This window comes from Hevea brasiliensis, chromosome 17 (genome assembly GCF_030052815.1).
Source record: "Hevea brasiliensis isolate MT/VB/25A 57/8 chromosome 17, ASM3005281v1, whole genome shotgun sequence".
Taxonomy (NCBI): domain Eukaryota; kingdom Viridiplantae; phylum Streptophyta; class Magnoliopsida; order Malpighiales; family Euphorbiaceae; genus Hevea; species Hevea brasiliensis.
In genome coordinates, this window is record NC_079509.1 from 40,834,336 (window position 1) to 40,906,424 (window position 72,089).

The 72,089-nt window shown below is 33.7% G+C and overlaps 2 protein-coding genes across 15 annotated transcripts; both read right to left on the reverse strand.

The window, feature by feature from the left end:
• Positions 1-10,420: 10,420 nt before the first annotated feature.
• LOC110661835 (uncharacterized) lies at positions 10,421-13,634 on the reverse strand. Of its 7 annotated transcripts, none has more exons than XM_058140031.1 (4): positions 12,965-13,634; positions 12,683-12,790; positions 10,921-12,286; positions 10,421-10,783 (listed from the first exon to the last, which is right to left on the reverse strand). In XM_058140031.1, exons 3-4 carry the CDS (start codon positions 12,268-12,270, stop codon positions 10,760-10,762), a joined length of 1,374 nt encoding a protein of 457 aa, XP_057996014.1. In that variant the 5' UTR covers positions 12,271-12,286; positions 12,683-12,790; positions 12,965-13,634; the 3' UTR covers positions 10,421-10,759. The 7 variants fall into 7 exon arrangements, with proteins under 7 accessions (XP_057996014.1, XP_057996013.1, XP_021676309.2 ...); XM_058140030.1 differs by having other exon boundaries at positions 10,921-12,301; XM_021820617.2 differs by having other exon boundaries at positions 12,683-12,843.
• Positions 13,635-14,336: 702 nt separating this feature from the next.
• On the reverse strand, positions 14,337-59,081 carry LOC110661845 (ubiquitin carboxyl-terminal hydrolase 5). 8 transcript variants are annotated; one of them, XR_009145737.1, is made up of 16 exons: positions 58,699-59,066; positions 54,033-54,281; positions 53,109-53,253; positions 52,468-52,527; positions 52,224-52,319; positions 44,697-45,116; positions 44,490-44,585; positions 41,944-42,084; positions 41,691-41,861; positions 37,428-37,685; positions 37,189-37,337; positions 36,436-37,008; positions 35,701-35,974; positions 35,098-35,318; positions 20,817-21,046; positions 17,330-17,622 (listed from the first exon to the last, which is right to left on the reverse strand). XR_009145737.1 is itself a non-coding variant. In XM_058140153.1 (16 exons), exons 1-15 carry the CDS (start codon positions 58,836-58,838, stop codon positions 35,145-35,147), a joined length of 2,838 nt encoding a protein of 945 aa, XP_057996136.1. In that variant the 5' UTR covers positions 58,839-59,064; the 3' UTR covers positions 17,330-17,622; positions 35,100-35,144. The 8 variants fall into 8 exon arrangements, 7 of the variants coding, with proteins under 7 accessions (XP_021676344.2, XP_057996136.1, XP_021676330.2 ...); XM_058140153.1 differs by lacking the exon at positions 20,817-21,046 and having other exon boundaries at positions 35,100-35,318; positions 44,697-44,977; positions 45,086-45,116; positions 58,699-59,064; XM_021820652.2 differs by lacking the exons at positions 17,330-17,622; positions 20,817-21,046 and adding an exon at positions 14,337-14,562 and having other exon boundaries at positions 35,100-35,318.
• Positions 59,082-72,089: the final 13,008 nt, after the last annotated feature.

A 72,089-nucleotide genomic window follows, 5' to 3' on the forward strand; every position in this document is an offset into this window, starting at 1 on the left:
GGTATTTTGTAATTAACTTTTGTTTTCTCATAATAAATTGAGACTCATATAATGTATTTTGTTATCAATGTAAATAGTAGAAATTATGTTTATGAATGAAAAAGTGAGTTTTTATTTATGATTTTTACATGAATATCATATGAGATGAATGATTGAGAAATGGAAATGTTGTTGAAAAATATTGAGATTTTGTTGATGAAATGGAGTTTTGGGATTGATTGGAAATTTTGGAAGTGTTTTTCACAGGTTCTGAAAAACTGTTTCTCCATTTTTAGCCGGTACTTTGCCGGATTTTCTATAAAATTTGCAGAACCTCAAATAAATTGATGTTTTCCATAAATGACCCAAATAAATTATACTTCAACAATTGTACTTCATAACTATGACAAAAAAAATTAATAAGGAAGGATAAAAATAATTAAAATAAAATATGGTATTCCGATACACTGTGTGACATATCTTACTCGGCTATATGGTAGACGGGTAAGGGGTGTCACATTTAGTGGTATCAGAGCATGGTTTAGGCATTTCTGGGTCTAAATAGAGTCCATACCATGTATTGCATTTGTAACAGTCGAGGTGACACTAATGCAGATCTGTTTGTCTTTCTTATTTTGACTAGGATATGGACCCCACATCACAGAGGGCAGCTGAGGAGGAAGTGGAGAGTCATGCTCCACTTGCAGCAGCTGAGACTGGGGGTAGAGGAGAACCTGCTCCACCAGCTCCAACAGAGCCTGCTCAGCCTCCACAGGCCATGTTTCAGCAAATGGCCAAGTTCTTCAGACAAATGGCTGGGGTAATGCCACCACCACCACCACCACCTCCACAGCTGAAATCACATCTGGAAAGTTTAAGAAAATTTAGAGTAGTGGATTTCTTTGGCAAGAGAGAAGATGATTCTGTTGCAACCGAAAACTGGTTGAATAGAACAGGGAGAGTTTTAAAACAACTCCACAGCACTCCAGATTAAAATTTAGAAGCTATTGTATCTCTGTTGCAAGATGATGCTTACCAATAGTGGGATACAGTGTCTAGTGAAGTGCAGCTAGAAGTAATAACTTGGGATTTCTTCCTCTCAGAATTCAAGAAAAAATATGTGGGTAGTGTATACTTAGAAGAGAGAAGAAGAGAGTTCTAATCTGAGGTAGAGACAGCTAACAATGGCAGAGTATGAAAAGGAATTTGTCAGACTAAGCTGCTACGGAAGGGAGATAGTCTCTAATAAGGCTGAAAGGTGTAAGAGATTTGAAGAGGGATTAAATGATAATATATAATCATGATCACTGCCTTGGGAATCACAGACTTCACCAAGTTAGTGGAAGCTGCAATAAAAGTTGAAAAAGTAAGAATAAGTGAACAAACCAGAAGGTAGAGACAGCAGAAGAGGGGCTCGAGTCAGTCTAGCTCATCTCCTGCACCTGGGAAAAAGTTCAAAGGTCCACCTGCACAGAGTTCAGGTCAACCTCAAGGTCAGAGTCAGTCCCAGGGGCCCAAGCCATAGTTCACCCCTAGGAGAGGTCAGTCCACACCATCAGTGGGTAGCTCTCTAGGGACGGGGTTCAGGGGACCAACCCCAACATCTTCTGTATGTCCACATTGCCTGAAGTGGCATAAGGGGGAGTGTTGGAGAGTAACAGGTGCCTGCCTAAGGTGTGGGTCAATAGAGCATCAGTTAAGGAACTGTCTACGCAGAACTGCTCCAACTACTCCAACACAAGCAGACAGACCTGCTCCTGCACCACAAAGGAGTAGGAAATCTAGCAAATTTGTGGCAGTGGGACCATCACAGAGACCTGCATCTGAGCCAGCAAAGAGGCCTGAGGGCAGAGCACCTGCTAGAGCCTATGCCATAAGAGCTCAGGAGGAGCAAGATGCCCCGGACGTCATCAGGGGTATGTTCTCCCTCTACAATACATCTGTGCATGCATTGGTGGATCCAGGATCCACTCATTCATACATCTGCATCAACCTACCCGTAGAAAGGGGGATATTGGTAGGGGAGAGTGACCAAGACGTCCTGGTCACTAATCCATTGGGCCACAGTGTAGTGGTGAACAAAGTGTACAAAGGTTGCCTATTAAGGATTCAGGGGTATGAATTCTTGGTAGACCTGATTGAGTTGCCTTTCCATGAGTTTGACGTGATTTTGGGAATGGACTGGTTGTCACGTTATCAAGCAATGGTTGATTGTAAATTGAAGAGGATTTCATTGAAAACTCCTGAGGGTAATGAGATCACAGTTGTGGGGGAAAGGACAAATTTCTTGTCCAATGTCATTTCAGCCACAATTGTAAAAAAACTTATGAGAAAAGGCTGTGATTTCAGGTAAATAAACAGGACGGATTATGTATAAAAAGGTATTGGTAAGGTAATTACATAGGAGATCGGTAAAATTTAGTCTGGCATCCTTTGTCTGGTCACAAGGTACCAACCAGTTAAAAGAAGCCTTATTCCTACCCTTGGCATCTTTGAATGCTGAAACTCTTAGTCTCAGGTTCTTATGATGCGTAGCTGTAATTAAACCTTGAGAGATCGGAAAAGTCCTTACCCGGTCCCCATTTAAATGTTTAATAGAGGTCGGAGAAGAGTTCTTACCCGATCTTCGCCCAGAGTTTCCATAAATATTTACTAGAGGTCGGAGGAGAGTTCTTATCCGATCCTCAAACTTAAAAATTTTAACAAATATTTAATAGAGGTCGGAGGAGAGTTCTTATCCGATCCTCAAACTTAAAAATTTTAACAAATATTTATAAGGAGGTCGGAGGAGAGTTCTTATCCGATCCTCAAGCCAAAAATTTTAACAAATATTTACAATAGATCGGAGGAGAGTTCTTATCCGATCCTCAAGCTAAAAACTTGAACCAATATTTAAAAGAGATCGGAGGAGAGTTCTTATCCGATTCTCACTTAAAAACTTTAACAAATATTTAAAAGAGATCGGAGGAGAGTTTTTATCCGATTCTCAACCCAAAAATTTTTAATAAATATTTATAGGAGATCGGAGGAGAGTTTTTATCCGACTTCCAAATCAAATTTTAACAAATACGTAAGATGATCCCCCTGAAATAAAATTAATACGTAACAGCAACTCACTAAGGTTGTCTCATTTACTTATGTATCTGGGTAATCCGGATTAGTGAAAAATCAAACATTCCTTTCGGTCAAAAGGATTAACATTTCCATTCAAGCCCTCCTAACTATGAAGAACGTGAAGTTAAATCTACTTACCCTCGTTGAGGGACGAGGTGGGGTGCCTAACACCTTCCCCACCCGTTCATGGACCCCGAACCTAGAATCTCTGTTTTTGAAGTGGTTTCATTTTAACTTGCTTTCACAAATGGTTTTCTTTAATTTCCCTCAAAATTAAAGTGGCGACTCCTCACTTTTCCACTTCGGTGAGTGTTCGTCTAAGCGACCGCAAAACACCTTGCGATAGAATATATGATATTTATTGAGAATACTTAATTTAGTACGACATGTGGTATTAATAAGTACTAAAAACTTGTTTGTTCCCCTTGTTATTTATTTATTTGCTCAATGAATATAGTGTACTCACCTTTTATATTATTTAACATTTCAAATTCTTTTTGGCGATGCCACTTCTAGCATTTGATATTTATTTGATAATTTAATTTGAATTAGTAATATTTGATTAATATATATTTATTTGATATTTTTATGGCTCAGGAGTTGAATCAATATCCCATTCATTTGGTCCCTTTGCCCAACTTCTAATTAATTTGATTGTTTCCTGCTAATCAAAATTTCAATCTTTATTTTTTTACTTATTTTTAAGTGCATGGAACTAATGCTTCTAATTTTATTTCACAGCTAAATAAACAGAACTTATTGATAATTTTATATAATATATTTTAAATAAATAGAATTAAAATATTTTATAGAACAACAATGATTTGATCATGCAAGTTGGGCCTTTATGGTAATGTTCAGTGAGAGTTGCTTTTCCAAAAGGATATTGCAACTTTTACTTTTGAGAAGGGTTAGGCTTTCCCTAGAATGATCTATTTTAATGGTGATAACTTATTTAAATTAGTAATATTCAATTATTATATATTTATTTAATATTTTTATGGCAACTGGTTGAACCAGTTACCCATCCACTCAGTCCCTCTACACAACTTGCTAATAAAAATTTTCCTTTTTTACTTATTTTTAAATTATGTAGAATTAATGCTTCTAATTTTATTTCTACACAACTTCTTGTTAATCTTATTGTTTTTTGATAATAAAGAATTTAGTCTTTTTTTAAACTATGTGCAATTAATGCTTAGTTGAGTTGAGTTGAGTTGAGTTGTGCAATTAATGCTTCTAATCTTATTTTGTAACTAAATAAGCTCATTTTATTGATAATTTTTACATAATATATTTTAAATAAATAGAATTAAAATATTTATAGAACTATAATGATTTGATCATGCAAGCTGACCCTTATAGTAATGTTCAGTCATAGCTGCTTTTCCAAAAGGATATGGCAACTTTTACTTTTGAGAAGAGTTGGGCTTTCCCTAGAAAGATCTATTTCCATAGTGATAAGTTATTTTAAATTAGTAACCATTGATTAATTAATATTTATTTAATATTTTTATGGCCCGCTGTTGAACCAGTCACTCATTCACTCAGTCCCTCCGCACAACTTGCTAATCTGATTGTTTCTTGCTAATAAAAATTTTGGGCCTTTTTTCACTTGCTTTTAAAGTATGTGAAATTAATGTTTCTAATTTTTTTTCCTTACAACTTCTTGTTAGTTTGATTGTTTCTTACTAACAAAAAATTCGACCTTGTTTTTTAATTTTGGAAATTAATTCTTTTAGTTTTATTTTACGGCTAAAAAAACTCAAGTTTATTGATAATTTATATAATATATTTTAAATAAATAAAATTAAAATAGTTTATAGAACTACAATGATTTGCTAATGCAAGTTGGCCCTTATGGTAATTTTTAGCCAAAGCTGCTTTTCCAAAAGGATAGAGCAAACTTTTACCTTCAAGCAAGATTCGGCTTTCCCTTTAAGGATCTCTTTCATAGTCATGATTTATTTTAAATTAATAATATTTTAAATTAGTAACATTTGATTAATATATATTTACTTAATATTTTTATGTTCTCTATCCACTCAGCCTCTCTGCATAACTTTTTACTAATTTGATTGTTTCTTGTTAATAAAAAATTTGGCTTTTTTTAAACTTTTTTTAAAGTATGTGGAATTAATACTTCTAATTTATTTTGTAAATAAATAAACTCAACTTATTGATAATTTTTGTATAATATGTTATAAGTAAATAGAATTAAAATATTTTATATAATTGTTTGCTGGTTTTTTCAATTACTTCAATGCACGAATCGCTAACAAGTAATAAAGTGATGAGTGAAGTATCGTTCCCATAAGGAATTTAATTAGCAAGTACTAGGCTACACGGCAATTTTGATTGTTTGGGCTACCGAATATGGATGAAGAATGAGTTAAACCTATTTTAGATGCTGAAAGTAATTTTTAAATTAAACTATTTATAAAAGCAATTCCAGAATTAAGATTTCACACTGCAACCTTACTATGAATTTTAATCTTGTCTATTCATCGGATTGAGAATAATTGCTTTGATGGAAATTAATCCTAGGATATCGTAGGTCCTCTTTCAAGGCACTTAAGGTATATTTTAATTAACCTAAACTCTACTTTCGTGGTGATTAAATTAATTAAAACCCTTTAAGATTTATGATTAATTTTGGAACTCTACAAAGGTATCAGCCTATCTCTAGGTCAGATTTCTTAGGTTCAAGATCTCGATTTTCTAATATTAATCTTCACCTTTCAGTCCTTCAATTAATATATGCAATCAATACTAAGTGGGTATCAACACATAGCATGCATTAAAACCATAAGAAATTGAATCAAATAACTAAACTCAAATTCAATAAATAAAACTCAATATTTATCCATAATAACAATTGCAAATGCTACTTTCCTAACTCCAGAATAAAAGAATTACTCACTCATGGTGAGTTTAACAAACATAGAGAAAATAAAATAAAAGAACATAAAGAGTCCGTTTAGAGAAATAAAACAAAAGAATCGAAGTGACTGCAGTCTCGATCCTTGTGGAACTTTGGCTGAGGGTTTTCCTTCTGTGCTGGTGTTCTATTCTTCAAGACGGCTGCGGAGAATGCAAGTATGAAAAATGAAAACCCTTCTGAAAAACTCCCAAAAGGCTTTGCAAAATGGTTGAATTGAAAAGAAGAGCCCCCCTTTGTTGTCATTTTCTGCTTCTATTTATAATGGTTGGTCTAGGGTTAGGTCTTTAGAATCCCAAAAGCATTAGGAGTTTGTTTGGAGTGTGTAAACAAGAGCTGAAATTTGAATTAAGAAACTGGCTGCTGCATGGTACACGGCCCGTGTGTCACTATATTGCCCAAGGCTGTGTAACTTACTGGAGCTGAATGGTTGCATCTTGTATTGACACGGGAGTTTACACGGGTCCGCGCTAGGTACACGGGTCTAGTTACACAGCCCGTGTTCTTCTGTTTTTAGAGAATTCTTCAAGCTTGTGCCCGGCAAAGACTTACACGGGTCTCCATAGCTTACACGGGTTTGATTACACGACCCATGTACTTTTGCTTCTTCTTTGGCTATCTGGCTCTCTTCTAGCAGTAGGTTACACAGGTCTGTGGCTTTGCTTACACAACCCGTGTAATGTGTATCAGCAATTTTTCTCAATCCTTTGGCTTTTCCAAGTTTCCTTCCGCACTCTTATGCCATGGGACTTTACCCAAACACCTGAAATGATGCAGAAAATATGGAATTTAGAGCTTGACAATGGAATTTACAGAAGTTAATGAAATTAACGGTTATGCATGAGATTACCATTCTAAATGCTATGAAATATTATACAAATGTACTTAAAAATATCTATATAATACAAGTGTATCAATAACTATAACTATTTGCTTATGAAAGCTGGTCCTTCTGATAATGTTAAGTCAGAGCTATTTTTTCCAAAGAATAAGACAACTTTTAGTTTTGAGAAGGGTTGGGCTTTCCCAATAAGAATTTATTTCAATGGTGATAATTTATTTGAAAATATTAATATTTTAAATTAATACTATTTGATTAACATATATCTACTTAATATTTTAAAGTAGTAATATTACTTAGTTAGTCCTACTCCCCTTTGGGCTTTCTCTTTGCACAACTTTCTACTAATCTAATTGTTTCTTGCTAATAAAAACTTCAGCTTTTCTGTTTTACTTTTTCTAAAGTATGTAGAATTAATGCGTCTAATTTTATTTTGCAAATAAACAAACGAAACTTATTGATAATCTTTATATAATAGTTTTAAATAAATAAAATTAAAATATTTTATAGAATTACAATAATTTGCTTATTCAAGCTGGCCCTTATAGAAACTAGGTTCGAGAAATCTAAGTCATTGTCATCATCAAAACTCGATGCATAATCATCCAATTTGAATTTGGACAAGACGCAGTGATTATGCCCGTTGATAGCGATAGCGGTGGTGGAGGAGTGTGAGAAGGGCAATCAACAGTGGGGATTGGAGTAAAGACATTTGTCAGTGGGGCCCCACCGCTACAGTGGGGGATAGAGCATGGGATCGAAGGCAAACTAGTAAAACCCTAACTTGGTTCCTTGTTATTTAAAAAGAAGAAAGAAGAAAGAAGAAAGAGATATATTTAAATAGTAATAATTTATTTTAAATTAGTAATATTTGATTAAAATATGTTTGTTTAATATTTTTATGGCTTACTGGTTGAAATAATGACCTATCCACTTGATCTCTCTACACAACTTATCGCTAATCTGATTATTTCTTGCTAATAATAATTCGGCCTTTTTTTATAATTTTTTTAAAATATAAATTAATTCTTCTAATTTATTTTGCAACTAAATAAACTCAATTTATTGATAATTTTTATATAATATATTTTGAATAAATAGAATTAAAATATTTTATAAAACAATAATGCTTATGCAAACTAGCCTTTTTTGTTAACATTCAGTCAGCTTCTACCTTTGAGAAGGGTTGGGCTTTCACGAGTTTGGTAATATTTGATTAATATAATTTATTAATATTTGTATGGCCCACTTGTTAAATCAGTCATCCATCCACTCAGTTCCTCTGCACAATTTCTCGTTAATATGAATGTTGCCTTCTAACAGAAGTTTTCAGCTTTTTTTATTTTACTTATTTTTAAAGTATGTCGTATTAATCCTTCTAATTTTATTTCTATGCAACTTTTTGCTGATTTGATTATTTCCTGCTGATCTGATTGTTTTTCAATAATAAAAAAAAGTTCAATCTTTTATTATAAATTTTTAAAGTATGTAGAATTAATACTTCTGATTTTATTTTACAGTTAAATAAACTCAATTTATTGATAATTTTCATAAAATATATTTGAATAAATAAAATTAAAAAAACTTAATAGAACTACAATGATTTACTCATGCAAGCTGGCCCTTATGGTAATGTTCAATCAGAGCTCCTTTTTCGAAAGGATAAGGCAACTTTTATTAGCATTGTTATAATTAAAAAAGAGTATGATGTTTTTATTATCATTATTAAATATATAAATTTTATGATGAAACCAATAATTTATAATTAAAAATAAATAATTAAAATAATAAAAATGAAACTCAGATTATAATGATATTTTTATCATTAAATAAATAAACATGCATGACAATTAATTTATACATTATAATAAAGTGGTTAATTATTTAGTGGCAAAATTAACAATTTATAATTAAAAATATAATCTTTAGTGATGTAATTAACAATTAAATGACAAAAATTAGATGTGAATGATGATAAATGTCATTATAAATATAAATTTTATGATAACTCATTTTTTTTTATCATAAAAGGGTTATTTATTTAGTAACGAAGTGAATAATTCATAGAAAAATATAATAACTTTGGTGACAAAATTAGTAATTAAATGATAAAAATTGAATGAAAATTATGATGAGTTATATGTCATTAAAAATATAAGTTTTTATCACAACTCATTTGTTTGTCATAAAAATAGTTATTTATTTGGTGATAAAATGAATAATTCGCAGTAAAAATTGATAGTTTTAGTGATAATGAACCATTAAATGACAAAAATTAAACGTAAATTATGGCAAACAATATGTCACTAAAGATATATGTTTTAATAACAATTCATTTTTCCATATGAATGGTTATTTTATAATGATAATAATAATATTTGTCATGGTATATATTTTATTACGCAATTACAATGACAATCACTAAGATAAAAATATTTTATCACTGAAAATCTTTGACAACAAAATAGAATTTAGTGACGATTTTAATTATCATAATTTATTTAATTTCTTGTAATGTTCTCGGCTCATCTTAATAGAACTAATAAGTTTTAATTCAATGATATTAAAATCATTTTCAAGATTTATAAACATTTAAATTCGAATGCCCAATTAGAACTTGGTGGAAAAAAAAGGAAAAAAAAAAAAAAAAAAAAAAACTCATCCTAATAGCTGCAAATTGAAGTTTATTGAGCAGGAAAAGCTAGTAGTTTGGAACTTAACACCTATCAATTGGCCTTTAAAAATCTATATAAATATAAATATAATAAAGAAGAGCATCAAAATAGGTTCATGTCATACTGCCATGTGACTTTTTACATTAGCGTCACTTTAGTATGATAGGGGAGGCAAATCAAGAGTTTAATAACAAAAATCTCTCCTTCCTTTGCTTTTTTAAGCTTTTTGTCTTCCCATTCATTTACTTTGGCTCGCTTTCCATCTAATGCACTGCTTTAATATCAATGTAATCCACCTTATACTTTTAGGAGTCACTTGATGGTTACAACATTTTATCACTTTATTATAAACTAAAATTAAATAACATATTAATCAAACTAATTACTTACAAAATACAAACCCACAAGTCTATAATTGTAAAACTATATACTTAATTCTTCATAATAAAAAATTTATAAACAAAAATTATAATTTAATTGATACTATTAGAACAAATTAAGAGTTATAGCTATAAATTAAACCAAAAGAATCCATTCAAACACGAGATAAAGGACATCAAAACCTTTTCTTTGCTATTTTTCCCTCGGAAGGATGCCGCTTGACGTAGAATAAGAAGAACAAACGATAAGGAGAAATAAATCCTTAAGATTCAAGGGAAGTGAAACAAATTCTCTAGATGAACTACTTCTTAAAACTTTTTTCTGTTCTCACCAATCATCATTATAATGAACACTAAATATGTAGAGATCTTAAACCCTATTGGCGAAAGTACTCATATTGAATTATTTTCATTCTTTTTTTTTTTAATTCAGTTATCATTTTTAAGAAAATTTAGTTTTCAATTTGGTTAGGCTATTTTTGCTAAAAACTAAAGAAAAATCAAATCATTCAATTATTGAGCAAGCTATGAGCTTCTTTCAAGCCTAGCCTAAAGGCCCAGGCAATCCATATTTGATGAGTAAAAACATATATGCAAGCTTTCCTGAAGCAATCCAAATAAAACTCACTTGTTCATTCTACCAACTAATGTAGAAAATGAAATTTCTGTAACAATATACCATTTCATAGGGAAAATAAAATCTAATCCATGTACGTACTATCAATTTACACAATTCCAAAGTTAAATGATACTCTTACACAGTTCTGTTCATGGACATATCCAAAGTTTGCAGACGATTAACCGCAGCTGTCTGAGATTATATAATTGTTTACATCCAAAAGTACAACATGGCCTGCAAATAGAAATATGCCATTTTAATCCATCATATATTGCGGGGTTCATGTTCATAGATTCGTACAAGTTCAAGGATAAGATAACTTGTTGAATTTTTGTTCACAATTGCATCAGAGAGATAGAGAGAGAGCATACCTCTTGGAGAGGATCTAGAGATGGTTCATTTGGAAAAAGGGATTTCTTAGCTTTACAGCTTTTCATCTCAAACTCTATGGATTTGAGTTGGTCACGAATCTCCTTCAATATATTCAACTCCTCTTCTCCTGCAGCGATAATTTCTTGCCTTGCATTATTCCTGGCTCTCTCAAGTCTATCAATTCTCCAACTCAGCTGTTGATAATCAGCTGAAGAATTACATAGATTAACTGCTTGGAAAACAGGCGAAACACAGCGCGAAAGACTTGATGCATTTCTTGGTTTTGTTAATTTCCTCTCATGGTTTGTAGAAAGTAATATTGCCTTTACCCTGTCTGTTTCATGTTTATTAGGTGACTCAAGAGTGTCCTCAGTGACTGAATCTGGCTTTCCATGCCTGTTTCCAACATCCAAAGTCAATGAACAATATTCTTTCTTCCAGGGCTCACAGGGTTTTTGACTCTGAGTAGTCTGTGGGACTTCGAAAACATCCTGAACACTTGAAGAGCAAGCAGGATCATCAGTAGCCTCCTTTGCCTGTGAATTTTCTTGATCTGAGACATTAATATTTACTTCTGTCACAGGATCAATAGAAGTGCCAATGCTCACTTGTGAAAATAAAGATGGAGACCAGGTACCGCCTTTCCAGATCGTTGATTTGTTTCTCACAGAATCTTTGCTCTCTGAAATCTCTTTCACTCGCTCATCCAACTTTTTGATCTGCTCCCAATATGAATTAAGGTCCACAGTTGCAGTACTCCCTAGATTCTTCCCTGAATCATCAATTTCTTGATTCATATTTTCTTCCACAGGGCTTGCAATTGAATCTGGAACAGGAGTCACAGATCTTTTTCTTTCAATAGCACTTTTCTTATGATTGGGATCTTTGATCATAGCTTGAGGCTGAGAGTTGAGTCTCCTCACATTGCTACTGACACACTTGTCCCCTAACAAATTATCATTTCTCTGAATTAATAAATTCTCTGGAAATTTAATTTCATAGACGCCCAAGTCATTACAACCCATGCTTAGGAGTCTGTACCTATAAGCCTGTACTTGAAACTCAAGAGATGCAATCTCCATTTCTCTCTGATATATTAAATCTTCAAAAATTGCCAGAGCCTCCTCAGCATGACACATCTTTTCTTCTGCCATCCTCTTATATTGACTTGCTTCCATCTTCAGTGAAGCCTTTTCTCCTTGTAAACGCAAAATCATGGATAATGCTTCACTAGCTGCAGTGGCTGCAGCCTCTCTTTCAACATCCAACTCTGTATTAAGCTTTTGTAGAAGCTTTTGTTGAGCATAAAGCGCTTCTTCTAGCGCTGTAATATCAGTTTCAGGCACCATCGACCTACACTTCTTCCTATGCACAACACAGCTACAGTTCCCTGTCAGTTTTAATAACCCATTAAAGGTTCTTATGTCTATCTAATTGTCATATTAATTATCTCAAAAAAAAAAAAGGAACTATTAAAACATGCTCAACAAGAAAACAATGAGTAGAGCAATCTTCAAGCCTGTAAGGCCTCAAGTTCATGTTTTGATTATAACGAAATGAACAAAAAAAACCATGGTAAACAAGATTGAAAATGATCAAGGATGAGTCTCTTATCCTAGCCAAGTGCACAAACACTTACAATCTCTTATCATTGACACCCTCCCTCCCTTCCCCAGAGAAATTTAGGATTGGATCCCCATAGTGTATTCTAAGATATTGCTCATAACAACAATATGAAAAACTGAAAGAAGGGCTTGTTACCTGGCAGAGTGCAGCACAGAAATTAACCCTCAAAGCACAACCCAATAGGGAGAAAAGCTAATATGAGAAGAATAGGCTGAAGCCTCTTCAATACACCCAGATGTAACACTGGAAAATCAAACAAATAACCAAATTTGAAGTATATAGAGCAACTGAAAGCCCTGAAAAAAAGAAGAATATATATGAGAGGGAAACTAAAAATAATCTTTTCAGATATAAATAAAAATTGAAAACCCATTACAAGCATCTAGGAAGAGACACAGATTTATAGTTTTAACTCACCATTAATGGGCAGAAGCAGCAAGAAAGAAAGGCAAGCAAATGATTTCCATATTCTGTTTCTATGTAAAAAGGAAAAACAAAAAAGGAGAAATCTTTTAACGGTTGTGTTTCTACTTTTTCTGCACAGGCAGAATTCAAGATTTGAAATTGAAATGGAACCAATGCTCAACTTTTCCTGCAAGTGAATCTGAAATCTGTAACAAGAAATGATGATGATGATGATGATGACAATTAGAACTTGGCAAATATGCAAGTATAATTGTTTGTGTCTGATCTAAATCTAGTAAGATGGCAATTTGACCTGGATAATTAATTACAATTATGTAGATTGATATAATTAATTAATTTCTTAGTTAATTATAGGTATCATGTGGGTCCTTAATTCTTTTGCTTTTCTTTTTGTTACATCAAGGGGCAGCAAAAGGGCGTTATTCAAGGATCGGTTCAATTTTAAAAAGTTGTTAAAACCATTTCTAACGGCTATTACGATGCCCCATGGCCACTTGAATTTCCATGTATTTGCCACATTAGCATAATATCGGACACGTTTCAGCGAAGAAGCGTTTTATTTAAAGAAAAAAGAAATTAAAAATTGCTATTACAACCAACAAGATATGTCCACGTAACAAATAGAATATCACCCGTCATGGCCTCATTGGCCTATGAAAAAGGCGGCAACTTTTAAAGAGTTGAAATATAAAATAATTTTTTATTTAATATAAAAAATTAAAAATATTTAAATTTAGTAAAATTCTGAAAAAACGAGGCCCACACAAAAATATAAGCAATACACGAGAGATTATTAAGTGTGGAAGGACCATTTTTATGCATAAAAATATTTTATAATTTTTTATATATTATTTTTTATAATTATTTAAAAATTATTTTTTATATTATAAAGTGGCTCACTTTTTTATGTGAGAGTACGATCTTTTGTGTGTATGAAAAGTATACTATAATATCAACATCAAGCTGATAGTAATGTCTGCTCTTTTTTCTATTAAAAAACAAAAGGCCTGTTCTTGCCCTTGCTCCATAAAAGCTTGCACCAAGTCATGGATCAGGCAGAGATCGACTGACTTGACACAGTCAGATGAATTGTTGGAGGGACTGAAAATGGCAGGAGAAAGGAATATCAAAATTAGCAAGCCCCTGATTCAAGATCCTGTTGGCTGCATTCAAATAGAATCAAGGATCTGGGTAGGATTTGAGCAACTGGAAAGTAATGGGCACTAATAAAATCAGTAACAAATGAAGGCAAAATCATTTTCTCAGTCCATTTGAAAAAAATAATTTATCGTTTAAAACTGGAAAATTATCCATGCATAATCCTCCAGCAGTAACATTATCAACTTGGAAGGGACAAAAAACAAGGTGAAATGAGAGATACTTTAAATAAAATTTAAATCTAGATACCTTATAAAAGTAATTGTACTTTTGATTTACAAAGTAGACAGGGAAGATCACACTTCAATGCAAATAGGATTCAACAAATGTCATCCACACTTTGGCCTGAATTTGCAGCACTGATGATTGTTCTCCTCACATTAGTCCACCGGAACTTCAACTTCCAGCTTCAAACCAGAATTACCAGGAATCTGGATGCAAAGTATAGGTCAAGTCAGCACAGCACATGAACATAAAGAAAAGTTACATGGGCAAAGCAACCAATCAATTTCTAAGACAAGCTAGAACTTCGCAAAGGGAGAGAGTTGCAGAAGTTGAAAAGGATCAACAAAAAGAAAAATAAGAAATTTGTGTATGTGTAAGTTATGCTGAGTATTAAATGAGTTATTGGACAGATAATGAGGACAACTTTGTCCATATTCATGGTATTCACACACAACACTTTGTTTAATAGAATTAAAAATTCATGTACTAAATAAATGGAATTGGATGGCGTTTCAAGACTAGAATCTGTAACAACTCAGAGGAAACTTCTGTAATATGATTCTACATTTCCAAGGAACCGTCCTGGTTTTCAAGAGTGAATTCTATTTGGGTGGTCTATTCTTCTTATGGCTTAACCTTAGGGACTTGTGATACTTAACAATTCATATCATTCAACAGCCTAACGATTTACAGTACTAAAAATTGAAGCTTGGAAATGCAGAGATTATACATGATATGTAAAGAGGGGGTTTTGAATACCAATTCCTAATTCACCTGCCTGCAGGCAAGACATGTTCTCAAGCAATTACTACAGTCTAAAAAAAAAAAATCAAGTAGCAGTGACAAGCATGATTTTAAATCGTGATCGTATTAGCATTCGCGATTATAATCACGAATAACAGAAACAGGCCTATAACGGCTATAATGTAATGGTAACAACTTGCGGTTATGTAAATTTAAAAAAAGAAAAAGTGTAAAGTTCATGAAATGAGTAGATATTAATAAAAATAAATAAAATTAAAATACACAATTATATAATAAATGTAAATACATCAAACTAAACATTATTTTGTAATTAATAATTTTTTACCAAAACAAATTCTGAAAAATAGTTCAAATTAGAAAAAAAAAAAAGGCTATAGATTGGACAAACTAATGTTTCATACTATTAATTTAATAACAAATCTAATGTCAAATAAAATTTTCTTTAACAAATATGTGAAAAAAAATAAACACAATAATGCTTTACTTTTACAAGAAGTAGTTGTGGAAAATAGAAATATTTATAATGATCTTAACTTAAAAAAGAATAAGGGAGCAATTTGTAAAAAGAAAGATAAGTTTAGGTGAAATTTTGAGAGAATATATAGTAGAAAGGATGGAACACGGAATGAAAAAAAAAATGAAGAAAACACTGCCTACATGCATTTTTTGTTATTTGAATTATTGAGATAACTTCCGTTACCATTACTTAATGATAAATAACGATCATTATCGTTAATAATGGTAGTAATAGCCGTTACCAATACAATTTAGAATCTATTTTAAATAATAAAGTAATAGGTAATAGCCTCTTAAAAAATCTATAAAGAAGAGCCGTTATATAATGTAACACCATTATTTAAAACAACGGTGACAAGGGAATTGATGTAATGGGCTCAGAGGCTGCTTCAGAGAAGAGTCTTTTCATTCCCACCCTCTAAAACCAATAGTAATTTTCAATAATCCTCTCTCAGACTCCACCAAGGACATGAAAACGGAAGGCTACCTATCAATTTCTATCGGTCTGCAAGGAAGATGCATGCCCCACTTCACCTACCAGGACCGATTCACTTTCCTTTTAGTGTATGTAAAGGCCAGGCAACCGCAAAGCAGAGGTCATTGCTACAAAAGATATCAGTTGGTTCTTATCAACATTTCGAGATAATTGACACACCAACATTCAAGAGGCTTAATGAAGACTTCATTCTCCCAGTGCAACTTATTTCCATAGAAGTGCTCAAGGCTTCCATCATGAAAAGTCTGAAGAGTTGTTAAGTCGCTTAAACATTCAATCCAACCCAAAAGTCTAGTCATTTGGTGGTGAAGCCCTATAGATAATATTAAGCAGTCAAATATTTTGTAATCAATGCAAAACTTGACCTTTCAACAAGGAACATGAGAGCTACCGCATTGAAAGCTCTGAAACTATTGAGAAACATGATGTTGAAAACATATGACCCATCAAAATATAAAGTGCAAATCAGATTGAACAAAATAAGCCCAATCAAGAAAACAGTTCTGGCCAATGTGACAGTCGACCCAGTAGTCCAAACTCTAAATCTTCTTGATCTAGCAAGATTTAGCCCAAGCCTTCAATAGTAAGAAAAGCTTCCATTCAGCAGCATTTTAAAGAAGCGGCTTAGTTTTTCTTCGTTAAGCTGTATTAAAATAAATAAAAAAAAAGGGCTTTTATTTAAAATAATGCGAAAAGCTTATTTGTCAATAAGGTATAACAAAAGTTTCATTCCATGTGGATTCAATGAATCAAGAAATTACAGTACCAAAAGCAAAACCTTTTTTTTTTTTTTAATGGAGTACCAGAAAGAAAAGCTTTTTCCTTTTCATCGTTTTTATTGGCAAAATGATATATCACGAAAGTATGGAAGTCACTTTCTTTTTGCGCTATCTTTTCAACTGTAAATTACTAGTAACTACCAATAAGCTCTGGATTTTTTTTTTCTCCCCCCTATTTTGGGTCGTTCAAACGTGCAAGTCCAGAGTCCTGAAGATGACTTGAGCTTCCTTCAGACAAAACTTAGTCTAATAGGCACTGGATCTTTTTTCTTTTTTAATTATTACAGGAAAACGAGATTTCTTCTCCAGCTATCAAGTCTGTAAATGGGATTCAGCCTAACAAACTTAGGAGTCTGTTAACACAAGAAACAAGACATGATTGGCTAGACTCATGACGATTTTCTAACGCACATACCATACCTAATATCCCCCCAACTTGGGGTATAAATTTTTATTGTTCTGCAGGAGGAAAAGAAAACGAAAAATAATAAAACAAAGGAAACAAAAAATAGATCGTCCTACTACCAGTCTCTTTCTCTCTTCCATGATAAAATTGTCTACAAAAAATATTAACAATTGTTGATACCCTGCATACAGTAGGCCCTAAACGTCAACTTCAGAATTAGTATGTGCCTTTTCTTGATGTTTACAATAGCTTAGCTTCACAATTTCAGGCACTGCAATGGCCTCGGTGGCAGCTGCCTGTGAATCTGCAGGTATAGAGCATTATTAAATCATTTTTCTATGACACATGTATTGAGCTCAAGAACAGTTTGAATTCAAATCAAACAACTAGCCAATGTTATCTGCATTGAAGGTCCCAAATAGAATTTTCCGTCCCATACTGGACTGGAAGGCCCCACACAAATGTGAAGATGACCACAATCAACAACTAATGAATTATACATTTTTACGTTTGGATGGGGCTGTTGTCAAGTTCTTCTTAGAGAGTATTTATCTTAACTTATAAACTGATCAAATGTAGCTACTGCTCATCTACTTGACTCCTCCCCATTAAAAATATATAATATATAATCAAATGAACATATATATATATATATATATATATATATAGAATTTCACCGAAAACAATAATAATAAGAATAGATGCTTGGAGCGCTCTTGTCATTGTCTCTAAAGCAACCAACAAAAAAAAAAAGGCCACTAAATACGCCAACAACCAAAAACCAGCCATGGAGAATCTTTTCAAAAAGGGCATCATAATATGCAGCAGAGGATGCTTTGAATGCTCAAATAGATATTATAGGAGGGATATATGTATTTTGGCAAGACAGTAGAAGAGATGTGATAGAAGTCAAAGCTAGTGCTGCTGCCAGTTCAGCAGCAGCAGCACTCACGGAATTGCTGGAAATTTGGAAGATTTTCGAGATTACCATGGTGGACCCAAACAGTCATGCTGTTGATTATGGAGACGCAGATGATGAGGATAAGGATCACATTGTTCTAGATGCAGATGGCGAGGATGAGGATCACATGGTTCTCAATCGCATCGTCTGAAGGTTTTTACATTTGTACCAAGATACAGCCGTTATGCATATGGCCCAAGAACCATCCATTCATTTCCGATAAAATAAAATTTGGGCCGTCACTAGAATGAAGCAATATATCCAATTTTATGTATCAAAATCTCAATTAAGGCCAACCAATATTATCAGTACAATGTTTCAGAATATACATTAGTAAAATTATAATTGATTTAAAAGTTCTATGAAAATTAATGCCCAGATGAGCCGCCAAAGTATGCATGAAGCTTCAAGAGCTGATTGCAGTATTCTAGGGAAGCCTTGGCCAATTCCTATGCCGAAGGAAGCCTTTGAACATCAATTTGCCATACATTCAAGGTTTACGACAAAATGAATCCAATTTCGCAAAGCTTTAAGCCCTGGACGCCAACAGGCACCGTGAAGCTACCAGCAGGACACTAAAGAGTAGGGCCAAGCATTTTTCAGTCTGAACCAAAAAACCAAACCGAGCCAATTTGGTTCAATCATTTCGGCTTTTCAGTTAATTCGGTGCAGTTCGGTTATGGGTTTTCACTATTTTTGGTTTCGGTTCGGTTTCTTTTTTTCAGTTAAAACTAAAAAAAATTCCCATGTACAGTTGAGGGCACAGGAGAAATGCCATACCACCCATAGAAAAATCCTTAATTCTTAATGTCATTTATGTCTTAAAAGAAGTGTAAAGAACTCCTTTCCCAGCTGCCTGTTTCTCTTTTGCATGGGTTTTCTCGCCTCAGTCCTCTCTTCTTCTTCATGGACATCGCAACTCACCTCTCTTCCCCTCTCGTCTCTGCCTTGCTTGTTGTCCTTGTCATTGTCGCTGACCAGGTATTGTCACTTGAAAGGTCAGTTGAAGGTTGCACCGCCCTCTGCTGCAATGTAAGCTCCCTCTTTTCTCTAGTCTATTTTTTATAGTCGAGCATTTCTATCCCTATTTGAGTCTCATGGTTGCTGAAACAAATGGGTGAATATAGTTTGTGGTCGAGATTGTTGGCCTTCATCAAATCACTTCACCTTCAATAACTCCCTGCGTCGCTAACCTTCGGTAAGCTGTCCAGCTGCTGGATTCCTTGCTTTTTTTTTTTTTTTTTGGGCTTTTTGATTCTTTGTTTTTGAGTTTGTTCAAATAAATTATTTCCTTGTTGTATTATTGCTTCTGTAATATGAATGCATTATACTAGTTCTTGTTCTTTTGTTGTAAGTTGTTTTTTGAGTTTGTGTGAAATGATTATTAATATTATTATATTATTTTGTTTCTTTGGTTTTTGAGGAATATTAGTTGATTGCCCAATCTTGGTTGTCTAGTGTCTAACTTATAATGCTGCAATATTAATATGAGGTTGTTATAAAACTATGAGTGTGTTTGCAATATTGCAGTATTACTCTCTGAGTTTATTGATATTGCACTATTTATTTATATGTTAGTATAAATTTATAATCTGTGAGTTTGCCTAGTCTCAATACTCATACTGCAATATTCATATTGTCATGATTCTGCTGTACAATAGACATTTATACTATTTGTTTGTGAGTTGATCATTTGTTTGTTGCGTTATTTTTATTTATATTAATGAGATTGAGAAATGAGAATTGCATATATTATTAATATTAATGGGAATTTTAATGCATTCTTTACTCTTTTAACAGTTGGACATGGATTCTTCTAGTGGGCAAGAAGATTCAAAAGCTAAAACTACTGCTGAATATAATCAAAGTGCAGCTGAAGATGCAGTAAAATCAAATACAAAAGTGAAGTAAAAGTTAGACCACAGCTTCCAGTTTGGGATCATTTCACCAAGTTAAAAAATGAGGAGAGCAAAATAAAAGGCAAGTGTAATTATTGTAGCAAGGAATTTTGTTGTGATCCAAAGAGAAATGGAACAACTGCACTTAGGAATTACATTAATGCATGCAAAAAGCACCCACATGCCACGGAGACTAGGCAAACAAAATTAGCTTTGCAACCTAATTCAACTGATGAAGGTTTATGGGATGTAGGCACACTTACTACTTGGAAATATGATGAAGATGCAATTAGGGAGTGATGCGAAAATAAGGACACCATACTACAAGGAAATTCCACAAGGAGTAACTCAAGTGGAGATCAACAAGTTGGGCATGCTCAAAGAGTTTAAGTTGATCATTTTAATTCAATTAAGCATTAATGGAGTCCATGTGTTTCCAAGAGCCAAGAAATTCTTCCAAATCATTACAATACCATTTTGGGCAGAATATCTCACAACTGAATGTGAGAATCACACCACAAGCCATGCTTTTATAGAAGAAAGCTTAAGGAGGCAGTAAGTCCCACAACTAGCCATGAGAAGCTCACATTCAGCTATGGGAAGAGGGCTAGAAGACGCACAAGCACTTGTGGGAGTTACCTTGGACGCATGACCTCTTGTGAGATGCATTAGGAAGAATTTTTGAGGGCCATGAGATGCATGGCCAGCAATGGGATTGCCATGAGACTCATGGCCCGCCATGAGACACACCAAGGGACTAAATGAGGCGCATGGCCCGCCATGAGGTACTTCAAAGGACTTGTGAGGTTTGTGAGGCGCATGGGAGGGTGTGGGAATCATCTTGGGTGCGGGAATCATCTTGGGCGCACAATTGGCAATCAGATGATGCTAGTGTTAGTAGTATGCCCTAGAGCATATCATTTAGTATGTATCTTGTACATATTTTAAAAATAAAAGGCATTTTCACTTTTCCGTTTACATAATATATTTATATGTAATAGAAAAGGTCCATTGATATTTTGTTAGAAATTTTATTCTTAAGTTGTTAAGAATATGAGTGATATTATTTCTAGCACAAAGTATCATAAATTGGTTCACAATCGAGGATACTTCACAATAAGGACATGACTTATCCAGAAAGATTGTAATCATGTTTGTTCCCAAGTTATTTATATAAGATGTAAATAAGATGGAGTGGTGAGTCTCATGCCATATAACAAACATGATAGGCACTTATACATGATAAGTAGGTCGAACCAGTGACATTTATGACAAGCACATGGAGTTTACTCTTGTCAATGCATTGTCATAAATCATATCAGTGCATATAATCTTTAGACCTGAGATAGCACAGTTATCTTGTATATAGGTGGTTTGAGTTTGATACTGCTTTTATACTTGTACTGTGTATAGGTATATGGGCATGTGTTGACTCCTACTAGTTATATATGGAGGTAGGTGTTGATCAAGATGGAATCTGTTATCCTAAGTAAATAGGAATAAAATCCTATGTTCATTTAATTGTTCTTGATGTTTCAAGTTCCTGGTCATAACAGATAGATTTAATCAGAAAAGAGTTTCTGATGAGAAAATCTTTTTAATCAAAAACTGGAATTAAAGGAGAACATAATATTTATAGCAAATGGGATTTGACATAAACCATGACTCCAGCTTGAATTGGGATTTTGTAACAGAGAGATTCTAGTGCATGGTAACATATGATTATGGATTCATTTAAGGTAAACCTTATTACTAATTGGGTGGCCATGGCATGCTATGCTAGGATTTAACCATGGTCTATGAGGTGCATAAAATGATTTAGAGAAATCATTTATGGTAAGAAAGAGTTCTGATGATATTAAGAGTTGATATCATGTCTCATTGCCAATTAGTGATAAGCTTAGTAAGTCAAACACATACACAAGAAATCACCAAATTAAATATGATTTAATTAATTAATTAATTAATTAATTAATTAAAGAGTTTAATTGATTAATTAAATAGGTTTGGTTTGCAATTAAATTGTAAAATCTCTAGCATGGCTTGAAACCAAATCTAGGTTATTGAATGTATAGTATAAGTTAAATTTATATTTAAAGTGTTTAAATATGAATTTAATTAATGAGAAATTAATTAATAGAGATTAATTAATTAATTTATATTTGATATAAATTGATTAGAAAAAGAGAAATAATTATTTTGGGTTGAGAACTCAAAATTAAGAATAGGGGTATTTTGGTCATTTCACAGGGTGACATGTGGCACCATGAGATGGTGACACATGACACTACACATAAACTTGTCATATGTCTTTCAATCATGTAAGATGATCAAAGTCAAGATTAAATATAGGTTTAACACTTGACACAATATGATTGGGTTAATTAAACCTAGAGCCAATCAAAAGGTAACATGTGGCAAAGGTTTTAAGTGCTGACCTAGCTATATAAGTGTAAGAATGAAAGAACAAAAATACAAGCTGCTGTATTCTCTTGGTACGGCCACCCTTGGAGTGTTCTTCTTCTCATCTTTTTTATCTCTCAACAATTCAAAGAGATTTGCCAACAATCTCTTGAATTAAAAATACTAGAAATCGTTTCTAGTGTCCTGTTTACATCTGTAATCTCTCAAAAGGCAAAACATTATTTTCTAATTGATTGGAAAAGCTTTAGAAGCTGTTCAAGGGGCTGCCATTGGTGATCTTGGTGTGGACAAGCTAGAGGGACAACATCTGGTGTCCTAGGCGCATCCCAAAAGTGCCAAACACACTGCAGTGCATTAAAAGGTTAGTGTACTTGTTCTTGATCTAATCTAGGTTCTAATGAATTAATCTGCTAATTCTAAAATCTTAAATAGCAAATGTAGATCCAAAAATATATTAAAAGAGTTTTAATATGTATTTATCATTGAAATCAAATAGATAAAAATGAATCTTGCATGATGCATGTGACCCTAGATGAAAAATTTTTGAATTCAATTATTTAAACTTGTGTTTTTCATACTTCTGCTCCTTCAATTGCTAGGTGCACCATTGGCCATGGAATGCTCACCAAAAGCCATGGAATGATCTAATAGGCGCACAAGAAGCCATGAGACATGTTCGGGAGCTTATTTGGGCAATAATTCACATGTGAAGGTATGGGAATTCTTCATAGGCACACAAGACAGTGTAAGATGTACTAGAAGACTAATTTCTTTGGTCATTTAGTAATTTCTTTACATTTTATTAGCGCTTTAGGTAGCTATCATTATAAATATGTATTTTTCTTCATTTTGAAGAACAACTTGAATTTTAATATCTTAATGGTTTTATCCATCGTTGAGAGAATTCTCTCATTGGTTCTTGAATGAACTAAATTGACACTTTTGGCAAGACTAATCCACTTGTTAAGTTTTAATCTGATATTCATAATTTTCTGCCACTTAGGTATTGAGTTATGAATCCTTGATTTCCTATTGATTTGCTCTTGGTTTTCAATCACTTGTTGATATTGAGTCAAGTTTGGTCATTACAAGACATCTTGATTTTGCTTGGTTTTCCACCACAAATTGGTGTTGGCTTAAGTTAGTCTTTGGTGTTTGACCCTATTTTGGAGCAATCTTAGGAATACACTAAATTGATCGTGGGTTTCAAGACAAAGTCGTCTAGAGTTTGCATGAGGGAGGCTCTTGTCCACACGATTATAATTGATGAATGATCTTTTATATTTGTTGATGGTGAGGGATTAGAAGATTCATGAGAGTTGCATGTCCTAGGTTTAGGATTCCCTCTCGTTGTACTATTTCATGGGATTGTTATCAAATGTTTGTTGAGGAGAGGTCAAGATTGAAGACTTTTTTTAACAAAAATTGTCAAAGGTTGAGTCTCACTATGGATACATGGGCAACATTGTAGCGATGTATCACTACTCACTTCATTGATAATGATTGGCAATTGCATAAGAGAGTTATTAATTTTTGTCCTATTTCTAGTCATAAAGGTAAATCCATTGATAAGGCCATTGAAACTTGTTTGTTAGAGTGGGGGCTAGATAAGATATTCACTATTACAGTTGACAATGCAAGTTCAAATGATATAGCTATCTCTTATTTGAAAAAGAAGCTTGCAAATTGGGGCGTTAGTGTTGCTAATTCTAGTTATCTTCATATGAGGTTTACGACACACATAATTAATTTGGTCATCATGGATGGCTTAAAAGATGTTAGTGTTTTGGTGATGAAGGTAAAGGATGCAGTGAGATACATTAGGAGTCTCCAGCTAAATTGCAAAAGTTTAAGGAGTGTAGAATATAAAAAAAAAAATGGAAGGCAATGCTTCTTTTGTGTTTGGATGTGCCTACAGGGTGGAATTCAACTTCATGTTGAATTCAGCTCAAAAATACAGATGGGCATTTGAGAGGTTCGAGTCACAAGAACCTACATTCAAACTTTTGAAAAGCTTGAAAAGAATATGGAATAAATTTATTATTCATCTCAATATTGTTTCATATTTTCATTTGGATATATATTGAGGGTTTTTTTTTTTGTCTAAACACTTCAATATTCAGTGCTACCACCTATTGGAATTACCCATCGTTTAGCAAGATCATGTTCTAATCCTACCTCCTAGTCTCACATGTAAGTTTAATTGTTGAAAATGTAGTATTGCTTTATGTTTGGTTTTATTTTTCTTGAATGATGACTTAGTCATTTTTGTCCTTTTTTGTGCTCATTTTTGTCCTTTTTTGTGCATGTTTCAAATAGGCTCAAAATGTTAGACTTCTCCTCTAACGATGATGTGTTTTGCATGTTCTGTAACTAGCTTTATATTTTATTGTGTGGTGTTGTGTGGTGGTCTATTTTTATGTAGTATGGATTTCAATCCATTATGGACTTTATGTAATGTGTTGTGTTTTATTTTAATGCGCGGACTTTATGTGGTAATGTTGTGATAGTAGTGTGTGGACAATGGGCAATGGACTTTTTATGCAATAATGTGCTATGTCCTGTGTGTAGACACTATACAGTGGATTTAATGACTTAATATGTTGTGTTTGGATTTATAATTTAATCTTTTATGTGTTATGGATTTATAATTTTATGGATTTTTGTATGGATTCATAATTTTATGGACTACTGTATGAATTTTTATGTATTATTGATATTTATTTCTTAGACTTAAACTAGTTTTTAGGTAATTTTTAACTAATTTTAGTTTAAGGCAACCGAACTAAACCGAACTGTCATTTTTCGATTTAGTTTGGTTTAGTTCAGTTTCCCGTATATGATCGGCTCGGTTCGGCCCACATTTTTCATCGATTTAGTTATTCGGTTTTTCTCGTTCAGTATCGACCGAATGCTCAAATGATCCCCGTAGTCCCTTGACCAGTTCCATGAGAGAGGAAGTCTTGGCCGATTTGAATATATTTTGCACCTCCTGGTCAAGTTGAATCATGAATTTGAAGCTAAGAACGATCGAATACCCATGCAAGAATATGCAAAGTCTCGAAGGCGCCTTAGGGCCATATGAGAAGCCTTGGTGATGAGAATCAAGCTACATCCACGACAAAGGATTTTATCCAAGGTCCAATTACTAGAGCTAGAGCTAAATCACTTCAGAATTTAATTTGTGAAATCATAAGGAGCAAGGATTATAAGCTGGAATGGCATGAAGAAAAATGTAAATGATTAAATTTGGTGAAAATTATGCTTAGAAGTGACCAGGTGTCATGTGGAGCATTAGATTACATGGAATAACCTGTGGACATGCATGCACTAGATCCAACCCATGTACATGTATCTGCTGGCACCTTTTTCAAAGAATATTCCATCTGTTATAACCACCTCTCTTTTGGACTTAAATGCCCTTATTTGCTGCTGTATTAAATTTACTTTTTGTAAGGAGTTTTTAGTCTTTTGATAGATTAATTTTTGTTTGGACTTAAAGCTCCTTACAGCTGTTACTAAAGTAGAGATATTTTTGTCTTTAGCTTTGAAGCCAAGAGGCTATAAATACAAGTGTAATGAGAGAGTGGACACACTTGAATATTAATGAGAGATTGTTTCTGCTCCTCTAGTGAGTAAATTGGTTGTTGCCTTTGTTCTTGTGAAGCTCATTAACTTGCTGAGATTCTATCTTGCAAGGTTTAATGTGCATAATATTCTTGGTTTATTCATTCTCCATATGAATTAGGTCAAGAATCCCATTTCTGATATTTTCTTTGAATTACACAACAATCTGATTGTGCTGGTTCAAAGATTCAAATTCATACATTTTGATTTGGTGCTTTCCATATTGTTCATTTAATTCTTGAATGTGGGTTTTCAAGTTACCAATTACTTGAAGGTTCACATCAGTTTTGGTATCAGAGCAAAGGGACGTCCAAACAAGGTAGATTCTCTATTTGCTTTTTATTCTTTGTGTTTCTTACCTTCTTCATATTTGCTGTTTGGCTCTTGAGGTTTAGTTGGACCTGTTTGTTTAAAAATTTGTTTTGTTGGGTTTGTCTTAGGGTTTTGGGTTAATCAAGCTAAAGCGATTATTCTAGCCATCCATTTTGCTTCTTTCATTCTCATATTAAGCATGAGAGATTATCTGGTTCATTGAGTTCGACTTACCAATTTGGCCTGAAACTGTACCAGCATTATTTGGGTGTGTTTAAGACGTTGGGTGTAAATTTTGGGAGTTGTTTGATATCGTTTGCCTGCTGAACCAAAATTTTGCGGCAGACCCGATCAAATTATGTTCACATAGCAAATAGATCCAGAAATTCCTGAAAATTTACAAGGTGTTTATACCCCATATGAGTAGTTCCCATATTAAATTTCAGCTTAAAATTCAACCATTTGCATAGGGAACCAAAATTTTGCGGCAGAATCGATCAAAAAAAGTTCACATAGCAAATATACCCAGAAATTTCTGAAAATTTACAGGGGGTTTATACCCCATATCAGTAGTTTCCAAATTAAATTTCAGCTTAAAATTCATCCGTTTGTGTGGGGAACCAAAATTTTGAGGCAGACCCGATCAAATTAAGTTCACATAGCAAATCAGCCCCGAAATTCCTGAAAATTTACAGGCCATTTGTGCCACATTTGAGCTATTCTCAAATTAAATTTCAGCTCAAAATTTAATCGTTTGTATGAGGAACCAAAATTTTGCGGCAGACACAATTATATTTGATTTACATAGCAAGTCTGTCAAGAAAAGGCTGAAATTCTTGCAGCAATTAGTTAGTATTGGGTTGCATTTGCCTACTCAAATTCAGATCAAAATACACTCATTTGCTTGGTGATCCTAAATTTATGCAATTCTTGGTGTATTGTGTGAACTGCTGGTAATTGTGATAAGTTGGTGGCAAACTTGGATATTTAAGCTTAATATCTCTACTTTAGGTTGTCTCTTTTCCAGCTTACTACTCTTTTATTTTGGTGTCTTCTTTCTTGATTCCTATTGCATTACATTTCCATACTTGATCTTTTCTTTTCTTGACTTCTTGAATCACATTATTGTTTTCTTGATTACTCGTTTTGATCCGTCACGTTCAAGAATTTTATTGTGTGTTAAATTTTTGTGGGTACAGTCTTGGTTTGAGTTACTTGAGTTTGATAAGAACTTGTGGACATAGCCAAGAGAGGTAAAAGGCACAGAGTGGTGAGTTCATAAGAGGGAAAAAGCCTTGTTGAGTTAAAACACGAGTGGAGTGTCCTCTGTTGAGTGTAAACACGTAAGGGAGTGAGTGAGGTGTTTTCTTTACACTAACCATTTTCTTGCAGGTCTGAAAACATGTCTAGAAGGGGTGATGGTAGTGAGGGGGAAGGTGAAAATCCATTCTACATGCAGGCTGTCAGACAACAATTTGAAAGAATGAATGTTGTGTGCAATGAAATCATAGATAGGTTGGAAAGATTGGAGCAAAGAGATAGGCAAAATGAGAGAAGGCCAAATAGGAGGGATCTTGTACCTCCAGTAGTTGAATCTGATGAAGTTGAGGTTGATAACTATGATTTTGAGGTTGAAAGACCTAGGAGGGGTAGATATGAGAGAAGAGCTGAAGATAGGAGGAATGGGGATAGGAGGATAAGAAGAGAGGAAAGAGAGAGGAATAGGGTAGATGACAATATCAAAAGTATTAAAATGAGCATCCCTTCTTTCCAAGGGAAAAATGATCCGGATGTGTATCTTGAATGGGAAAGGAAGGTAGAAGCTGTGTTTGATTGTCATCACTATTCAGAGGAAAAGAAAGTAAAGTTAGCAGCAGAGAATTTCATGATTATGCTTTGGTATGGTGGGATCAAGTGTTGATTAGTTGAAGGAGAAATTATGAGCAATCAATTGCAACCTAGGGTGAGATGAAAACTATAATGAGGAAGAGATTTGTTCCTAGTCATTACTATAGAGAGCTACATCAGAGGTTACAAAGATTGACTCAAGGTTCTAAAAGTGTTGAAGATTATCATAAAGAAATGGAAATTGCTATGATTAGAGCAAATGTGGAGGAGGATAGAGAAGCCACCATGGCTAGATTCTTGAATGGGCTAAACAAGGAGATTGCTCATATTGTTGAGTTACATCACTATGTTGAGTTGGAGGATATGGTCCACATGGCTATAAAGGTAGAAAGGCAACTTAAAAGCAAGTCAAAATTTGGAGGAAATGCAGGTACTTCTTCATCTTGGAAGTCTAACTGGAAGAAGGAGGATAGGGAAAAGGCTTTTAGCAACTATAAGAAAAATGAGGATAAGGATAAGGAAAAGAAGGTGGAGAAGAAATTTGTAGAAAGTAAAGGAAAGGAGGTTGCAATTACTACCCAAAATAGAGATGTGAAGTGTTTTAGGTGTTTGGGCAGTGGACACATAGCTTCTCAATGCCCTAACAAGAGAGTCATGGTCATGAGAGAAAATGGTGAGATAGAAACAGAGGAGGAAATTGTGAGTGATTCCACATCTTCAGGGGAGGATGCAGAGGTAGAATATCTGTCAAGGAAGTGCTCTAGTGATTATGAGAGCATTAAATACTCAAGTAAAGGAGGATGTTGGTGATGAATTGCAAAGAGAAACAATTTTTCATACAAGGTGTCTTATCCAAGACAAAGCTTGTAGTGTCATCATTGATGGGGGAAGTTGTGCCAATGTTGCTAGTACTATTTTGGTGCAGAGACTAAGGTTGAGGACGTCGAAACACCTAGACCCTATAAATTGCAGTGGTTGAATGAATGTGGTGAGGTGAAAGTAACAAAGCAGTCGATTACCTTTGCAATAGGAAAGTATCAAGATGAGATTATGTGCGACGTGGTTCCAATGCAAGCTGGCCATTTATTACTTGGCCGACCATGGCAATTTGATAGAAAGGTGATCCATGATGGGTATAAAAATAGGTATTCTTTTGAAATGAATGGAAGGAAAATCATTTTGGCACCTATGACACCAAAACAGATTTATGAAGACCAAACAAGGCTTAAGCAAGCAATGGGTGAGGAAAAATCAAGAGTGGCCGAAAAGAGAGCAGAGAAGAAAAAAAGGAGTGAAAAGAAATTGAGTGAAAATGTTGTGAGTGAGCAAGACAAGGGTGGTTGTGAGGAAAGAAAAGAGAGTAAAGAAAACATTCCAAGAGTGCTTGAAAAGGTGAATCTTCAAGCAAAAGGAGAGCTGTGCGGAAAGAGGGGAGAGAAAATTAAGCTTGTATGCTAAAGGAAGAGATGTGAGGAATGCCATGTTTGCCAACAAGCAAATGTTATTAGTGTTTAAGGACTCTTGTTTATCCACATCTGACCTTGACCCCAATTTGCCTAGTGTTGTTGTCTCCCTTTTGCAGGAATATGAGGATGTACTACGAGGAGATGCCACTGGACTACCACCTATTCGAGGGATTGAGCACCAGTTGATTTTGTACTGAGGCGATTATTCCCAACCGTCCAGCCTATAGAAGTAACCCTGAAGAAACCAAAGAATTACAAAGGCAAGTTGAGGAATTGCTAGCTAAGGGATATGTGAGAGAAAGTATGAGCCCTTGTGCTGTACCCGTCCTTTTGGTACCAAAGAAAGATGGCACATGGCGCATGTGTGTGGATTGTAGGGCGGTCAACAAAATCAAAGTAAAGTATAGCCATCCTATACATAGATTGGATGATATGTTGGATGAACTTTGTGGTGCTTGTGTTTTTACCAAAATTGACTTGAAAAGCGGATATCATCAAATTCGCATGAAAGTAGGTGATGAATGGAAGACTGCATTTAAAACAAAACATGGACTATATGAGTAGTTAGTGATGCCTTTTGAGCTAACTAATGCTCCTAGCACTTTTATGAGATTGATGAATCATGTGTTGCGTGCTTTTATTGGAAAATTTGTTGTTGTTTATTTTGATGATATATTGGTTTACAGTAGAGGCATGAATGAACATATACATCATTTAAGGGCTGCATTCGATGTGTTAAGAAAGGAAAAATTATATGCTAACTTTAAGAAATGTTCATTTTGCATGGAAAATGTTGTCTTTTTAGGATTTGTCATTAGTGCTAATGGTGTTGAAGTTGATGATGAAAAAAATTAGAGCTATTAGAGACTGGCCCATTCCAAAGACTGCATCTGAAGTACGTAGTTTTCATGGACTAGCTAGTTTCTATAGAAGATTTATTAAGAATTTCAGTACCATTGCAGCACCATTGAATGATCTTGTCAAAAAGAATGTTAATTTTGTTTGGGAACAGAAACAAGATGATGCTTTTCACAAAATTAAAGAGATGTTATGTTCCGCTCCTGTGTTGGCTTTACCTGATTTTTCTAAAACTTTTGAGATTGAGTGTGACGCATCAGGAATAGGTATTGGAGCCGTTTTAATGCAGGAAAAGAGACCAATAGCATACTTTAGTGAGAAGCTTAATGGAGCAGCTTTAAACTATTCTACATATGACAAGGAGTTGTATGCATTGGTACGTGCCTTGGAAACATGGCAACATTACCTTTGGCCAAAGCAATTTGTCATCCACACAGATCACGAGTCATTGAAGCATATCAAGGGGCAAAATAAGTTGAGTAGGCGTCATGCAAAATGGGTTGAGTTCCTTGAGACCTTCCCATATGTGATTCAATACAAACATGGGAAAGAAAATGTGGTGGCTAATGCCTTATCTCGAAAATATAACCTTCTTGCCCTTCTTGATGCAAAGTTATTAGGATTCGAATATGTGAAAGAATTATATGCTAAAGATGATGACTTTGCTAGAGTGTATGCAGCTTGTGAAAAGAATGCTTTTGAGAAGTTTTATAGGCATGATGGATATTTGTTTAGAGAAAATAGATTGTGTGTGCCTAAGAGTTCCATGCGTGAATTACTTGTGAATGAGTCTCATGCTGGTGGATTAATGGGTCATTTTGGTGTTGCCAAAACTTTAGATGTATTGAAGGAACATTTTTATTGGCCGAATATGAAAAGAGATGTTAAAAGAGTATGTGCTAGGTGCATTGTGTGTGCTAAGGCTAAATCTAGAGTTTTGCCACAAGGTTTGTATACACCTTTGCCTACCCCTAGTGATCCTTGGGTTCATTTGTCTATGGATTTTGTATTGGGATTACCTAGGTCTAAACAAGGCCATGATTCAATTTTTGTTGTTGTTGACAGGTTTTCAAAAATGGCACATTTTATTCCGTGCCATAAAACTGATAACGCTACAAATGTTGCAAATTTATTTTTTAGAGATATTGTTAGGTTGCATGGCATACCTAAGAGTTTAGTTAGTGATAGGGATGTTAAATTCCTTAGTCACTTTTGGAAGGTTTTGTGGGGAAAATTGGGCACCAAGTTGTTATTTTCCACCACTTGTCACCCACAAACCGATGGTCAAACTGAAGTAGTAAATAGGACACTAACTACTCTTTTGCGTGCTGTGGTTAAGCAAAATTTGAAGTCATGGGAATATTGCATTCCACTTGTTGAATTTGCATACAATAGAAATGTGCATTCTTCTACTGGCTATTCTCCATTTGAAATTGTGTATGGTTTCAATCCTTCAACTCCTTTGGATCTTTTACCTTTGCCTGTGAACGAGCTTGCTAGTTTAGATGGAAAAAGAAAAGCAGAATTGGTGAAGAAAATCCATGAACAAGCCAAGCTTCAAATTGAAAAGAACAATGAAAAATATGCTAGTCAAGCCAACAAAGGAAGGAAGAAAGTCACATTTCAACCTGGAGATTGGTTATGGGTTCACTTGCGCAAAGAAAAGTTTCCCTCTCGAAGGAAATCAAAATTACAACCAAGATGTGATGGACCTTTCCAAGTGCTGACCAAAATTAATGATAACGCTTACAAAATAAACCTGCCCGGTGAGTATAATGTCAGTGCCACCTTCAATGTTGCTGATTTATCTCCTTGTGTTGATGCAGGAACATATTCGAGGACGAATCATTTTGAAGCGAAGGGGAATGATGAGAATCAAGCTACATCCATGACAAAGGATTTCATCCAAGGTCCAATTACTAGAGTTAGAGCTAAATCACTTCAGAATTTAATTTGTGAAATCATAAGGAGCAAGGATTATAAGCTGGAATGGTATGAAAAAAAATGTAAAGGATTAAATTTGGTGAAAATTATGCTTAGAAGTGACCAGGTGTCATGTGGAGCATTAGATTACATGGAATAACCTGTGGACATGCATACACTAGATCCAACCCATGTACATGTATCTGCTGGCACCTTTTTCAAGGAATATTCCATCTGTTATAACCACCTCTCTTTTGGACTTAAATGCCCTTATTTGCTGCTGTATTAAATTTACTTTTTGTAAGGAGTTTTTAGTCTTTTGATAGATTAATTTTTGTTTGGACTTAAAGCTCCTTACAGCTGTTACTAAAGTAGGGATATTTTTGTCTTTAGCTTTGAAGCCAAGAGGCTATAAATACAAGTGTAATGAGAGAGTGGAGGACACACTTGAATATTAATGAGAGATTATTTCTGCTCCTCTAGTGAGTAAATTGGCTGTTACCTTTGTTCTTGTGAATCTCATTAACTTGCTGAGATTCTATCTTGCAAGGTTTAATGTGCATAATATTCTTGGTTTATTCATTCTCCATATGAATTAGGTCAAGAATCCCATTTCTGATATTTTCTTTGAATTACACAACAATCTGATTGTGCTGGTTCAAAGATTCAAATTCATACATCTTGATTTGGTGCTTTCCATATTGTTCATTTAATTCTTGAATGTGGGTTTTCAAGTTACCAATTACTTGAAGGTTCACATCACTTGGCCGATTTCATAGAGGGAGAGGGCCTCTTAGTTCAATTCCCACATGGGTTCCCTTAGCCATTTTAAGCTAAAGGTTTGAAATTCAAAGCGATCGAAGACCAGTGCAAGAAGGCACAGAATCCCGAAACCATAAGCAATGCCTTGAAGCAACCGGTGAAAGACCTTTGGAAAACCTTGGCCGATTTTCACGAAGAAGGTACGAGATTGAGACTCTCTCTTTCTAAACGAGTCTTGAGGTGAGAACTCCCTCTAACGAGTCCTAATTTTACATCATAGGCAGAAACAGGGGCAAGGCCAAGGTTTCAGCCTCTGAAGATTTATCTGTAAATAGATCTGCCATGCAATCATACGCTCGGCAAATTAACATGGTAATTGAAGCATAATGGCCTATATATAAGAACCACGAGTTGTAACAACTATCACTGTTATGTACCTTGTGCTTATATATGCTAAACAACCCAAACCCTAGGAATGATAAAAGTTTTCGAACCCGACCCGACCTGCCCCAAACTCGATCAATTTTCCCCAATTCCGCCCAGGCCCTAATTTGTGCGGAGCGGGGACGGAAAGACCTTCTCCTGGCCTCAAAACCCCGTAACCAGCCCTCACAGTAATATATTATTATTATTTTTAATTAAAAATTAATTTATTTTTATATATTTATATATTTAAATATTATAATTTTAATAAAATATAAAAATATATGGTTAAAACAATGTGTAAAATTTACATTTTTAATTATGTTTTATTTTTTAATAAATAAATTTATATTATATATTAATAAATTAAAATAACAAAATAAAAAAATAAAAAGAAAATTCCTCGCAGGGAAACCCGCCGAGCCCTGCACCCCGGAGGGGAATGCCCCGCCCTGCCCCGACCTAGAACTCCTGTGGGGCTGGGACAGGAGGAGCAATCCCTGCCCCGTTGCCGTTCTTACCAAACCCAAACCCGATTAATATTTTCAATACAGAATTTGTCCCAAACCCAATTAAAATTCGACATAAACTATTTAAACCCATCTCAAATCCAATTACAATTACCCGAATAATACCTAAACCTATTTAGCTTTATATATTTTAATTAATAATCCATATAAAAATATATTTTTATCAATAATTTATATTTTAAAATTTTAATAAGTCTAAGAAATATTTAAATTCTATTTATTTAAAATATGATATACAAAATTTACAAAGATTATTATAAGAAATATATACTAATTTAATTAATTACTTATATAAAGGGTTCAGAAATAGGTACCCAACACAAAAAAACCAAACCCAACACGACTATTATTTTTCAAATCTAAAATCGTCCCAAATTTGATTTTATATTATCCAAACCCCTCTCAATAGGGTTCGGTCAAATCAAGTACCCAAAAATACACAACCCATTACCATCACTAAATGAGGCACAACAATAACAAAGCCCTAAAATCCCTTTTACACAACAATTGATAATTAAAATCATATTGAACAACTTAGACAGCATTTGGGGAAAAAAGAAAAATGGCTTCGAATAGATAAGCTAATGTGTGATCAGAAGTTAACAGAGACCTGATTTCTTGCCTTCTTAAGGACTTGAACACAAAATACAAAGTAGGTGCTAAAGGCTTACTGTAGAATCACCATCAACATTTGCTAAATATTTCAAAATAGAAATGCCAATTTGAAACTTCCGCGAGTACCCACATACCTGGCTCTTGATACAGTATGGCAGGTAATACACATGTTGCTGGAGTTACTTATGGGATGAATGGCGAGCCTCAGAAGGCTTTCCCCCATTGCTAATGGCACCATTAGTCTTCACCCTGCGATAGAATAGGACATATGCAGAAGCTGTCTTTATTTCATCTTCAGTTATGGATGATATGTGGCTGTCATCAAAGTTGTACCACCTGTTCTCATCCAGAAGCTGCACATTATAGAAATAATATAAAATAGAGTAAGATAAAATGAATGTAACATGATTATAGAAAGGTGAACTGAAAAAGCTATTTTATACTGCCTCAAGGTCAAATTAATTAGGCAAAAAAATAATAATAATAATAATGCTGTTAGACAGGATAACCTGCAAATTAGAGTATTAGCTAATTGCATTTCTTAATTTTATTCAAACTCCTTGAATGTATATTCATTAAACATTTCCCCAGAACAAATAAAAGAAGAGTAGAAACAAGCCACAACCATTACACAGTATCTAAAATGTCCTAAAACTCAAATTGAGCCAAAAATTCCAAATGCTGCACACCCATTTTTAGAATCCTACACCTACTATGAGTTCATTCTATTCTCACCTTTATATGAGCAGTATAGTGCCCACTTCCCATGCCACCATAATGGTTGGTTAAGGCATAAAGTTCATAGAGCTGACGTCGGGTGCTGTTCTTGTTGGCTACATAATTTGCCAAGTCTAAGTCATGAATGGGAAAATCAACAAAAGTTTCCAATTTATGCTTCATTGACCTGCTATATGAGAACCTCTTCAAGTGGATGACTAACACTTCAGGAAGCCTCCATAAGTCAAGCTTTTTACTTGCTTGTCGTTGTTCTTTGCATTGTGGACAGTACCTTTGTAAGATATATTCACATTAATCCTTTATTGCAATTTCCTTTCCCCTTCAACACATCAACTCTAAAGAATTCATATACAAAGTAATCCTTTATTTCATTCTTAAGAAAAAGGACATGATATCGAAGGATAGATCTTAACTTATATCAATTAATAATTTAGATTTGAGATAATTTGTAAAATACATAAGCTTGTGACAAGGAGGATGTTTCACAAAAAAGAATTCATATACAAAGTCCATTATCAACTGTAGGAATGCAGCAAAGAACTAATAAAGAAAATAAAGCATTCATCATTTAGATGTGATCTAATAAATTGCAATGATTTTATGATATCCATCTAGTACATGACGATAGAAAGTGAGAACACTAAACAAATATAGGGCACTGAGGATTGATCAGAATTTGGATAAAGTAGTTGTTAAGAGGGAAGGATATTAAAAATAAAATAAAACACTGACCACATATCTTCAGGTACCAAGGGCTCTTCACGCAGAAAAGCTTCCAGACAGGTGTACAAGGAGAGTGGTTCAGTACGAGCTTTCTTATTCACAGGTCCATATTTGAGCACTTCAGATAAGTTTTCCAAGTAATGGGTATCATAGCTCTCTAAGAGCTCCTGAGACCAATCTACATATACTATTATTGCTGTTGCTGATGAGGACAATCTGATGACTTCCTCTTCTCCCACTGAAAGATCAGTTAATGTATTACTTTCATCAGCTAACTGAAGTGGCAGTCTCAATAATGCCAATGCCTTGGAACTACTACTGTTCATTATAGAATCAGATACAGGATCTGTATATGCTTCACCAGAACTGCTGTCATGGCATGCATCTGATTCTGCCACCAGGTTGTTGGAATCAGCAATCTCAGTATGTCTTGAACTCTCAGCTCTTAGAAAAGAGGAGAGCATTTTGTGAACTGCAGTCTGTATATCACCTCTCGTAACTACATCATGACATGAGATTGATGATAAAAGAGGTGTACCATAAGGTTTCCACCGCAACATAGTTTGGGTATCATTTGTTTCCCTGTCATACGACAATGAAAAGGAAATATATATAACATACTACTCATGAAGATGCATACATGCTTGTATTGATATATGGAGAAATTAGAATCATCTTAACAAGCAATACCACTCTAAACTAATAAAGGAAAATGCTTAGAATCATTGCAGGATATGAAAATCCTGGTGAAATAATCCATACCCTTCTTGACGGCGATGAATCAACCTAAGCACAAGTGCTTTCTTTGCCAACTTTGGAATCTTGTAGGCAGCAAGATGGTCATCATCTTTGATCATGGATAAAGATATCAAAGGGTCATCTAGAAACCTTTGAAATAAATGGTTCCGTACCTGTTAAACACCACATTGAAATAAGTTAACCCACTTATATGCATATCTATAAATCAATCAACACAAGTCACATTGCTTAATCTTACAAACCTCTGCAAGTTTAAGCTCTTCATTGCTCTTTAAGGAACAAGAATTGCTAAGGGCATGGATCAAGTCTCTACACCGTCCCTGCTTTGGAACAGTCACTGTGCAAGCAAACGGCAGGGTGCTTCCATCACAAGAAAAAACTGTCACTGTAATAGACCGGGTAGTGGTGGATTGGAGTGGCAAAGAGAGGTACATGAAGGGATCAAATGTGACAGAGACTTTATTGCACATTGGGCAAACCAATGTTGACTTGTATTGCCCCTGTCCAACAGTGAAGAGGCAAACATAAGAATATAGAAATAAGTTCAGAAATTGTGTTAACAGTAATACAATCAAAAGCAATTTGCGTATAGCAAATAATACTATGTAGTTCATCTTAATACAAAACAAAAAAACCACATTACCATTCTCCAAGACTATGGAACTCCATAACAAAATAGTAAGAACCAAATGTTAAGGATTTTGGAACAAATTCACCCAATTTGAACAATCATAGAGGAAGAAAGGAAGGGGAATTTCCTATCTTGTATATAAAAATAAGTCATAGGATCAAATGCTCCATCACTGAGACGCAGCCACAATTTTCACATGTCCTATTGTCTTAAACTTCTGAATTCTAATGAGCAAAAACTTATTACAAATCAGTACAAACAAAAGGACATAAGATCCAAATAACAGATTCTATATACTTCAACTTTAAGTAACCTCACCTTAATCCCTGCCAACTTGGAGCAAAACAGCTTGCAAGCCTTAAAACTAATGTTGAAATTTGAGACATTGTGAAGGCTAAAATGAGCAGTTAGGTGGAAAATTAGGGATTGTGAAAGGATGTAATTAAGAAGGGATATTAAAAAAGAAGAGAAGATTTGTGGGCTGTGAACGTTAAAATAAAAAGTTTAGGTTTCACACCTAAACTTGGGCATCACACCCAAGGTTCCATAGGCATCACTCGTAGGGTTGAATTGCATCACACAACTCAAAGCATAATTACTTGAACTCATATAGATCAAAAATTTCGAAACAACATTGCAAACATAGGCATTTATAGACTCAAAATGTAATCCTAAACCCTGAAGGATTGGGACTCCAAAAACTTATCCTTAATCTTTAAGTAATTTCAAAAAGTAATCCTTAACTAACAAGGACTCTAAATAAAGACTGATAGAAATCTTGATCTTTCAGAAAATTTGAAATTACAAAATTATCTCAACGACTTAAATAAAGGACAAGAACTGATATATTTAAATAGACACATAAGTAAATCTCTAAAAGAACTATAAGCCCTCTATAATTTCCCAAATAAACTCTACGTTAAAACTGAACCATAATCCCAAGCTTCTTGAGCATTCGACTATGAATTTTCTTGAATTCCTTGGTTGTATCATTCTCCCCTGGTTGGAGAAAATAGACCCTCAAGTTTTGAAATGCCTAAGTAACAAAATTTGACAATTTCTTGAACAATGATGTTGCCTCCCTGGTTGTCAACAATAGAAATACTTGAAAGCTGCCTTTGGATTTATCAATGAATTTAGTTGGAATAATGAAGTCCATCTCTTGAACATTGATAGCAATCGGCCCACTAATACAAGACCAGGAGAGGTGGACCAGGGCCCAAAGCCTCTAAGGGTATATTTCAGAAGGTATCACAAGAGAAATGGAAAAGAGACAAATTACAAATTCTGTTGAAGGAATGAGACAATTTCTGTTAAAGCGAAAAATGGACAACAATACAAAACTCAACAGCTGGAATTAGTTGAGCCAATCTTGGTGGTGAATAGCACATGGGAAGAAAGAGAGGAATGAAGAACCAGTTACATTATAAAAAGGGACTACCCAGCAGCAATAAGAGCAGAAAATTTTTATCCTTATTGTATCAGCATTAGCTAGGACTAGCATTAGCCAGTACGGAAGACCTTCTCCTGGTTTTATAGGATTTTCCTTAGGTTTATTATGTATCGAGAAAAGATGGGAATAGCAATTCTTGTGATCTTTATTTTGTTAAATTCATCAATACAAGGTTACCATTTCTCCAATTTCTGTTCTTGCTACATTTTTGTCATTGTTCCTAACTCTATCAAACATCAAATATAGGCAACAAAAATCCATCATCTACAACATCTTCTACAATGAATCCAAACTCCTTTATTCCATCTGTTTTTTGTTCAATAGCATTCTTGATAGAGAATTCCTTGCATTGATGCTCAATCTCCTTCTGATGAAAATCAGGGAACAAATTTTGTTGTTGAAGCTTTTGAGACAGAAATTCTAGCTTGTTAGGCTCCTGTTCTAGCTTATTACCGTGTTGCATAGGCTCTTCTAGTGTTGCCTCTTTTGTTCCACCTTTATTAGTTGTTGATGAGGATCAACTGGTATCACATCCATTGCATGTTGTCCATAAATTCATGCATGTAATTGTTGCTCCTGCTCTTGGTTTTGGAGAGGTTGTATTTACTTTTATTGTCATAATTTTGAACCCCAAAAATTAGAAGAGCAAAGCCAAATTCTGGTGCAGTTCTTTAGTTGCTTAGCTTTGAAATGCTTACCTCTTTATAATATCCAGCAATTGGCATACTTCCCCTTTGAGAAGTATACACCATATTGTACATCTTTTCCAAATAATAGGGTGGCAAATACTTCTCTTGTAACTCAGCTTGCATCTTGTGCCACATAACAATTGGCAGCTTCCTCAACCTTGTCATGTCCTGCTCAGAATTGTATCACCATAGTTTTGCTAATCCAATGAGTTGCATCTTGTGGACCTCACCCTCCAATCTTCCCCCATGCTAATAATTATCAAAGTATGATTCAATAGAATTGACCCAACAACGAAATAGAGCAGGATCTAACAAACCTTCGAAATCAAGAACCTCTATCTTGCCTCTCATATCAATGCCGCCTGTTGTATCTTTTGGTTTCCCTATACCATGCCTAGGTGCAGCTTGATGATCTTGACTGGTTGTAGCTCCTAATAGTTGTTCAATAGAGTTCATAGATGACACTAACTTAAGCATCCTATCCAGCTTACTTTCCATTGAATCCAATTTCGTCTTCATATCTTCGTTATCACATCATCTTGCCGAAAGGAACTAAACTCTTGTTGAAAAGAATCAAATTTGGAATTTAATTCAGCTTTTATCACCATAGTGAAATGACAAAGCACAAAGATCTTTGAAGCTCTAACACCAGACTGATGCAAGACAGCCTGCAGGTCTTAGAATTAATGTTGAAATTTGAGATTTTGTAAGGGCTTAAATGAGCAGGAATTTAGGTGGAGAATTACGGTTTTTGAAAGGATGGAATTGAGAAGCAAATTAATAAGAAGAGAAGACTTGCGAGCTATGAACAGTAAAATAAAAGGTTTAGGATTCCCACCTAAACTTCCTTAGACATAACATCCAAGGCTCCATAGACATCACAACTAGGGTTGAACTATATCACACAACTCGAAGCATATATGCTAGAATTTGTATTAAGGAAAACCTCAAAGCAACATTACATAAGTATTTATAGACTCAAAAAATAAGCCTAAACCTTGAAGGATTTGGACTCCAAAAAGTAATCCTTAATATTTAAATAATCCCAAAATGTAATCATTAATCAACAAGGACTCTTAATAAAAACTCCTATAGAAATCTGTATGTTTTCCAGAAGATATGAAATTACAAAATTATCCCTGTGACTTAAATAAATGACTAACAACTAATCTATTTAAGTAGACACGTAAATAAAACTTAGAAAGTACTCCATAATTTTCCCAATAAACACTGCATTAAAAGTGAACCATGATCCTAAGCTTCTTGAGTATTTGACTATAAATTTTCTTGAATTCCTTGGCTGCATCACAACCAGCCAACGGGAGACAACATGCCTATAGGCTTAATGCACTCTCTAGTTACAAAGAACGAAGTAAATTCATGACATTCCAAGCAGTATAGTAACTTACAATAATGTGAAGGAAGACATCATTCTCACTATTATAAGAAGTTACCATTAAACTTTGTGGAGTCTTACAATCAAATAACCTGAGATTGACCAATTAACAAGCAAAGAGCAATCAACATAATGAAGAAAAAATCATTATGAGATAGGACTATAGGATCAACCAATTTTCACACAACAATAGAACAGGTATTAAATTGTTCAACGTATTCCAATGCACAACAATATTCACCATGGATGATTAGATATAATGCTAGAATTCCAATTCATTACAAAAGCTTTAGACTTTTGAAGAAAACAAATTTAAAATATCAACATGACACTCACTTGGCACACATCAACAATTATAGAATCATTACGAGCAATGTGATTTGCCCAGTACTCATCAGCAACTTCTTCATCTGGACGACCATCAGCATCTCTAGACTTTATGTAAGGTTTGTGTTTGACACGATTCAAATCCTCATGAAGACCATCTAGGAGAAATGCCAAAAGCTCCTGAGACAATAACAGACCTTTTAAATTAAGTAAAGGGTAAGAAAACCACAAAATTAGTGAAGAATGCATTTCACTAGGGAACCTGAGAATCATGTTGATTGTACCCACTAAATTGAGGAGCAAAACGAGCCAGCTTTGCTTTAAATTGGCGAGGAGGAACTGGTGTCCGACCAGGTGCCCATAGCTTTCTGAGTAAATCACCAAATGCCATTGCTAGCTCACCCTAAAACATGAACACAATGTAATTTGATAGACTTTAACATGATAGTGATACAGTTATGTTGTGCTACTTAAAGGAAGGGTGCCAAAATTTTTTGAACCAAATAATATAAAGTTATCAACACACATCAATTACAATACATTAGGAAACCATCCACTTGAATGGAACCCATACGTAAAGGCATAGACCATCACACCTCAAGGTCGGGTGTACAACATTAGCTAGAAACTGCTTCCCAGTTGAAGATTATAATCCAAGACACTAGTAGAATTCTACAACAATACAAATGTAAAGGCAGAAGTCTCCGCTACCACTGTTGGAATGTAGGTTTGTCTGAAATGGGTTGGTAAATGCTAGAGAGAAGAAAAAAGTTATGTTTCCAAATCCACGTGGATAATTTCTGATCTCCAGACTTTTGAGGCTTCTATTTGATTAAGTTATTCAAAACTCAAAGGATTGGATTCTAGTGTTTGTTACTTAACCACCATTTCAAAATAGAATGTTTGCAATTGACCACTATCTAAACTAGGCTCAAATAAACCATACGAAACCTTCAAAGTACTTAATTCAATCGTCAGTCTGACTTAAATCTACCCATATAACTTGTACAATAATACAGAATTAAGCTCTAATCAGATGTAAGAATTCAAAGACATATTTTCACTCTTTATCATTGATATTACATATTTTCACTCTTTATCATTGATATTTTATATGATCCGAGACCTCAAGCAACAACCACATCATGTGTTCCCAAAAGATGCTGGTGCAGGCTCAATAGTCACTGTAGATTTTCATGCTAACTGGCAAGAAATACTTTTTTGAGAAAGGTATAAACCATGCCTGTGTGGGACTCCCAACACTTCCAATATTGCAGACAATTCCCCCAGACTCTCCAATGATATGATTCTATATTGCTGCTCCAAATGCATACATATACTTTCAAATGTAAACATATGCCTTTAAATTAATGATTCATTAAATTATTTGAGATTCTGGCACAAGATAATGCAGCATGAAGCTCAAATAGAAACACACTCCAAATACAATAGTAAAAAATGAGGAGAGAAACTTCTGCTGGATTTTTGTTGATAACATTCTGAACTGAAATTACATGTAAATAGGGGCATTTATAGAATTTGTAAACTCCCAAACCTAATAGCATTATAAAGCTATTAATTACGAAGTTTAAAAAAACCTAAATACAATAGGAAGATATAAATAAAATAGGAATTAATCTAATTCTAGATAGAATAGGAAAACATAATTAAATCCTAAATAAAATAGGAAAGCCACAAAATTAATACTAAAACAAATACTGCTGCTGCTTGCTTGCTAAACAGGAAGTTCTAGATGAATTAGGACTGCTGGAGGTGGAATTTCACAAAGGAAAACACAGCTGTACCTTGTGGCAGTAGACTACACGCCCTAAGGGCGTGTTACTGGACTGTTACACACCATGGGGGCGTGTACTAGGCTGTGCTCAATGTGCTGCCCCTGTTGGACGTTCTATTTTGGCCCAACAGCACCACATCACAAGGTTTGAATTAAGTATCAAATGGTTGAGCTTTTCAACATCAAGCACCCATATTGTTGAGTAATTATCACCCCAAATTACTAGCTCTATTTGTGAAAAAAAAAAAAGAAATAAAAATTCTTAAATGTGCAAAATACATTAGATAAAATGGAGACAATCTCAAAATCTCAAACTAAACAAAACTACCAAGGACCACAACTGGTGATTTAATATAACCAAATCAAGAAAGCACAATTCATGCAAACAAGACAAAGGAAAGAACTCCATATCATAAACAAGAAAACATGGATGCATTGATCTAACAACAAAATTTTTCTCAATCAAAATATAAAGCTATTTCTCGCATGGCATAAAATAAAATAATATAGTTTATCAATAAAATGTCAGTCTTTTGCTACCAAACCCTAGCCTTTGACATAGAATTTTAGGCCCTGTTTTGTTTTCAGAACATGGTTTGTTTCTGGACAAATACACTCTTAAAGGAATGAATTATTATTCATTATATGATTGTAGCACTAAATATCCATTGAAATTTACTTCTGGAATTTGGAGCATATTGAAAATACTAATAATAATAATAATCTTTGTCTGATAAAGGAAAAACTATGAGAACAGTTAAACCTATGAGGAGTACATATACTTCCACATGATTTAATACTTGAAGGGAAAATTACAGAAAAAGGTATATTGTAGTGGCTGCCAATGACTGGCAACAGCCAACACAACAAATAAGTGCTTGTCACAGTCTGTCATAGACATTGAATTAATGGGTATATATGCATATATAGTTCTCTTGTGGGTTTCCCTCCATTATGAGTTCAATGAAGTCCAGAAAATGGCTTCATGCTTTGAAAATTGGAAGTCAACACACCTTAAAAATTGTTGGGCTCCCCTTTGACCAAGAAAGCATTTTCCATTGACCAATTTTCCTATGCACCCCAAAGACCAGAACATACTTCTCAAGAAACTATTTTTCCACATAGCAAAAGGAGTCTTTTAAGTGTTTTAAAATCAATATGAAAAAAAGAAAATTTTAATACATGCTAATCATTAGATTTCAATTGTATCTCAAACTTACCACCATTCCCAAGGGGTTTTGCCAATTTATCTCTTGATGATAATCCTCCCGGAAGTATTTTGCAAACTCAGGAGTATGAACAAGACATTGTATTGCACTATTCATAAAGCATGTGTTTCCTAGGTTCTGCAACCCAGTCAGGCCACCAGAAGACCCCCTTGTACTGACACCACTAACCACATATGTGTTATCCAACTCCCCACCTGGAGACGTCAGGTTTTGACCTTGTGACAACTCCACAATGCAACTTCTAGAAGCACCCTTGCTTGCAGAAAAACCTCCTGCAATTGATAAGCTTGACTTAGAAGGCTCTAAAATAATAGAACTAGCTTCCTTCTGATTAGATCCATTGTCCAGAATAGGACTCATATGACCATTCAATGCAGTACCATTGACATTGTTAAGAACCTCCACCAGAATCTGTATATGTCATTGTAGAACAAAAGAAAAGTATATTATTAAAATGAGAAATTCAGGTAATATACACTATCAAGAACAGTTTATGCTAAATGGAACTCAACAAAAAAAAATTATAATAATGATACGCAGGTGGTCACATAAAAGCTATTTTACATGAAATGGCTTCAAGTGTATGTGTTCATGTGGGTCATACTTTTCTCATAGTTTTCTGCAAGCATGCTAGTGATTCTTCACATGGATGAACTACAGAGACATCATTTTTGTCGATCAAATTGAAAATTGCCCTCCATAAGACAAACATAACTATCAATTTTGGACAACAAAACACCAACTGTTACCAATGAAAGCAAGTGTTACATGTGATGAGTGCCTCCTACAAAAGAAATTTATAAAAATAAAATAAAAAAAAAAATGAAGACAACAAAGGAGGGGTTGCATGGTATACCGTGCACACCCTAACTATCCTCTCAAAAACAGATAACAATTGATGCTGTTACAAGTGTCTAGTCATTTTGAACAAGTAGCATCAAAATCTACGTGTGAAAATGCATGAAACTTCACAGGCTTTGGGAGGGCTAAATGCATACAGCATTCATCTTCCATACAAGGAGTCTCTTTCTTGATTTGAGCCAACTGCCTCCAGCTTATAATGAGGAGATTACACAATAGCCAACCTCTAGAAAAATTAACAATAAGAAATTGTTGCACAATCAAAGTAGGGAAGTGCCACAATCACTAAGCATACAATTAAAATGTTAGCAGAGAGGATCATAAGCACATGTTCAAAGATGACCCAACCCCATGGAAAGCAAAACTAAAATGTCCTCTAAATTATTGAATGAACACAAGCCAACAAACTATTTGGTTAATAACTACTCCCTCACTATCTCAAAGTCAAAATCATTCAAAAAATGATTTCAATTTCCAATTACTCATTTCATCCAACCACATCAACCTAGATAAAACCATCCTTTTTTTTTTTTTTTTTTTGGCATAAAGCTTATCAATGGACTATTGTGCGCACAGTGGGAGGGGACACAAGAGATTTTCAGATCTCAATTGAATTACACCAAGGATCAGCTATAAGCCCTTACCTTTTTACATTAGTTTTAGATGAATTGACGAAACATATACAAGAGAGTATTCCTTGGTGCATGATGTTTGCGAATGATATTGTTCTGATAGATGAGACGCGAGAAGAACTCCGCCTAAGTAGTTTGTGCTTAGCCGGTCCCAAGCCCGGATAAAGGAGGAGGGTTGCGGTAGGTGACAACCAGCGTAAAAATTTCGTCACACCCTATGATATGGATTCAAATGATATAAACGTTGGGGCGTCCTCTACTAACGACGCTACATCGAGCCGGGTGTAGTGATAAATATGCAAGGGTGTAGGGCGTTCACGAAAGCAACGCCATGCCGCGCCGGGTGTGGTGTTAAGTGAGCAAGGGTTCCCACATCATGGACGGGTGTGGGTAAAGAAGTTAGTCCATAAGACAGATAATAGAACAAATAGTGGAACAGAACACAAGATAGACATAGAAAATAATAGAAGATATCATAGAAGGAGACAAATTAGGAAGGAGCAGGATAGGAGGAGGATCAGGGTTGGTACTTGGAATGTTGGATCACTTACAGGAAAATTAATGGAGCTTGTGGATACCTTGGAAAGGAGAAGGGTGAATATTGTTTGCATTCAGGAGACTAAATGGGTAGGAGAGAAAAGTAAGGAAGTGGGTAATTCAGGGTATAAATTGTGGTTTACCGGAAAGGAGAGAAACAAGAATGGAGTGGGTACAATCATAGACAGGACATTGAAAGACGCAGTAGTAGCTGTGAAAAGAGTAGGAGATAGAATTATACTAGTAAAGCTAGTACTAGACGGAGAAACAATAAATATAGTTAGTGCTTATGCCCCACAAATAGGACTAGACAGTGAGAGTAAACAAAGGTTTTGGGAAGATATAGATGATTTAATGCAAAGCATACCGAATGAAGAGAATGTTTTCATTGCTGGAGATTTGAATGAACATGTAGGAAGTGATAGGCAAGGTTATGAGAATGTTCATGGAGGTTTTGGTTTTGGCAGTCGAAATGAGGAGGGAAAAAGCATCCTGGATTTTGCTATGGCATACGACCTAATACTAGCAAATACCTACTTTATAAAAAGAGAGTCACATTTAGTGACTTTCAAAAGTGGGCAATATAGAAGCCAAATCAACTTCCTCTTAACCAGGAAGACAAATAGAGCTCTATGCAAGGATTGCAAGGTCATTCCAGGAGAGGCTTTAACAAGTCAACATAGGTTGGTGGTCTTGGATGTCAAGTTTAGGAACAATTCAAGTAAGGTCAGAAGAAATAGTGTAGCTCGAACAAAGTGGTGGGAGTTCAAAGGAGTAAAGCAAGTGAAGTTCAAAAATGAGCTTCTTGAGTCTGAAGTATGGAAGCTAGATATGGAGGCCAATGATATGTGGATACAGATGGCATCAAAGATTAGAGAAGTAGCTAGAAAAGTACTTGGGGAGTCTAAAGGACATGGACCACCCTCAAAAGAGAGATGGTGGTGGAATGAGGAAGTACAAAAGGCAGTGAAGAGAAAAAGGGAATGGTATAAGAAATTATCTAAATGTGATAATAATGAGGCATATGAACAGTACAAGATAGCAAAGAAAGAGGCAAAAAAGGCAGTTAGCCAAGTAAGAGCACAGGCCTTTGAAAAGTTATATGAGAAACTTGAAACTAAAGAAGGGGAGAAAGATATTTATAGATTAGCAAGGAGTAGAGAAAGGAAATGTCAAGATCTCAATCAAGTTAGGTGCATTAAGGATAAAGAAGGAAAAGTGTTGGTGAAAGATGAGGACATTAAAGAAAGATGGAGAAATTATTTTAATGATCTCTTTAATAATAGTCAAAATGGAAATAGCGTGAATATAGATTATAGAACAATAGAAAAGAATGTAAATTATACTAGAAGGATTAGATCTTTAGAAGTAAAGGAAGCACTTAAGAGAATGAAAGTAAGTAAAACCTGTGGACCCGATGAAATACCAATTGAAGTGTGGAAGTATTTGGGAGATATGGGAGTGGCATGGTTAACTAAATTATTTAATAAGATTCTAAACTCAAAGAAAATGCCTGATGAATGGAGGAAGAGTATTTTAGTACCTATTTTTAAAAATAAGGAGACATACAGAGTTGCTCAAACTATAGGGGAATTAAACTCATGAGTCATACTATGAAGTTGTGGGAGAGAGTTGTGGAGCATCGACTACGTCATGATACTTCTATCTCTCTCAATCAATTTGGTTTCATGCCTGGTCGTTCAACTATGGAAGCGATCTTTCTCATTAGAAGCTTGATGGAGAAATATAGAGATGGGAAGAAAGATCTACACATGGTTTTTATTGATTTGGAGAAGGCTTATGATAGTGTTCCAAGAGAGGTCTTATGTAATGCGTTAGAACAAAAGAGGGTATCTATTAGGTACATACAAGTATTGAAAGATATGTATGAAGGAGCAACTACTATTGTGCGCAAAGTGGGAGGGGACACAAGAGATTTTCCGATCTCAATTGGATTACACCAAGGATCAGCCATAAGCCCTTACCTTTTTACATTATTTTTAGATGAACTTTAGAAACATATACAAGAGAGTATTCCTTGGTGCATGATGTTTGCGGATGATATTGTTCTGATAGATGAGACACGAGAAGGAGTCAATAGGAAGCTAGAACTTTGGAGAAGTACTCTAGAGTCAAAGGGTTTTAAGTTAAGTAGAACGAAGACAGAATACATGCATTGCAAGTTCAGTGAAGGCCAAACTGGTGATAGGGAAGGAGTTAGTTTGAATGGAGTGGCACTGTCGCAAACTAATCACTTTAAATATCTAGGCTCATCCTTCAAGTAGATGGGGATGTGAGGAGGATGTTAGTCATAGGATTAAAGCCGGATGGTTGAAGTGGAGACGTGCCACGGAGTTTTATGTGATCGTAAGATTCCCAATAAATTAAAAGGAAAATTTTACCGTCTGACCATACGATGGCTATGCTATATGGTAGTGAGTGTTGGGCACTGAAAGAGTCGTATGCATCTAAGATAAGAGTTGCAGAGATGAGAATGTTAAGGTGGATGAGTGGTCATACTAGACTAGATAAAGTCCGTAATGAAAGTATTAGAGAAAAAGTAGGAGTGGTGCCAATTGAAGATAAGTTGAGAGAAGGAAGATTGAGGTGGTTTGGTCATGTGAAGCGTAGACATACGGAGGCTCCAGTTAGACAAGTAGAACACATTAGGCTAGAGGATAGAAAGAAAAAAAGGGGTAGACCTAAATTGACTTGGAGGAGAGTAGTACAGCATGACTTAGAAGCATTACACATTTCTGAGGATTTAACCCAAAATCGTTCAGAGTGGAAAAAGCGAATCCATATAGCCGACCCCAAATTTTTGGGATAAAGGCTTAGTTGAGTTGAGTTGAGTTGAGTTAGATGAGACGCGAGAAGGAGTTAATAGAAAGCTAGAGCTTTGGAGAAGTACTCTAGAGTCAAAGGGCTTTAAGTTAAGTAGAACGAAGACAGAATACATGCATTGCAATTTCAGTGAAGGCCAAACTGGCGATAGGGAAGGAGTTAGTTTGGATGGAGTGGTACTGTCCCAAAGTAATCACTTTAAATATCTCGGCTCAGTCCTTCAAGTAGATGGGGGATGTGAGGAGGATGTTAGTCATAGGATTAAAGTCGGATGGTTGAAGTGGAGACGTGCTACGGGAGTTTTATGTGATTGCAAGATTCCTAATAAGTTGAAAGGAAAATTTTACCGTACAGCCATACGACCGTCTATGTTATATGGTAGTGAGTGTTGGACATTGAAGGAGTCGTATGCGTCTAAGATAAGAGTTGTAGAGATGAGAATGTTAAGGTGGATGAGTGGCCATACTAGACTACATAAAGTCCGTAATGAGAGTATTAGAGAGAAGGCAGGAGTGGTACCAATTGAGGATAAGTTGAGAGAAGGGAGATTGAGGTGGTTTGGTCATGTGAAGCGTAGACATACGGAGGCTCCAGTTAGACAAGTAGAGCACATTAGATTAGAGGATAGAAAGAAAAAAAGGGGTAGGCCTAAATTGACTTGGAGGAGAGTAGTACAACATGACCTAGAAGTATTACAAATTTCTGAGGATTTAACCCAAAATCGTTTAGAGTGGAGAAAGCGAATCCATATAGCCAACCCCAAATTTTTGGGAAAAAGGCTTAGTTGAGTTGAGTTAGTTGAGTTGAAAGCTTATCAATGGACCTAGCAACTTGGAATTAGCCCACTGTTACTTGCCCGTCTAAGCAACAGCCCTAGAATCTCCGAGATACAAAACCAAATATTATCCATCAGTCATCAGTTCCTTCATAATAGAACAAATGAAGAACTGTTATTGGAAGATTATACGGTTGCTTAAAGCCTTTCAGGTAAAATTTTATAGAAGGCAACTATCATTGTTGCTAAATAATGCAGATAACAAAAACTGCATCATATAGTTTGCAGCACTGCAACCACAACAACTGCTATTTAAAACCATGGATGTAAAGTTGGAGATGGGTCTGAATTTTATTTTGCTTTATTTTTTGGAAGATTTGAAATGGTTATATATAAATTACATTTTCTTTCTTCGCTTTTAGCTTTGTTCTTCTCTTCCAAATGGCTAGGGCACTCTTTCTTCAACCTTTAAATTAAAGCCATAATGAAAGAGAGATGACAGTTCTTTTCACATTCCTTAAGGCTGGATTTGGTGCAAGGGATAGGACAAGACAAATAGTTATGTCTTATGTCTTGTCCACTAAACCAAACGCACCCTGACATTCATTCTTCGCGTTTCTTCATGGCATGGGACATTATGGTTTGGACTTATGCAGATTCTGATACCTTTTCTTGCAAGTATTTTCCATCATTTCTTGTGCATGCTCTTAAATCAAATCATTTTCCTCTAGCCACATAAAACTAAAAATTTATTGCGCTTATGATGACCACATAAAACTAGATTTGCTCATGCACTTGTGATGTGATTCAGCAACTATGAGACTCAAGCCCATCTTTTCTCACACTGCTCTATTTCTAGGCATCTTTGTAATAGGAAATTTTGATATATTTAAGGAAACAATGTAGATTTGGCCACATAACTCTTGAAATTTTTTGTTCATTCATTTCACGAGCTTCAGGAGGGACAACTATGAGAATTGAGAAGCTCCATTAGAGATTTTCTATTTTTGCAGTTGTAGTGTATTTGGATGTGATGCAGGATGGAAGCATGGTAACAAGGCTAGGACACGTCTACACCTCAAAGGCTTAGACATTCTTGAATGCACAAGGAGAAAAAAATTCTGGAGTCCAGTGGAGTGTAAAAAAAAAATTATTTAATTATCACTATCTTCCACAAAAATTACATAAGATGCCGATTTAGTATTCATAGAGAACAGAAGTCCTAGTTTTACTTGGACAAATTTATTAAAACATGAGTCCTAAAATTACTAGAAATACTTTAAATACAAGGAAATAAAACCTAAACTAACTAAACTAGTAAACTACTACTACAACAACAACTAAGCCTTAATCCATACTAGTTGAGGTCAGCTATATGAATTCTTTTTCGACGTTTGGCTCTATAGACACCAGGTTCGCCATCATGTTGTAAAATAATGCATGGATATTTCTGTGCACCAAGATAGGGTAGTGTTTTCCGCTTTTCTTATGATGCTCTGCCTTTTGGGTTTTTGCAGGTGTTTCTTCAACTAACATTCAAAAGAATTGTAATAGTTTTTTTTTTTTTTTTGGCTGAGTTGGTTATTCTATTATTTGGCAACAGTATGCCTATCTTTGTTCTTTCATTTAATTTCTCTTTATTCTCAATTAAGCTTCTTTTTTTTATTTGAAAAAGAAAAAGAATTCAGGCATCAAATAACAAATTAGGGTATTAACCATATAGAACTCTAAAAAAGCATCTTTCATATGCATGCAATAGGGACACCCACATGGTACTAAATGAAAGGAAGTTACATGTGAAAATTTTCTTCATAACAAATGCAGTGCTCATAAAAGGCTAATAAGTTGCTTAATATAAAAGAGACTTACATCCTGATCCATCTGTATGTTGGCATCATCAAGAGTTTTATCCATGTCATGCATCAAAGCATGCTTTCGGTGGCCATAGTAATCCCAAATGCAAACCTGACAAAGCAAGAAAAATAACAAATACTAAGAAACTTAAATAAACTGTCAATAAAATGATAAATACTAAACAAAGTGCTGTATATTTCAAAACCATACTTAGATAGGAGAAAAATAAAGAAAAGATAGGAATATTTCAAGCCTTTACTTGTTCTGAGTTGAGATAAAAAATCTCACATGCTCTTCTATGAAGCTCCCCAATTGTCTCCTGCCAAAATAATCAATTTTTGGATAAATAAATGAATATGGTATTAGACTATTGATATGTAAATTGGACTACTTCATAAAATTGAAGCTTAGCGATAATTTACAAGTTTTAACATTGGAATTATTAGTTTTGAATTGAAGTTGTTTGAAATATTAACAGTTTAACACTAAAGTATTAGCTATTATCATTTGATAATCAAAATTGTGACAAGCAAATGCCAAAAAAACAATCATTTAAAATCAAAGTGGCAGCAGCCAGCAGCAATGGTTTGGTCATGGCAAATATTAGTTGTGATGGTGAAGATAATAGTAATGTCAATAGCTACTTATTTACAGCAGATATTTTCTATAATTGTTCTAAGTGGTTTTTATTGTTAATAAAGTGCCTCAATAGCATATGTTACGAAACAAACTTAACATATTAGCTATTGAAAATAAAAAAATCTATCACACCTAATGATTAACTGTTGAAAACTCAACTTCCAGTGTTAAAAGGGGCATCAGACACGGCCTTGGCTGTTTCTCATGATAAACATGGTCATTTGAAGAAATTGGTTATGATGTTGAATCTCAAGCTTATACCTTCTTGCTTATTCTTATCGTAATGCGGTCACCCTTAGGTGTAACCAGTAATTGAAGACGGAGAGGATACACCTCCACAGCTAATTCTGTCTGAGATAGACCTGAACTGATTACTTTCCGTGCCAATGTTGGACCACCTCCATACCTGCACAGCCAAAAACACCACCATCAGTACCTTAATACTTCTTGCTGGAGAATAGTTCAACTATATATATCTTCCAACTATACGTATCAGTTATTAAAGGCGCCAGGCAAGGCACGCCCTAGTCCCCAGAGGCAAGCACCTGTTTTGCCTAGGAGCTGAGGAACCAAGCGAGAGAGATGAAGCCTCTTTCAAAGAAGCTTTTATTTCTTTATACTTTTTAGGGTTTATTTTTTCTTTCAGCCAGAAGAACTCCACCAGACCAGGTACTTCTCCCTTATTCTCTTCTCTTCTCTTCTCTCCTCCTCTTCTCTCCCTAAACCCTAATAAAGTAGAGTTAATTAATCTTGTTTTGCTTTAAATTTCATTTCCTTTCTATAACCTTATTATTTTCTGCTTTCTGCCCTCACCTCGCTTAAGGCCTTAGGGTACCCTATCACCTTAGTGTAGCTTCTCGCCTTAATAATACTGATATGTATAAGGGTAATTCTATCATTTTAGTTTTTCATCCCATATGAATGACACATCAGATGATATTATATTCTTTATAGCCCACAGTGAAAAAGGAATGCCTACCTAAGTTGTCTATTTATCTCAAGTCTTAAAAATAGTTCTAAGCAAAGAATCAACCATAAAATATCCTACTGGATCTAGAAGCTAAAACTTGCAACCACCAATCCTTTTGTTAATGTAAATTTAGAGAATGAAAATTTGACAAAAATAAGAACATGTAGAGAATAGCAAGTCATGCTTACAATCTCATACAATTTGATGTAACTCACCATGAATACAACTGGTTCCAAACTTCTTGTGGAAGCAGTACATAATCACGGCCTTCTAACAGACTATCATGAATCTCAATGCCGACATAGAAGTCCTCTGATGTTGCATCATATATTAAATCAGAATTATCAATACTGGCAGGCCTCTTTGAAGAACCAACCAAATCACAATGTTCTAACAAAAAGGACCCATCATTTGATATATTTGGCTGGTCTTGGTTCACATATTCAATCCAGTGTTGCCACCATCTGTCAAGAAACAATAATATTTAAAAAAATTGAAAACATTACTATCACAATGTCAAGAACAAAAAGTAATGTAAAGGGTGTATCACATGAAATCTTTCAAACAAATCTCCATGAAAAAAATAGTAGCTATCAAATAATTAAAAATTTACTGATGAGTTGACCCATCATTTTTCACTTCTTCAAGAATAAATTTGATCTTTCGTAGTGTGCATTCTACATGCACTTGCTTACACAAAGAAAACAAAATGATGAGCTACAGGTTCAATGAACAACAGAATCAAGCACCACAAACAAATTATAACAGGGAATGAGAAGAGGAAAACAGGATTAGAAATGCACACAGAACGTAAAGTATACTCTGGAACTGGCAACCATTGGCAAAATTATTTGATATGATGGGAACAATAAAGGAGAGATTTCACAGTCTGGAGGACAACAAAAGCAGTTTCAAGCAACAAAACCCCACAACTTAGTACCTATATATAAAACAAAGAGGAAGGAACTAAATAACAAACTCTAATTTACTGTTGTTGTAGGCAAAATAGAAAACAGCCTACAATCATTTACAGAATTCTCAATGCCTACTTTCACCATTCCTAACTGCAAAATTTTCATATGTAGAACGTAGGGGCGTCCTCTACTAACGACGCGCTACATCGGAGCCCGGGTGTAGTGAGAAATATGCAAGGGTGTAGGGCGTTCACCGAAAGCGGCGCGCCATGCTAGCGCCGGGTATAGTGTTAAGTGAGCAAGGGTTCCCATATCATGGACGGGTGTGGGTAAAGGAGTTAGTCCATAGGACAGATAGTAGAACAGATAGTAAAACAGAACACAAGATAGACATAGAAAACAATAGAAGATATCATAGAAGGAGACCAATTAGGAAGAAGCAGGATAGGAGGAGGATCAGGGTTGGTACTTGGAATGTTGGATCACTTATAGGAAAATTAGTGGAACTTGTGGATACCTTGGAAATGAGAAGTGTGAATATTGCTTGCATTCAGGAGACTAAATGAGTAGGAGAGAAAAGTAAGAAAGTGGGTAATTCAAGGTACAAACTTTGGTTTACCAGAAAGGAGAGAAACAAGAACGGAGTGGGCATAATCATGACAGGACATTAAAAGACGCAGTAATAGCTGAGAAAAGAGTAGAAGATCGAATTATACTAGTAAAGCTAGTACTAGAAGGAGAAATAATAAATATAATTAGTGCTTATGCCCTACAAATAGGACTAGACAGTGAAAGTAAACAAAAGTTTTGGAAAGATATGGATGATTTAATGCAAAGCATACCGAATAAAGAGAATGTTTTCATTGGTGGAGATTTGAATGGACATGTAGTAAGTGATAGACAAAGTTATGAGAATGTTCATGGAGGTTTTGGTTTTGGCAGTCGAAATGAGGAGGGAAAAAGCATCCTGGATTTTGCTATGGCATACGACCTAATACTAGCAAATACCTACTTTATAAAAAGATAGTCACATTTAGTGACTTTCAAAAGTGGGCAACATAGAAGCCAAATCGACTTCCTCTTAACCAGGAAGACAAATAGAGCTCTATGCAAGGATTGCAAGGTCATTCCAGGAGAGGCTTTAACAAGTCAACATCGGTTGGTGGTCTTGAATGCCAAGTTTAGGAACAATTCAAGTAAGGTCAGAAGAAATAGTGTAATTCGAATAAAGTGGTGGGAGTTCAAAGGAGTAAAGCAAGTGAAGTTCAAAAATGAGCTTCTCGAGTCTGAAGTATGGAAGCTGGATATGGAGGCCAATGATATGTGGATTCAGATGGCATTAAAGATTAGAGAATTAGCTTGAAAAGTACTTGGAGAGTCTAAAGGACATGGACCACCCTCAAAAGAGAGATGGTGGTGAAATGAGGAAGTAAAAAAGGCAGTGAAGAAAAAAATGGAATGGTATAAGAAATTACCTAAATGTGATAATAATGAGACATATGAACATTACAAGATAGCAAAGAAAGAGGCAAAAAAGGCAGTTAGTCAAGCAAGAGCACAGGCCTTTGAAAAGTTATATGCGAAACTTGGAACTAAAGAAGGGGAGAAAGATATTTATAGATTAGCAAGGAGGAGAGAAATGAAATGTCAAGATCTCAATCAAGTTAGGTGCATTAAGGATAAAAAAGGAAAAGTGTTGGTGAAAGATGAGGACATTAAAGAAAGATGGAGAAATTATTTTAATGATCTCTTTAATAATAGTCAAAATGGTAATAGCGTGAATATAGATTATAGAACAATAGAAAAGAATGTGAATTATACTAGAAGGATTAGATCTTTAGAAGTAAAGGAAGCACTTAAGAGAATAAAGTGGGTAAAGCCTGTGGACCCGATGAAATACCAATTGAAGTGTGGAAGTGTTTGGGAAATATAGGAGTGGCATGGTTAACTAAATTATTTAATAAGATTCTAAACTCAAAGAAAATGCCTGATGAATGGAGGAAGAGTATTTTAGTACTTATTTTTAAAAATAAGGGAGACATACAGAGTTGCTCAAACTATAGGGGAATTAAACTCATGAGCCATACTATGAAGTTGTGGGAGAGAGTTGTAGAGTATCGACTACGTCATGATACTTCTATCTCTCTCAATCAATTTGGTTTCATGCCTAGTCGTTCAACTATGGAAGCAATCTTTCTCATTAGAAGCTTGATGGAGAAATATAGAGATGTGAAGAAAGATCTACACATGGTTTTTATTGATTTGGAGAAGGCTTATGATAGTGTTCCAAGAGATATCTTATGGAATATGTTAGAACAAAAAATGGTATCTATTAGGTACATACAAGTGTTGAAAGATATGTATGAAGGAGCAACTACTATTGTGCGCACAGTGGGAGGCGACATAAGAGATTTTCTGATCTCAATTGGATTACACTAAGGATCAGCCATAAGCCCTTACCTTTTTACATTAGTTTTAGATGAATTGACGAAACATATACAAGAGAGTATTCCTTGGTGCATAATGTTTGCGGATGATATTGTTCTGATAGATGAGACACAAGAAGGAGTCAATAGAAAGCTAGAACTTTGGAGAAGTACTCTAGAGTCAAAGAGTTTTAAGTTAAGTAAAACGAAAACAGAATACATGCATTGTAAGTTCAGTGAAGGCCAAACTGGTGAATGGGAAGAAGTTAGTTTGAATGGAGTGGTACTGTTCCAAAGTAATCACCTTAAATATCTGGGCTCAGTCCTTCAAGTAGATGGGGGATGTGAGAAGGATGTTAGTCATAGGATTAAAGCCGGATGGTTGAAGTGGAGACGTGCCACGGGAGTTTTATGTGATCGTAAGATCCCCAATAAGTTGAAAGGAAAATTTTACCGTACAGCCATATGACCGGCTATGTTATATGGTAATAAGTGTTGGGCACTGAAAGAATTGTATGCGTCTAAGATAAGAGTTACAGAGATGAGAATGTTAAGGTGGATGAGTGGCCATACTAGACTAGATAAAGTCCGTAACGAGAGTATTAGAGAAAAGGTAGGAGTGGTGTCAATTGAAGATAAGTTGAGAGAAGGGAGATTGAGGTGGTTTGGTCATGTGAAGCGTAGACATACGGAGGCTCCAATTAGACAAGTAGAAAAAAAAGGGGTAGACCTAAATTGACTTGGAGGAGAGTAATACTGGAGAAGGCGAATCCATATAGCCGAACCTAGGCTTAGTTGAGTTGAGTTGAGAACACTTTTGTACTTGAATTAAAGAGAACTCCTGAACTCACTAGGTACTGCAGCGGGACATATGGAGCAGCTTCCATCCGCCAGAAAAACTTTCAATTATATCAGACAAAACTCAGTAGCCTTATTCACTTTTTGTTGGGGGGGGGGGGGGGGGGGGGAAGAATTTAACCGAGGAAACCCACACTTGTGGGCTCTGGGAGGATTAATGTAAGCAGCCTTACCCCTACTTTGCTTAGAGACTGTTTCAGTGGCTCCAACCGGCGACCTTTATTTAAAAAATTGCTAGAAAGTCCCACTCATCAAAACCAAATTTGCATGGAAAACAAAAAAATACCAGCTCAAACTCAATATAATTTCCATTCACCATTACACAGTCCACCAATATCAATAAACTTATAACTGAAATCCTTAACAACCATTTGGAAGCTCAAAAAGATGCACACAAACAGAGGTGGGCGGAGAGAGATACTTCCAACTCCAAAAAAGACGTTAAAATAGCATTCCAAAATGAAAATTTAACAATTTTATTTCAAATGCATCTCAGCAACAACTGGGTGAGTGATTAGCAAAAAATTACCAAATTCTTCTAGCAATTATTCTTCAAAGTAAAGCAAATAATATAAATTACATTCAATTCACGGACTATAACACAGAAACTTCCCGGGGGGGTGGGGGTGGGTTGGGGGTGAAGAAGGGGAGGGGAAGAAGGGGAGGAGGGGATGATTGGTTACCTCTGAGTGATTAAGTAGAATGTGTCTCCCTCTTTGCTATTAGCTTCGGCAGAAATTGCAATGTCTCTAATCAAAACCCTCTCTTCCTCCGGCGTGAGCTCCCCACTGCCGGTCCTACTGCAAATTGATACGTCTGTCATCTCTCTCTAACTCGATTCTTTTGGGATCTGAAACGATAAAGCAATGTAAGCTTCGAGATTTCAACTCGACGAAGGGGTTGTCCAGTCTCAAAAGTGTCAGCCGATGGCGAAAATCAGTTGGGTCAGTGTGTGTGAGACGAGACGAAGCATATGGGCCCGAGGGCTCATTCTGGCCGATTGAATCCTTAATAGTTAACATAGTGTTTGGTTTTTTTCTATAAAAACATGAATCCATTAATAATATCAAAACTCATAAAACCCAAATTGGGATAACCATAAAAATTGAAAAAAATAAATTCAACAAATCTGAAAGCTTCTTTTTTAAATCAACAAATTTAAAAAGTTATTAAAAAAAATAAAATAAAAGCATAAAAATAAGAAAATATCTAAAAGATGAAGGATAAAGTATATAATAAAATAATTATTTCAATTTTTTTCCTAAAATAGCAATTTAATAGTGAGTGAATATATATATATATATATATATATATATATATATTATTTTTTTAAAATAATAATTATATATTTACTTATGTGTTTAATTATCATTTATTTATCATTTCATATCAAATATTGACATGAAATCACTAGGATACTCTATAATTCCTCAAAAGAGATTGTCACCGATAATAAGCAACTCCTCTCAAATCTGATTGTGGGCTGAGAAAATTTCATAGAGAGAATTTTAAGAACATAGTGTTTGGTTAATTCTATTAAAAATTTAGAATTTATTTGAAAATGAATTTTATTATTTAGTATGATAAATTTTAAAATAAGAAATTCAATTAAATTTTATATAGTTCATTTTATAATATAAATTTATTTATCATCCCTCCTTAAATTACTCTCACTCATAAAATTAAAAATAATAATTTATACTTTCACAAAAAAAAATTATAACTAATAAATTTATAATAATGAACAAATATATAACAATAAACAATATGTCAATAAAGATAAAATAAATTTAGACCTTTTAAAATATATGAGATTTATATAACATAAGTAATATCATTATTAAATGCATAATAAATTAAAATATTAAAAAGTTAGTATAAAAATATTGCATACCTTATAGACATATTAATAGTAAATGATAATCTTTATTACTATATGTATTATATAATTTAACTTTTTTATTAAATAATAAAATAGTAATTAATGAAGTATTTAAAGAATAAATGACATGCATGGCTTTGTAATGACCGATTACTTCTTTTAACATTTGGCTTTTTAAAAAAAAAAAAAAAACATACGTTTGTTACTTTTATTATAAATTTAAAATTCATTTGAAAATAAATTATATTATCTGGTATGATATAATTTAAAATAAAAAATTAATGAAGTTTATATTGTTCATGTTTAGTATAATTTTATAATTGAAATTCATTTATCACTCCTTCCTAAATTACCCTCATTCATGAATTTAAAAATTTATGATTTTCTACTTTAATAAAAAAAATCTTATACCTAACAAATTTATAATAATTAACAAATATATAAAATAGTTAATAATATGTTAATAAATATAAAATAAATTCGCATGTCTTAATAACATTATTATTAAATGCATAATAAATTTAAATATTAAAAGTTAGTATAAAAATATAAAATACCTTATATAGACATATTAATAGTAAATGATAATTTTTTATGACTATATGTATTATACAATTTAACTTTAGAAAACGTACTAATTAGAGAAGAATTTAAGGAATAAATGACATGCATGGCTTTGCAATGGCCAACTACTTCTTTTAACATTCATTCAATTTTTTTTTTTTTTTTTATAGAATAGAAAGTCAATAGTTATAGAAAAATTAATAAAAAGGTGAACTTCATGTCTAGTTTAACTATTAAATACAACTGATAATCGATGATTGATAGCTGTTATTGTTAACTAATAGCTAATAACTGATAGCTGATGATAACCGATTCACGTTAGTGTGGTAAAACTATATTTAATTATTAATATTGATATGTAAAATGACTAATAAGGATATATATCACGTAATTTATTTTATTATTAAAATAAATATATAATTATAAATTTATTATATTTATTAATTATTTTATTATTGAATAAATATATAATTGTTCCATTATTGTTTCATATGATTTATTTTATTATTGAAATATATAAATAAAAATTAAATAATTTAAAATAATATAGTATATAAATGTGCTTAAAATATATAATATTTAAATTTGAAACTATAATAAAAATATTTGTTTAAAAAAATTAATAATCTATAGAGAAGCAAGCAGATCATATTAGTAATTCTAAAATTATGAGTGTGACAACTGATAGAAATTAAATAACAGAGAGAATTTACCACAAAACAAGTAGTGGGAGTAAGAAGATTATATATATATATACATATATATATATATATATATATATATATATATATATATATATATATGACAAGAGAAGATAATGTTAGAGTAAGGATTTTTTTGGTCAAAAAATCAATAAATATATATTAGGTCTCAAATAGCTACTATTGTAGAGTTGATAGAATGGCTTCTCAACAGATACCAATCAGTTATCACCTAATTTTTTGGAGTTTCGCCAAACACATTTGTCCAATTATTTGAATGTCCATTAGCTATCAACTACATCAAACAGTTAATCCAAATACCTCTGAAATAAGTAGAAGCGGATGATTGAGAGTAATTTTTTAATAAGGGTATTTTAGTCTAAAAAATTATTGTCATGTTAGTTTTATAAAATTCATTTCAAATTTTATCAAAATTTATAGAAATTGATTTTAAGTATAACTAATTTCATGAGAATTGAATTGCTGGAATTAAATTTTAAAATTTTTAAACCAAATAGATAAAATATGGAATTTAATTGAATTCCAATGATATTTAGTGGAATGAAATTGAAACAATAAATTTTAATTTTTTTTCCATTAATTTCGTTCTAATTTAAATATATATTAATGAATTGATAAAATAGCTTTGTAGACAGTAAAATAATAAAATATTATTGAAAAAATTTAGCATTTAAAACAGGTTTTAGACCAATAACCTTTAGCTCAATAGTGCTAGAGAGGTCTCTAAGGTTGTGAGATCTCGAATTCTAGTCTCATTCGGACCTAATTGTACCAAGAAAAAAAAATGAGTTTTTAGAAAACTTGCTTTTCCTTGCCACCTACTCCTCATCCTTTCTCAACCTATTTTTCTTATAGAAATAATAATGGATCAGGTACTTGATCTGATCAAACCATTACATGACATACATTAAAACTGGTGATAAAATTCCTTGTAGATCTACAGGACAGCTTATTTGGCTTTCTTCTCACTATAAATCTACAGTGGAGTCAGCGGCCCTTCCTTTCAACTACTTTTCCTCTATCTCTATCCCTTTTCACACACTATCTCTAAAAAAGACATTGTTGTTCTTCCCTTTGTGCATCATTTTTGCTCTGCTTTTGATTTGCATTGATGTTTAGCTATTTTGTCAAAGGTAAAGATGAATTATCTAGAAATGAAATACTATAAGAAATTTTAAAAAATAACTAAGAAAATTACTGATCATTAAATTTTATTGGTAATTTATCAATAATTTATCTACACTTTATCAACGAAAAAAAGAAATAAAATTTAAATTAATTTGTTCCGATAAAATTATCGACCAATTATCGATGAATTTTTTACCGACGTCACAATTTCGTAAGTAAAATTAACGCATAATATTAGCTACAAAATTAGCGACCAAATAAAAAAAATACTGACAAAAAGATTTATTGGTAATTACTGACTAAATCTTATTTGGTTGGTAATTTACTAATTAAATTTTATTTGGTTGGTAATATTAAAAAAATTCAAAAAATTCAAAAATTTAAAAAATTTTACCTACGTACATTTTTTTTGTCGGTAATTACTAACGAACTAATTTTTTGAAGGTAATATTAAGAAAAAATAAAATTTTAAAATAAATTACCTACAAAAAATTTTTGTTAGTAATTACCAACAAATTATATTTAGTCAGTAATATTAAGAAGAAAATAGAAAAAAAATTAAAAAGCTTAAAAAATTTTACCTACAAAAATTTTTCGTTATTAATTACCAACAAACTTTATTCAGTCAATAATATTAAAAAGAAAATATAAAAAATTAAATAAATTACCTGGAAAATTTATCGTCGGTAATTATCAACTAATCATAGTTTGTCAGTAATAATAAAAAAATAGAAAAAAAACTAAAATAAATTGTCTACGAATATTTTTATCGGTAATTATCAATAAACTTTTTTTTGTCGATAATAATAATAAGAAAATAAAAAAATAAAATTTGTTAAATAAATTACTTACGAAAATTTATCATCGGTAATTACCAATGAACCATTTTAGTCTGTAGTATTAAGAATAAAATAAAAAAAATTAAAAAGATACCTACAAAAATTTTTCATCAATAATTCTTAACGAATCATATTTAATCAATAATATTAAGAAAAAAATATAAAAAAATAAATATCGATTTCGTCGGTAATTCGTCAGTAAATCATAAAAAATATGAAATTCTCACATCGTTTGTAAATAAATAAGAGAGAAGTTCGTTTGTCTATAAAATAAAAGTTACTTTCTAATATATGGCAATTGTGACATAGACACGGGAGCCTACATTGGGTCCCACTAGTTTTTTTTTTAAGTCATTTAAATATTAAAATTTTAGAAAATGATTTTACATTTAAATTAAAATAATTAGTATTTAATATTTAATTTAAAAAAATAGTAAAAAATTTTAAAAGGTAAAAAAAAATTAAAAATTAAATTAAATTGAAAATTTTAAATTAAATTAAATTAAATGTTAAATTTAAAAGCTAAATTAAATTAAAAAGTAAAAGATTAAATTAAAAATATGGAATAAAAAATAGCTACGAAAAGTTGCCGTTGGTAATTACTAACGAAAAGTATTATCGATAAATAGTCGATAATTTATAAGCATACGATCTTACACGAAATTACCTACAAAAAAATCTTAATTTACCTACGAAATGATTCGTTTGTAAATTTGGGGATAACAATTTTTTCGTCGGTAAAAATTACCTACGCTAGAATTTGTGAACGAAAAAATTTCGTCGGTAATTCGTCGGTAATCCTAATTACCAACAAAGTATATGCATATTTGGTGGATAATTTTCACAACTATTTTTTTTAATTTCTTGTAGTGAAACTAATAAATCATGCAAAAAGTAGAAAGAAAACTAATTAAGACAATTAAGAAATGTAAGTATCATAAGATCAGATTTACACTCTAAATAGTGAATCTCATACAAGCTCCATTAAGGCTATTTTTCATCATTAGCCTCTAAATACTATGAATAAGATACTTCTAAATCCATTTTGTTATTAGCTAAGTCCTCATCAAAATTGTAACTTCTTTTACCTTAAAATGCTTCATGTATGTTTTACTTTTTTTTTTTTGTGCTCAAGTCTCCTCTTTATGTTTCATAAGCTCTTATATGTTCTTGTAAATACCTAATAATACAAAAATGAGCATTAACAAGCTAATTGAACAAGAAACAAATTCAGAAAATTAAGTATGCAATGATAAAGATATAACATTTTAAGCAGCTATCACATCGTTGAAACTTTCATTTTTTTTTAGAATTATATTAAATTTGCAAAATGTTGAATCTTAAATATGAGAATATCATGATCATGTTTTAAGTATTAAAAAAAATGTTTTGTATATTATAATAACACTTGCATATAATATCAGTCGTTTACTAGCATGAAAGTTATATGAAATGCACGTTTTTAATGATTGGAATTACGCAATCATTAAAGGACGATTGTGACTTTATTGTTATTTTACTTTAAATAAAATAATATTTTTATGTAAAATTTAAATTTTATGAAATTTACATATTTTATTTCATATTTCTACGCAAATAATATTTAATTTCTATAAATTTTAGACCCATCTTCTTAAGATGTCGGTCTAGTTGAGCTTGTGACATAGGCTTCGTGAATGGATCAACTAGATTTTCAGCTGATGTTATTTTCTGCATAGCTACATCACCTCGCCCAACTATCTCTCTGATAATATGGTAACGCCTTTCTATGTGTTTAGATTTCTGGTGAGACCGAGATTCCTTATATCCAAACAGCCTCTTTTGTAGCATCTGATGAAGCAATGTGCTCAGCCTCTATAGTGGAATCAGCAGTCGTACTCTGTTTGGAACTCTTCTAACTGACTGCACCTCCATTACAAATGAGCACAAACCCAGAGGTAGACTTTCTATCATCGATATCTGATTGGAAATCAGAATCAGTATAATCATCCAATTGCAAGTCACTACCTCCATAAATCAAGAATAAATCCTTAATTCTTCTCAAGTACTTAAGGATATTCTTGATAGCTATCCAATGTTTCAAACCTAGATTGGATTGAAACCTGCTAGTCAAACTAACAACATATGCGTTATCCAGCCTAGTTCACAATATTACATACATCAAACTTCTAATAGCCGAAACATATGGAATCCTGGCCATTTTATCTCTTTCTCCAGGTGTCTTTGGAGATATCTCTTTAGAAAGGTAGACATCATGTCTCACTAGTAACAATCCTCTCTTGGAATTAAGCATGTTAAACTCTTTAACACATTTTCCAAGTATAGACTGTGGGATAAACTAATTATTCTTTTCGCTCTATCCCTATAGATGCGAAGTCCAAGAATATAAGTTGCCTCCCCTGAGTCTTTCATGGAGAATGTATTTGACAACCATACCTTTACAGTTGTCAACATACCTATGTCATTACCTATCAACAGAATATTATGTCACACCCTACCCCTCCATAAAGCATAATATGATCCCGTAGTACACTTAATGAATTTCATACTTCGCCTACCGATAACTCATTAAATATACTATAAGAGATTTTAAAATAATTTTCATTCATTTGAAAGTGGTGGGTACATTTTTCACAAATATTTAAAACCTTTATTTGACACTAAGTCATAAATCAAATTTTTGGATATTTAAAATTACCTTAATTTTTACAAAAATTCTGGTAGAGTGCCGGCTGTATTTTGAGAAAATAGATCTTCAAAACCTGCAAAGAAAACTACTCCCAATGTTTTTACTCAACCACCACTCCAATACAAATCATTTTCATATCCCCATTCAACACAATTAACTCAATCCTTTTTTTTTTTAAGCCATACTTAGCATAAAGAAAACCATACATGGATTTCAAAACTCAAGAAGAAATTTGGATATTACATTCATTACAAAACTCAGAAATAAATTTGAATATTAAAATAATTTGCATTTTAATTACATACACAAAATAATATTACAAAAATTCTTATATAACTGCTCAAATAAATTACATATATATAATTACATGTATACATCAAAACCTATGTATAAGGGTATACCTATGATATATCCGGAGCTAATTTGAATGTGTCTTCAAGGCGCAGCTACAGAAAATTTCACTCAGTTGCTCTATCTTTACTTTCACCTGCGACAGCATACAAAATTATCGCTGAGTAGTGAACTCAGTGGTAGACAACTATAATTTAAAATATAGTGCAATATACCTTAGCAAAATTACAGTAAAGAATTTGGAAATCTGGATATTCATCAAATTCTAAAAAAAAATCAAAATATTCATTGCCAATAATATAAATCATTTGTTAAAATGACTTTGATCAAGAAATTCAATTTGTCAAATCACAACTGGACATTTTAAGTAATTCTAGCAATTATGGAAATAAAGATTAATTTCAATAAAATCAATTATGCATAAATCCCATTTGAAATCGAAATTCTTTACTATTCAAAAACCATTCTTTATCTCACTAACTATGCAAGACTAATCCGTAAGGGCCATCTTCAGGGTGATTCTAACTCCCTATGGTCGGGGATGTCAAATCGGGATTCTAACTCCCTATGATCGGGGAGGTCGAATCATCGTGCACAAAACACAACACAATAATGAAACTTCCAAAAGGGCCAATGAAAAACTTAGATTTAACCTCTAATAAGAGGAGAATCTAAGCCTGTGCACATACCATGGTATTCAGAACAAAACAAAGCTAACTCCATTATCTCCTCAACAAATGAGAGAGACGGGTAATAACCTAGTCAAGCATCTATAGTGAGACATAAAATAATATCATGAATCTCTTTGTCCTTTTTGTGAGCATAAATCACAACACAATTCAATTCAATGTCAATTCCAATATCCAACAATTTTTATGCTCATCACAATTCAAAACATATTTTATCACAATTTTTCCAAAACTAATATATTCAATCCATAATAATGCTCAATAATTGTTGAAATACCATTTCACAAAGCTAAATTTATACATACTATAACAATTTCAATAATCATTGAATTAAATTCAATACTTGATAAACATAATACATAAGGAAAATAACATCATTTAATCATATAAAATATTCAGAACAAAATCAATTAAAAACTAGTTGTATACAAACCTTTATGAGTCGCCTCTTGGCCTTGACTCAGTGTTTCTTTCTCCTTTCCAGTGTTTTTTTTTTTAACTAAAACATACAATTTAAAGTGTTTCAGTACTTATTTAAATTATTTCAAAGAAGAAATTCTAACAATTAAATTTTTATTGGTTACTATTTATTTCACTAGTCAACTTACAATGTTGACTTTTCATACACACTAGGTGGCTTGGTTTTAATGTTATCAATATGTCACATTTTATATTCTTCAATGTTGGTATATGTTGTCAATTTCATTTCAAAGCTTATTACATTTTATTGTAATTTTTCAGATTTTTGTACACTATTTTAACCTAGCCGAATGACCTAGTTATCTCGATTTCTGGGTTCTGGTCAAAATTACACTCTTGTAGGTCTATGTCTTATCGAAATTTTGACACTTATTTTAGGTCATTTGGAGTTTTATGGACCAAGTTATGGTCATTTTGCTAATGATGGATAGATTGCACTTATATTGCAAACTTAGGTCATTTTTAGGTCATCTCTAATTTTGGCAGATTTTGTAATCGAATTTGGGCAAGCAAATTGACTTGCTTAAGGTCATTTCTGGGCTTTGTAGTCTGTATCAAAGTTGTAGCCCTATGTCTTAGCTTTCCAACGATATAAATTTCAGGTCATTTGGACCTGTTTTCAGTGAGTTATGGCCAATTGATTGATTACTGTTCATATGGTCAAAAATCTGGGTTCATTTTATAGGCAATCCCGATTTGGTCATTTTTTTAGGTCACTTCTAGACAAAATTTTGGCATGCCATCTATATAAAAATTGGTCTATTATAAGTCCTATTTCACCTCCAATTGGCTTCATACCGATTGGGGTCACACATTTCCATTTATAACCTAAAATATATACTATTTCAATCACTATAAGCTATATTAAAGATTAGCACTTCTAATGGACATCATGCATAATGTAATTTGGTCAATTATCCATCAACAACCCAATTTTGATCAATATCCAACAACAACTTAATTGATCAAGTATCCAGCAATTTAATCAAATGTCCAAATACAATTAAACTCAAGTAAATATCCATCACACTCAATTCAATCAAATCAATATCTAACCACAATTAAATTCTCCAATCCCTAATTCAATTTATTCAAACCAACAATATACATTCCATTGCTCATTAATCAATATCAATATACATGAAATTAAGGCCTTCCTAAGCATAACAAGGCTGCCCAATTTACACATATACATCAAGCTTCCATTTTCAATTCACAACCTCACAATTCAAACTATACACATGGTAATCAAACTCTTATACATTTAAATACTCTAATCAACTTCATTACCCATCAAATTCATGTAAAAACAACTCAACCTTCTTCAATATCCATGGCTGCTAAATTTGGGGCCTTGTCCATACTCATCAAATTCCTCAATTTCTTTCATTTTCCTACTCACCATAACCCCAATTGCAACTTTAATGAAGCAAGTTAAGAAAATAAGCACTTACCTCTTTTGGAGCTTGTGCAAATCTCACCAAAACTCTTCTTTCTTACTGCCAATCTCTTTCCCAAGTTGCGTAGACCAACTTTAATGAAGAAACTTAGAAGAAATGGTGGCTTGAAGATGGGTGAAGGAACTCATCCATGGTGGCCGGCCATGGGAGAATGGAGTGAGCTTGAATTCGGCAAGGGTGAGTGTGAGGTTGAAGATGAGTAAATTAAAGTGGAAATGGTTGTCCACTTAAGCATTTAAATACCTCCACTAAGTCCCACTAACCTTAAGTTAATATTATTATAATTAAAGTTTTAATTATCTCAATTTATACCCCCATTTTTCCTTATTTACATTTCACCACTCCATTCATTTTTCATGTGATTTTCAAAATTTAATACCATTTTATTTTTATGGACATTTAGGTCAAAAGTCAACTCTAGGTGTCAAATGACCAAAATGCCCCTCTTGGGGTTAAATTCGGACTTTTTCGGTAATACCAATTAAATCCTTGTCCCACCGATTTCTTAAATTTTTGTTTTTGTTTATATCGACTTACTAATTTTTCTTTGATATTTTCAAAGTCAATTATACCTCAATAGATCTTTAATTAGGTCCCAAACATATTTACCCGTGGTCCAGGGATAGTCAACGATCCCCGCCGTAACTTCCTGGTGCTGTTACCCATCGCTACGGTTTCTGGCTCGTTTAACCTAGTTGCACTTCATCTCTTTTATTTTCTCTTAATTTTTCTTATTTTTTCTTACCTTATATTTCATTATTTTATGTCTTCTCAAAATCATTTAAGTGTAGTTCCAGACATCCCAGCTGTCCGGATAAACACCGGTCACCGAAATAGTGATTTGCATAGGACTATGCATATAGGGGTGTTATGTATCATCCACATATAAGACAAGGAAAGTGATAGCACTATCACTAACCTTCTTATACACACATGGCTCATCCACATTTTTTATAAAACCAAATGACTTAATGGTTTCATCAAAACGGATGTTCCAACTCCTCGAAGCTTGTTTCAACCCATAAATGGATCGCTTTAGCTTGCATACCTTGGAACCATCTTGGGATTCAAAACCTCTAGGTTGTTCCATGAAAATGTTTTCTTCAATGTCTCCATTGAGAAAAGCTATTTTGACATCCATTTTTGCCAAATCTCATAATCATAGTATGCAACTATTACTAATAAAATCCTAATTGATTTAAGCATGGCAACAAGCGAGAAAGTCTCCTCATAGTCGATTCTTTTCCTTTAGCGAAACCCTTTTGCTACTAGTCTTGCTTTATAGGTCTCTACCTTTCTATCAGAACCCATTTTCTTCTTGAAAATCCATTTATTTCCTATAGATACAATATCTTCGGATGGGTCAATAAGATCCTAAACTTGATTCTTTTACATAAAATCAATTTCGGATTTCATAACTTCAATCCATTTTGAAGAGTCTATATCTAATATAGCTTCTTTATAGGTAAGTGGATTATCCCCATGATCTACTTCTTTATGAGTAAATAACTCTTATTCATCTTCATGAAGAAAACCATATCTCACTGGTGGGTGAGATATCCTGGTTGATCTGAGAGGAATTATTGTAGATGTTTCATCAATAAGTATAGTTTGACTAGATGGATCTATATCCATTTGATCTATTGGTTGGTTAGAATTCTCCAATTCTAACTCTATTTGCCTTCCTTTGCCTCCTTCTTGAATAAACTGTTGTTCAACAAATATGACATCTCTGCTTATCACAACCTTTTGTGATGTAGGCAAATTAAAATAATATCCAAAATTTTCTTTTGGATATTCAACAAATCGACCTTTTTCTGATATGGTTTCCAATTTATCAGTGTTCAACTTTTTGATATAAGCTGGACAACCCCAAATCTTAACGTGCTTAAGACTTAGTTTTCTTCCATGCCATATCTCATAAGGTGTTGAAGAAACTGATTTTGATGGAATCCTATTCAGAATATGCAAAGATACTACGTACCATACTAGGGTATGATTTCTCCATTTAAATACACCATTCAGCTGTGGCGTTCCTTGAGGAGTCAGCTGGGAAACAATGCCATGCTCTTTCAAGTATTCATCAAATTCAGTACTTAAGTATTTACCTCCACAATCTTATTGAAGAGTTTTAGTACTTTTTCCTGTTTGATTTTCTACTTCAGATTTAAATTCTTTGAACTTTTCAAAGGATTTATGTTTATATTTCATCAAATACAAATACCCAAACCTTGAATTATCATCAGTAAAGGTAATAAAGTAGTGAAAACTGCCTCTAGCCATTTCCTTAAATGGACCACATACATCACTATGTATTAGCTCCAAAATATTTTTAGCTCTTAGTCCTTGTCCAACAAAGGGTGATCTAGTTATTTTGCCTTGAAAGCAGGATTCACAAGTTGGAGTGAGTTCAGAACCCAATGAGGATAAAATCCTCATTTTCTCCAGTTTTGCAATCCTATCTTCTGCAACATGACCTGATCTTAAGTGTCAATGATATTTTGAACTTGAGTTGATTTTCATCATGGCATTGCATTCTTTTAGATTGCTTGCATTCAATTTGCGTTTATCATTATTTTCTAAATAATAAAGACCATCATGCATATAACCTGAGCCAATATATTTATTTCCAAAATAAATATTATAAACATTATCTGTGAACTGAAATTCATAATCATTTCTAGTCAAACTAAATATAAAAATGATGTTCTTAAAAGCATCAGGCACATACAAAATATTATTCAAACACAAAACATGTCCACATATGTAAAAAGATTTAGATCCTATGGCTAAAGCTTCAACAGTTGAGCCATCGCCAATCCGGAGTCTAACATCTCGAGCATGCAAGCTACTAATGTTTGCTAGTTCCTGTATATCATAAGAAATATGAGAACTGGCACCAGTATCTAAAACCCAAGCTGTAGATGAACTATGAGCATCATCAGTATCTAAATAACAAGATATAAACATACCTTTTGAAGGTGTATCCTTCTTGTCCTTCAAAGAAGCAAGATACTCTGGGCAGTTTCTTTTCCAATGCCCATCCTTCTAGCAGTGGAAACACTTTCCTTTTCATCCATCACCTTTGGTCTTCCCTTTCTGTTTGGCTATCTTCTTGGAAGGTCCTGGAACTTGAGGTTTCTTATTCTTATTGCCCTTCTTCTTCTTGGACTTTCCAGCAGAAGAAGATGCAATCAAAGCTACCACTTTTCCTTTATTGCCCGGCATATTCTTTTGGGCAATAACCAACATATTAAGTAAACCAGCCAA

Bases quoted from the DNA above. Each gene is read 5' to 3' on its own strand.
- LOC110661835 (XM_058140031.1), bottom strand. From the start codon at position 12,270: ATGGTGCCTGAAACTGATATTACAGCGCTAGAAGAAGCGCTTTATGCT. The intron at 10,784-10,920 runs GTATGCTCTCTC...TTCTATTTGCAG, and splicing joins CTCTAGATCCTCTCCAAGAG to GCCATGTTGTACTTTTGGAT.
- LOC110661845 (XM_021820652.2), bottom strand. From the start codon at position 58,838: ATGACAGACGTATCAATTTGCAGTAGGACCGGCAGTGGGGAGCTCACG. The intron at 52,528-53,108 runs GTATAAGCTTGA...TTATTTTGGCAG, and splicing joins CGATAAGAATAAGCAAGAAG to GAGACAATTGGGGAGCTTCA. The intron at 35,975-36,435 runs GTCAGTGTTTTA...TATCTTACAAAG, and splicing joins TTGGTACCTGAAGATATGTG to GTACTGTCCACAATGCAAAG.